This window comes from Scyliorhinus torazame, chromosome 12 (assembly GCF_047496885.1).
Source record: "Scyliorhinus torazame isolate Kashiwa2021f chromosome 12, sScyTor2.1, whole genome shotgun sequence".
In the NCBI taxonomy this organism is placed as follows: Eukaryota; Metazoa; Chordata; class Chondrichthyes; order Carcharhiniformes; family Scyliorhinidae; genus Scyliorhinus; species Scyliorhinus torazame.
This window is the reverse complement of record NC_092718.1, coordinates 85906500-85978091: the sequence shown is the minus strand read 5'-3', so window position 1 is coordinate 85978091 and position 71592 is coordinate 85906500. Positions and strand designations below refer to the sequence as shown.

The following is a 71592-nucleotide window of genomic DNA, read 5'->3' as shown; positions in this document are numbered from 1 at the left end:
TGCAACCCAGATCCCACTACAGCATTTTCATCCCCCAGCACTTTTCTCAGCTGGCCTTTTAACTGGTTTATCTGCAAGGCCAGCTCTACAGTATCCATGCTATTTACAAGAGACGTTCCCGTGTTGAAAGCAGTAAAACCATCATTAATCAGCCCTCTACGCTGACGGCTGGAACCCACATTAACTTCCCCTTGCCCACGATACAAATCCTCAACATCTATATCCCCAAAATCCAGGTTATGAAAATATTTGGAACATATCCTTTAACAGTGCTTGATATAACAGTTATGTTTCGCGAGGGCACCATGCTGGTAATTTCACTTCAGTAAGGTTCAAAACCACAGAGGCAACAGCGTAATGTACATCCTGGTATAACACTTTCTTAGTGGGCACAAGTGCTAAACCATTCTCGGGCCCCTTGGTGGCTGTCGGACAGTTGTGAGGGTCGATCAGTTGGGCTGTGGGCAGGGGCTTCTTTACCTGAACCAGCAGTTTGGTGACTCTCACGGTGCTTCCTCCCCAGGGAGTTAAACATCCCATCCCACTGCGGTCCCAATATATCCCGTCCCCGGCATCCTGCCACCACCTAACGAAGGTAATCGATGCCCCTTGTGGGCATACCCTGGCGGACCCCCATAGGCACAAATATAGCCCCTGGTCATACTCCCACTATTTCTCCCAACATACCGTGATCCCACCCGGTGACCCCGTGACGGTCCGGTATGTATCATTGTCCAGTCGTTCCCAGTCCGAGGATCGATCCCTCATGTCCGGGCTCAGTTTCCTGAGCCACCACCATCTCCCCAAAGGAACATCCCCCTCACAGGTTAAACATACTCGTCTACCCTCAGTCACCCTAACCCGGTCAGTCGCCACCTGTATTTCGCTACAGGGTATCGAGGCCTCTCCGTAGGTGAAGCTCTGGTGGCTGGAGTACCTGGTCGAGTTCGACCCCAGCCATCCAGGCCACCTCCCCAGGTGGCTGTAGCAGGTCTGCTCTGCCGCCACCTGGGCTCCCTGTCCGGTGGTGACGAGGGGGGCTCTGCCTCCAGAGCACCCATAGGTGAAGGACTCCTCAGTCTCTCTTCGATAGGGGTTTCCCGGTTCCCATCTCACCCAGAGCAGCATCAGACACAGCGCTGGATGATCCATCTGTAAGACAAAAACAGAGAAAACCCCCCTGCACCCCATGGCCGTTCGCTCTTTCTAGGAACCATTTGAAAACAAAAGGGAATCCCTTTCGTGCTGTGCCTACTGTAATGTCCTTTAAACTTGCCTCGGTGGAACCCCACCGGCTGTAACAGGTGTTCTGTAACTCCCGGCCTGACTTCTCCATGGTCCTAGCGCCCCCCGCTCTCTCTCTTTCTCTTGACAGGCCCAACCACAGCACCTTGACACTTACTGCATCTTACATTACTACCACCAGCTGCTGCCCTGTCCTCTTCTGGCTCGGCCCTGCAGGGTCCTAGCGCCTTCTTTCCATTCATAAATTCAAACTGTAGTACCTGTTACTACTCCCAGCTGCTTCCCACTGTCTAGTTTTACTACGAACACAACGACGAACCACTCATAACAAAATCACTATTCTTATAAAACAAAAACACCAGAAGTCTTTAACCCCAGAGTACTATGAAATAAACCAACACAATAAAACTTACACTGACAATTCCAAACTTTACTTAAAATCTATTTACATCTGCCACCCGTCTCCGGGTGGCCAACTCAAAATTGGACCCCGCTACCCTGGGGCCAGCCGTCCACTGGGTCTGACTGTCCGGTCCGGACCTCCTCCGGCCAAGGGGCCTGACTAACCCTGTCCTTCCCTTCACTTAAGGGGCTTGGGGACCCTTCTTCTCCCCCCGTGGGGAGTGGATTCCTGGGGGCAGCGCTCGGCGGCGCCCCCTTCCTTTCTCCCACCCGGGCCCGGCTGTTCCAGGGCCGGGCTCTGGGGATGTGCACCGGGGACCACCTCACCGGGGGCTTGAGAACCCTACTACTCCTACGTCCTCTGGATGGTTCCCAGGCGAAGGGGGACACCTCCATTTCCAGGGCCTCCCTAGCTTCCGCGCTGAGGCATGCAACCTGCCCCGCAGGTGGGGGTTGGGGGATCTTACCCGTCCCTATGCTAGGTGCCAGCAGCACCGTCGGCCTCGCTGTCACCGCTACCCTTTGTGCTGCCTCTTTGGGCCAGCACACTGTCACTGCTTGCGCGACGGTGGGATTGAGGATCTCCCCCACCGTCTCTACCTCTAAGGGGGCTTCCTCCACTACACCCCCCTGTTTTTCCCGGGGCTTGCTCTTGCCGTCCCTGGTGGGGTCGAAGAGCTTACACTGGTTTACGTGAAACCACTTAACCCTCCGGGGAAGCTGGACTGCATAGACCATGGGGCTGGCTTTGTCCACTATACTGTACGGCCCCGCGTACAGTGGCTCGGAGACCCCCACCCGTGCAAACTTTCTGACCATTACCTGGTCCCCAATGGCCCATTCATGGGTGGTGTGGGGCTCTAGCAGCAGTTTGTTCCTTCTGTGTTGTGCCCCCATGTGGCAAGCTGCCTGCCAATTTATTTCTTTAAGCTGCTCCAGCAGTTTCTTAGCAAACTTGTCAATGTTTACTTCCCTCAGCTGTCCTTCTGTCAGGGAAGGCACCATTACATGTATTGGGGTCCTCATCACCCTTCCTGTCATGAGCTCATGCGGGGAGTACCCTGTGCTCCTAGACTGGCTCTCCCGGATCCCCATTAACACTAAGGGCAAAACCTCTACCCACCGGCCGGGAGAGTTGCCCGTCTCCTTTCTCAACCTTTCTTTAATGGTCCGGTTGAGCCTCTCTACTGGGCCTGAGAATTGGGGGTTATAGGCCACATGCCATTTGACCTTAATCCCCAGGATCTTTAGGGCCGCCTGCATAACCTGCCCCATGAAATGACTCCCTCGGTCCGATTCCACGAACTGTGGGAGTCCCCACCTAGAAAACACTTCTCTGACCAATATCTTAGCGGTGCACGCAGCGGTGGCTGTTCGGCAGGGGAAGGCTTCCACCCACTTTGAAAATACGTCCACCAGCACCAGACAGTACCTGTTCCCCCCCCCCCCCCCCGCTACAGCGGTGGGAAGGGGTCCAATGTAGTCGATTTGTATCGACTGCCAGGGTCCCTCCACCCTGCGAATGTGCCCTAGCGATACCTTCCTTTTCTTGGGGTCAGGGTTGTTGGTGGCACACACTAAACAGTTCGCGCAGAAATCGCGACTATCCTCCCGGAGGCCAGGCCACCACCCTACTCTCTCCACCCGCTGCCAGGTGGTCTCAGGACCGGGGTGTCCTGCTCCGGGGCTCCCATGGGCCACCTCTATAAAATCCCTGCGGTGCTGGGAAGGCACTATCCACTGGTCTCCCCTAAAGAGCATGCCCTCCTTCAGGGTGATATCTTTCCCCCCGTATGGTCCCTCTACCTTCTCCTGCCTACCCAGGGCTATTATGGCTTTCTTTAACTCGGGATCCTGCCCCTGGACAATGGCCAGGTCGGGGGTCAGGCCCGTTCCTCTGTCCCCCCCTCTGAGGCTGTCCTGTAACTGCTGCTACTTGTCCCTCTTTGTAGGGGTCCCAGGCTATCCCAGTTCTAGCCCCCTCTCTAGCCAGGCTGTCCGCTTTCTGGTTCCCCTCACCCCATGGCTCGGTTTTGGAATGGGCTTTGACCTTATGAATATACCGGTCTCCCCCCTCTCCAACTGCTGCTACGATCTTTTCCAGGAGGGGTTTGGTGGCCAGGGGCTTCCCATCCGAGGAGGTGTACCCTCGGCGGGACCAGATTGCCAGGTACTCCGTACACGAGTTGCATGTAAACATGCTATCTGAGCAGATGGTGAATTTTGTGGGAAAACGGTTGGGGCGAGTGACCACGTACTTTACTGCGGCCAGCTCTGCTTGCTGGGCGCTGAGTGTATGGGGGAGTTTAAGGGTCAGGGCTATCCCTGCTTCGGGGTCCCAGATCCCACAACCAGTAAATCTGACGCCCCCCCTCTACAGAACTAGATCCATCCACGTAGATCTCCCTCCCTGTGGGATGCAGCCCTGCCCGGAATCCAAAGCCTACCTCCCATACCCCTTCCACTGAACAGTGATGTGGCTCCCCGGGGCAGACCAGGTTGGCTGCGAGCTGCGGCTCACTCAGCCCCTTCACCCGCAGTGCCATTTGGGCCAGCAAGAGTGTCCACCTGGTGATCCTGGCACTGCTGACCGTGCCATCTTTTATCCGGCCGTCTAGTAGCATTTGGGTCGGGGTGTGATGTGTTGAGAGGGTGATGGGGCCATCCTAACAAAAACCTGCATCCGCTTCACCGCCCAGTATGTGGCGAGCAGATGCCTCTCACAGTTGGAGTATGCCCGCTCCACTTCTGTGAGGACTAGGGAGGAGTAGACCACCGGCCTCAGCTTGCCATGCCGGGTCTGGAGGAGTACAGCGCTCAGGCCATCACTGCCTGCTGCTACCTCCAGAAAGAACTCCTCCCTGGGCTCAATGGCTCCCAGGGCTGGGGCCTTCTGCAAGTCTCCCTTGAGTCAAACGAACGCCGACTCACACTTGCTGTCCCCGTCCCACTCCACCCCCTTGTGCAGCAGCCTAAGCCTAGGCGTTGCCGTGGCGGCATCATCTTCAATGAAGTCCCTGCAGTAGCCAGAAAGGACCGTATCCCCCTGACATCTACGGGGACTGGGAGCTCCTGCACTGCCTGTCTCCTGGCGGTGTCAATGCCTCTCTCCCGGCTCTAAGGGTCAGACCCAGGAACATCACCTCTCTTACCCCGATCTGCGCTTTCTTCGGGTTAACCTTTAACCCTCCCTTCCAGAGCAGCCCCAATAATTCGTCTACCAGGGGCCCATGTTCTCCATTACTATCTGTGAACAGTAAAATATCGTCCACATACTGCACTAGCCTGTGTGGCTCACTAAATTCTTTTAAACAATCAGCCATGCACTGGTGAAAAATGCTCGGGCTGTTATGGAACCCTTGTGGGAGACATGTCCAAGTGTACTGTTGGCCCTTAATAGTGAAGGCAAACTTATACTGGTCTTCCTGCCTGACGGGGACGGACCAAAACCCATTGGAAATGTCCAGCACTGTAAAAACAGATGCAGATGCTGGAATTTCCCCGAGCAAGTCTGCCACGGCTGCCACCGTTGGGGCGCAGGCCGGGATGTTCTTATTCAGGACTCTGTTGTCCACGGTGGCCTTCCGGGAGTTGTCCGGCTTCCTCACCGGCCAGAGCGGTGAGTTCACATGGGTAGCAATTGGCCTCAAAATGCCTTGCCTGACCAGTGAATTTAGGGCCACCTCTAAATCTGCCTCGGCTTCTCTGGGAAAGCTATACTGTTTCTGGGGTCGGGACATGGGGTCCCCATCTATATGGACCTCAGTACCGGTAACCCTCCCACAATCGTGCTTGTGTGTGGCAAATGCGGCCAAATGTTTCTGGACATACCCCTGAAATTCCTCCGATGTATTCCTTACCAGGGTTTCTAAATCATACCCTTCTTTTGGTTTTACCACACACAGGGCCCCTTTCTCCTGTGCTCTGTCTATCACCATGACTTCCCTCTCGGCCCCTTCCTCAGCTATGCCCCACAAGCAGTGGTTCCTCAGATCCACAAGGATCTGGTGAGCCACTATAAAGTCGGCACCTAGGATCCCCCTTCCCTCCTGCTCCCACTTCATCAGGACACACTTCCATTGTGCCTGGAGTGCCCCTAACCTGATGGACAAGGGAACAGAGAAAAAGCCAGTCTTCTCGTTCCCTGTGAAGCCGACAAGTCTGTAGGGTTCCCCGCTAGATAGAGGGGAGGTTCGGGGGTTGTCCGTGTGGACAATGGTACTGGAAGCTCCTGTGTCCAGCAGGTAGCTCCCGACCACCTCCTGGACCTCCATCTTGACCCAGGGTCTGCTGCATGGGCCGTACTCCACTGGGCACAGGAAAGTGGGCTGTTTTGCTGCTAGTCATGAGGGGGTTGTGGGTGTGTGTACGGGTACGGGCTGGCCCTAGCCTGTTGCCATCGCCACCTGCCCAGACCCTGCTGTTTTGGTCTGCAGGTAAGCCAGGAAATCTTTAACATTAATGGTCTCCGGGGCAGTCGCTTCTGCCGCCGGGGTCTGATTCTTTCCTGGGGGAGCCCTCTCTTCCCTGGTTGGGTTCTTGCACTCCCTCCTATAGTGCCCGGGCTTCCCACACCCGTAGCACGTTGGTCTCCTCTCTGGGGCTCAGGCGCCCTCATGCTTCCACTCCTTTCTTGGGAGGGGGGCTGGCGCGATTTCGTGCACCTTGCCCTTGGGGGGGCTTCTCTTCCCCCCTCTCCCCGTTACGGTAGGCTAGGGTGAGCTTTCTGAGGACCTCCCTCTCGTTCAGGTTCGGGTCCATCGGGTCGAACCAGTGCTCTGCCTTTGCCCTAACCCGGGAGACAGTTAACCACCAAGGTCTTTAGCCAGTGGGCTGTCCTTTCATCCATATTGTGCCTATTCAGAGGGGTCCCACACGCGTCCTCACACTGCCCATAACCTGTCCCGCAAACATTTCTGGGGGCTCACCGACCTGCTGTCTGGTTTCCCCCACCCTCGTGAAGGGACTACCCTGATTCAGACCCATGGCGTCCAGGACCGCTGCCTGGACCGCTGCCCATGTGGCAGGTTTTCCCCCTCCCTGGAGGTCACTGCCCTACATAGGTAAGAATCTAGGGTCATCAGGAGCAGCTTCACCCGCTCCCCCTCGTCGCAGTCATTTATCTCGGCTGCCTGTTGCACTTCCATGAAATGAAGTGACGGGTCTCCTTTCTGGGTCAACTAGGGGATGTGGGACACCATTCCCCTAAGTGCCTGTACCCCGTGGGGAACAATAATATCACTCTCTACCGGCCCCCTGGCGTTCCCACCCACTGGGGGACCGTACTTCCTCTGCCTTACCGGGCACATCTGCCCTACCTGGGGCTCCTGCCCCTCCGCCTCCCCGGCGTCCGGCTCTCCTGCCCCGTTGGGTAGCCCCCTGTTCCTGGGCTAACTACCCATATAGGAGACGCCGCTACCTGGGGATACAATCCTGACCCCCCTTGGGCCAGTCCCTCCCCGGACGTCCCGATCCCTACCTGACGATCCAGCCCCATTGCCGGCATCTCAGGCAGCGGCTGGCCCCCCTCCCCAGGGGACCCATACACAAAACCAGGCGGACACGCCACCACTTGGGGATACACCACTGACCCCCCTTGGACCTGCCCCTGACCGGGCGGTCCGAACCCTACCTGCTGACCCGGCCCCATCACCGGCATCCCAGGCAGCGGTCTGTCCCCATCCCGTGGGGACCCACATACGAACCCAGGCGGGCACGCTACCATCTGGGGGTATCCTGCTGACCCCCCTTGGACTTGCCCCTGAACGGGCAGTCCAATCCCCCCCTGCCGACCCGGACACAATCCCGGCGCCGCAGGAGGCGGTCTATTCCCCTTGGCCTTTGGGGAATCATCCGCTGCGAGGAGCACCTTGCCCCGAGGGAACCCCCCTGGACCTACCAGGTGCACCTGTCCCCTGACCTTGGACAAGGTCTCCTCCAATTCCGTTATCCGTGCCTGGCACAGCCAGTGACCACAGTCCTCTACCTCCTCGCGAGCCACCCGGTACGCTGCCTGGATGTCCCGGTACTTCCCCTCCAGCTTCCTATACTGCTGGGCGCCTTGGGCCAAAAGCTCCCGGGCCTCCTTCTCCCTCTCCTTTGCCTCAACTGCCTGGCACTGGAGAAACTCCTTCTCGTACCGGTGAGACTCACCGTCCTGTAGGCTGCTCTGTCTCACCTCTGCTAGCTCACTGTTCAGCTGTTCAGCTGTCCTAGCGCTGTCCCCTGCACTGGCCCTAACTTCTCCCAACTCCTGCTGAAGCTCGGCTATCTTTCTCTCCATGTTGGCTACCTGCTGGGACAAGCAGGCTAACCATACTGCCTTTTCTACACTCTTAGTGTGTTCCTTACCCTCTGTCCATGCAGCCGCCGCCATCACGGGTCGTTCTGCATTCACTAGCTCCAACACCCAAGATTTGGTGAGGTTGATCTTTTTCCATAAATATGAGGAGATCCTCTCCTCCATTTTGCTTCGTTCCCTCACCCCCTCTGCCAAGTCACATACCCCAAACCACCGATGTCCTGCCGCGGTCGCCATTGTAGCGGGATCCCCTTTTACCTCCACCCCCATGGGCTTCTACCAGGCTTGGCACCCCGTCGTCCAAGCCCCACCACTGCCCGGGTGATCCTCTCTCTCACCGGTGGATTCGCTACCACCTGCGCCTGCTTCACCTGAGCAGCGCCCCCAAGAGAGAGAGGAAAGGAAAACCTCTGCCCACCTGTACCTGGCAGCCTTTCCTGAGTGAGCGGGTTCGAATCGCCCAGGGATTTCCCTCAGTTCTCGACACCGGATTTATGGTAAGGAGTATTTTAATAGAGTGACTTGGCTAGAGCTCGTTGCTGCAAACATTTCTTTCACACTCACAGACAGCCCTGCAAGCCAAGCTTGCTGGGAAAAATTTGGCCAAGCTCTTTGTTGAAAAGGTGTCCATTTGACAGTTTCTGAGTTTAAAGTCCGGTTTCACAGTTCAAGGGGACCAGGGGTTGCCCGAGATTCTTACAGTCCCCCGCACTGTGACGCAGCAGTGCTAATCACCGCCACCGTGCCGCCCATCAAAGTTTTAAATCCATCACCTCTCAACCTAGATCTGTGACCTCTTGTTCTAGATTGTCCCACAAAGGGGAACATTTGGTCTATTTATTAAACCCTCTTAGTAATTTATAAACCTCGAAATGATCCCTCTCATTCTTCTAAACTCCAGCGAGTATAAGCCCAAACTGCTCAATCTCTCTTCATAAATCAACTCTTTATCACGGGAATTAATCTGGCGAACCTCCTCTGAACTGCCTCCAATGCCACCACATCCTTCCTCAAATAAGGAGACCAAAACTGGACACAATACTCCAGATGTGGTCTCACCAACACTCTATACAATTGCAACAACACTTTTCTACTTTTAGATTCCAGTCCTTTTGCAATAAACCCTAACATTCCACTTGCCTTTTTTATTACAGGCTGTACCTGCACACTGTTGCTAATTGTGTTTCTCTTAATTTGGCTCTGAAGATGGCGGCCAATATGGTCGCCTTCCTTAATTCTAATTACGTTTTGCTCTAGAGTCGCCAGGTATCTCGATACCACCACAAGGTTCAAAACTGAATACTGATCAAAGACTCGATACACCAGTTAGTAGGTTCAAACTCAATTCTCATTTATTTATACACGCAGTCAAATATACTCATGCATAAAACTCTACAAACTAAACTATCACTACTGCTAAAAGCCTATACTTAGCTTCGGGTGCCCACTCAGTCAGAGGAACAATGGCCGTTGTTCGGTTCTGAGGCCGCTGGGGTCGAATTGGTACGGAATAACAGCTAGGAACGTCTGTCTCGTAGCGTGCGTTGACCTTGGACTTACTTGTTCTGATGTTGCTGTTGGGCAGGTCTCTCCTTGGTGAGAGCCGGAGCCACGAGAGCGATTCTGTCTTGGGGGATTCTTCTTATACCCAAAAGGGGCTTTGCGCGCTTTTGGGCGGGCCTTGAATTTGGCCCCAATTAATTGGGCCGTTTCCCAATCGTTTCTATCGATTTCCTCCAATAGAGGGGTGGGTGCCCTGATTGCTGGGCGTGTCCTAGGTGGCCGTTGGCCTGCTTTGTTCTGGTCTCCTCTGGCGCCGGGGTGTCTGCCTTGGTATTGTTTACTTAAGTGTTACCATTTTGTTCCCTGGGATGACTCATTAGCATGGAAATGGTTTGCAATATCGGTCTTGTCTGGGAGCTACGGCTCCAATCAACAGACAAACCTTACACCTGCTGGTTTCTTAGTATTGTCCATTTTCCCTGCAATCTTTGCAGTGTCCATTTTGTAATTGGGAAGTGGCCATCCCAGATGGCTACACTTCCTCCTTGTGATCCTCAACACGAAGCGTGAAGGATCACCTTACTGCGTCGTCTTCGTTCTTTGACCAAGCGGGGCACCCATAAGCACTTCATGGGCTCTACACTGCCCTATCCTATGAAACACAATTTTTTTACCTAAAATCATTTTACTTACATACATCAGTATAAAACTCTACTGGGCGCTATGACATTCAGGCGTGCATTACAAAATAAAAAAACTGGGACCTCTAACTATCCTCAATAAACTATCCTCACTCAAACAATCAAAAATAATCTACAACACTTTAGATGTACAAAATAGCAGCAACACAAGTTTCTCTGGCCTGGCAGTCAGGCACAGCGGTTTACATTTCTTTATTGAACAAAACACACATAAAGAGAAGCGGATGTACTTTAGTTCATGTCAAGGGGTTCAGGGGTTTGGTGAAATCCGAAAATAGGGGACCTAAACGTGTATACCAGGGCGCTACAGCAGTAGGTTCTTCTTCGCCATTTTCTGATTCTAAGTGTCTGCACGACACTGCAAAGTATCGCCAGCACTAAGAGGGCTTCTACTATGTAGGATAGTGAATACCAGGTGATAAACTTATCACACCAGGTCGGGGTATCGTTAACTGTCTTAGGGCTAACTCTCTCGGGGTTCTGTGTATGGCAGGGGTGGGAATCATTCACGGCCTGTGTGATAGGGATCAGGGGGTAGCGTCCACGTGCAACTGAAGGGATCAAGCTAAGATCCAGGTGAAAAAGATGGAGGTCGTCTTCATCTTTCTGTCTTCTTTTCTTCCTCTGGGGTTCCTGAGGTTTCGAAGTTCTATGGACACAATGTAATATCTGTTATTATCTTGCTTAAGATCTTGTACATCTGTCTGTCTGTCTTTTGTTGCCAATTACCCATTATGATTGGTCACCATCTGTGACTCTCTCATTTGTTTTTTTTAAACCAAATATTTGGGACAAGACATCCGAGAAAAATACTGACATAGTGCGAGCTGTCTTGCAGCCTGTGCGATCTACCATCCTAGTGTTTGAGGATGTAAATAGCATACGGAAGCAACCTAAGGGTCGCCAAAAACAAACAAAAGAATTTTGAATGTAATGAGCCAAAATGGGGTGCGTACGGGTAAGAAATGGGTGGAATCCCCGGATAGGACGGTGATCAGTGCCGTTTGTGCTCTACCCGAGGTAGCTGACTAGAGAGGGGTCCTCAGACAGGGCGGGGACCAGTGCCGTTTCTCCACTGCCTGAGCGACCGGCAAGAACGGGTAAGAATGTGGTCGTCGTGGGGGGCTGCTTCTCGTGATTGAATCAGGAGAGTAGCTATGAGTGGTGTTCTGTCGACAAACTAGTTCCTCTGAACGGTTGTCTGTCGACAAACTAGTTCCTCTAACAGTCATTGGGTGTCAAAGGGGTGCTGGCGTGGGGCCATGAAAAAATTCCAAATTTACACACAACAAACATGTACATTAAACAAACAAACATACAACAAACATGGTGCAGGTTCCATCAGAAAGGACACCGTATCTCTCCATCGGTTCCTATTTTTCCATCATCTGGACACCTCACTGCTCAATAGCAAACAGGGTCGCAAAGGGATTTGTTTGGTGGGAGTCAGACTCTATGTCATCATCTTCTCCCGACTGCCATACTCTTGACTGGAGTACATAGATTACATAGATTACATAGAACATACAGTGCAGAAGGAGGCCATTCGGCCCATTGAGTCTGCACCGACCCACATTAATCCCTCACTTCCACCTTATCCCCGCAACCCAATAACCCCTCCCAACCCTTATGGACACTACGGGTAATTTAGCATGGCCAATCCACCTAACCTGCACGTCTTTGGACTGTGGGAGGAAACCGGAGCACCCGGAGGAAACCCACGCGGACACGGGGAGAACGTGCAAACTCCGCACAGACAGTGACCCAGCGGGGAATCGAACCTGGGACCCTGGCGCTGTGAAGCCACAGTGCTAATCACTTGTGCTACCGTGCTGCCCTAGTTTGGCTAAAGCTGCTTGGGATGAATTGGGGTCCATCTCATCATTCCCGATGAGCCTGAACAAATTCTCACGGTGCCAGAATCGTGTGTCGAGGTTGGAGCTGCTAGGGGTTAGTCCGTGATCGTCGGGTGGTGGGTCTGGGTCAGGGGCTTAGATGTACGTGATTTCGAAGGGGTCACTGGAATCATGCTCAGAACTGGAAGTGGGGCCTGGTACAGGGGGATAATCGGAACGTGGTGTGCTGTGGCCATCGTCATCGCGATCGCAATCACTGTCACTGCTGGTTGAAGGAAGGGAGAGGCGGAGTCGTGCCTCTGGGGGTGGAGTGGAAGATGTGTCTGAGGACGGGCTGGACTGGATGGGGGAGGGTAGGAATACGTCATCTGTGGGCGGGGCGTGCTCGTCTGCTGCTGCGAGCAAGATGTGGTGTGAATGGTTGTTCTGCGAGCCATAAGCCTTAAGCTGGTTTATGTGGAACCACGCAGACTTGCCATTGGGATATGTGATTTTGTATACCGAGGGGCTTACTTTGTCGGAAATGGAGTACGGTCAGGAAAATTTGGGGGAAAGGAATGAACTGGGGTTATATAGGGAAAGCATCACTTGCTGCCCTACTACAAACTCGGTGGCATGTACCTTTTTGTCGAAACAAGCCTTGCTTTGATTCCTCCTGGTCCCAAGTCTCACAGTTGCTGCGAGCTGGGTTGCCTTTATGTTCTCAATAAGCTGCTGTACAGCATTTTCATGCGTGAGGGCTGTGACTGCGGGGCTGGCCAAATCCAGTCCTAATAAATACTCTGTCCCTTTCATGGGGCGTCCGGTCATGAGGGTGTAGGGGGTTTTTCCTGTGGACGTGGATAACGTGTTTCTTAGGAACATTAAAGCAAATGGGAGAACTGAATCCCAGGTGCTGTTATTCTGCTGTACCATTTTCCTGAGAGTGGCTTTTAGAGTCCTGTCATCCTCTCTACAATGCCGCATGACTGAGGGTAGTATGCTATGTGAAACTTCTGCCTAATTCCGAAAATTGTGAGGACGTTTTTCATTACTGGTCCTGTAAAATGGGAGCCTTGATCGGACTCTATACTGCGGGGGAGGCCCCATCTTGTAAAGATGTGCTGTGTTAGTATTTTAGCTGTTGTCTTGGCCGTATTCGTTCTGGATGGATAAGCTTCCACCCATTTTGTGAAGGTGTCGATGACCACCAACACCTACTTATAATCATTTCTGCAGGGGGTAGGGGTCCTATGTAGTCTATCTGCAAATTCGTCCAGGGGCCATTAACGGGGCGGGTGTGACTTAGCTGAGCCTTTCTTGCATATCTGTCCGGATTGTTCTGGGCACAGATCAAGCAATTTTCAATGTAGTGAGTAACATCGGCTTCTAAATCAGGCCACCAGAAGAGCGGTCTGAGGTGGGTTAGGGTGGGTTCAATGTCTTGGTGTCCATGATTGTCATGGAACTGACAAATAATCTGGTTCCTGTCCTGGCTGGGAACTACATAAATGCCTTCTTTTAAAATCACACTGTCGTGTGTAGTGATTGTGTTTTTAAACTTGTCATACGGGGCTGAGAAGGTTCCTTTTAAAACTTCCCTGAGCTTTTCATCTTCCTTCTGTCCCTTTGCTAGATCCTGAATGTTGGTCTGTGAGACCTGAACCGCGTGTACTGGGGTGCTCTCGGGGGGGAGGGGGGGGTGGGGGGGGGGGGGTGTGTTTCCAAAAGTAACCATGTCTGGAACCTGCCTTCGCTAGGGCGTCTGCTTTAACATTACCGGGCGGGGTGGGGGGGGGGGGGGTGGGGGGGGGGGGGCGGGGGAAGAACGGTGATGACTGCGAACCTTAATTATGCCATATTGCCTATTTTTGTCTGTCTCTAGCATATGTCGGAGTAATGGGGCTGAGGGTAGGGGCTTTCCGTCTGCGGAAACAAATTCTCTAGTTTCCCACAGGAGTAGGAATTCCGTCAAACTGTTACAGACATACAAGCTGTCCGAATAGATGTCTGCTGGGGTCGGGAACGAGTCGGGGTGGTCCACAATATAAGTGATTGCTGCCAGTTCTGCTGCCTGCGAGCCTAGATGTCCTGGCAACTTTAGTGAAATCTCATCTAGGGCACGTCCCTGCGCATCCTCTACATAAATGCCGCAACCGGTAATTCTCTTTCCGTTCAAAACTGTGGAGGAGCCGTCCACATAAATTTTCAGGGGTGCGCACAAGTCTGTGGGCTGGGGTGTATTACCTGCTTTCTTGGGAGGTGTTTTAGGTATAAATGGGCCTCTGTTGTGTTTTGTGGTGATGATTTCACACTCATGTGGGGTACCTGTATATCGCAAATTATCGGCTAGGAAGATGTGGGTCTTGGTTCTTTTAACTGTAATGTCCCGTCCCTGTAAAAGAAGGGTCCAACGGGCTGCGCGGATTTGGCTGACTGTGCCATCTTTAAGTCGACCATCTAATAATAGCTGTGTTGGGGTGTGTTCAGTGAGAATGGTGATGGGGTTGAGTCCTGTAATGTAGGCAAAGTACTGTACTGCGAGCAGGTGCCTTTCACAGGCAGAAAATTCTTGCTGGACAGGATCTAACATGCGTGAGGCGTATGCTACGGGGTGTAATTGGTCATGGCATTCCTGGAGGAGTACGGCCGAAAGGGTTCGGTCGGTGCTTGTAACTTCGATTGCGTACGGGGAAAGTGGATCTGGGACCTGTAATGCGGGGGCTGTGCTGAGGCCTCTTTTTAAAGCATCCACGGTATCCGTGTGCTGTGGAAGCCATTCCCAAGGTACCTGCTTCTTGAGAAGGTCGGATAGGGGCGCTGCTTTTGTGGCGAAACCGTCGATATGGTTTCGGCAGTAGCCAACCAGTCCTAAAAATGACCGGAGGGCTGAGACATTGTGGGGAAGGGGCAATTTGACGATCGAGTCAATTCTCTTTTGCTCGATCTCGCATTTACCATGTGTGATTACTGTACCCAAGTAAATCACTTTTTCCTGCAAAATCTGGGCCTTCTTGGGGTTGACTTTACATCCAATTTTTTTCCGGAGTCCTAGGAGTTCAGCGAGAAGTGAAATGTGCTCTCCCTTTGTGTCTGTCTGTAGTAGCAAGTCATCTACATACTGGACCAGACCATCAGGGCGGGAAAATTTTGCTAGTCCATTTGCCAGCTGTCGGTGGAAAATGGAGGGGGAGTTGTGGAAGCCTTGTGGAAGGCACGTCCACGTGTATTGTCCCTGGAATGTAAAGGCGAATTTGTACTGGCATGCTTTATCCAATGGAATGGACCAAAAGCCGTTGTTAATGTCCAAAACCAAATTTTTTTTTGACTGGAGTCCCTGTTTGAGCATGGTCTCGGGACTCGTGGCTACAGTGGGGCTGCTACTGGGGTTACTTTGTTCAGTTCTCGGTAATCAATGGTCAGTCGCTATGATCCATCGGGTTTCCTGACGGGCCAAATTGGTGCGTTGTTTGTGGAAGCTACTGATCTGAGTACGCCTTGATCCAGAAAACTCTCTATTACTTCGGAGATTTCTCCCTCTGCCTCTTGGGGAAAACCATACTGCTTTTGGGATCTGGGGTCGGGACCTGTAATATTTACCAAGCCAGCTAGTTTGCCACAGTCATGCTTGTGCTGTGCAAATGCTGCTTTGTGTTGCTGCAGGACTTCCCTAACCTGTTTGTCCTGACTAATGGCTCGAGGTTCGAACCAGAAGTCTCTTACTGAGCTAATCCTGTTTTCATAGTCGGGGGCTCGTGCTGCCTTTGCCATTCTCCATACACATTTATTAACTGGATCAAAAGAGAGGTTGTGGGAGCTCATAAAATCGATTCCTAGGATGTGTTCAGCTGTCTGGGGTAGATCGACCAAAACTACGGGGTGTTTAGTTGTAATGTTCCCTATTTGTATCGCTACAGGGGCTGTGATGTGTCCTTGCTGTCAATGACCTGTAAAGCCGCTGAGTGTGATGGTGTCTGTTGTGGGCCACGTGTCTCATTGAAACATCGTGGAGGAATTGAGTGTGGTGCGGGGCCCTCCCGTGTCCCAAAGAAATTCTACGGGGTGGCCCGGACTTTGCCTGCTACGACCGGTCTACCGGACTTGTCCCAAAGGGCGTCGCAGACCCAAGTTGGGGAGCCCGAACACCGCCAGTCAGTGCCCTTCATGTCTATATTCTCTGAACGGGCGCTGACGCTATGGATTGGCTTTGCCCTATTCTTGTTTAGGGTGCCTGTCTGTTGGTTTCTCTGCTGCTTTTGAAGCACGTTGCACTCTCGTGCAAAGTGTCCTAATTGTCCACAATTGTAACATTCCTGGGGTTTTGGCTGTGGTGGGCTGTTCCTGCCCTCATTTACCCATGCGGGGTTCTGGTGCGCTTTAACTGGATTCATGTCTGCCTGCTCTTCATCGGGTTTTATAAATGCGGTTTTGCCTTGGACTGATTGCTCCCAAGCACGGGACAATCTCTTCAAAACCCATTTCTCGTTGTGGGCCTTGTCTGAGGGGTCGTAATTTGCACAAGCTCTCTATCCTGTGTCTGTCGCATGAGAGACTAGGATTCAAGTCCATTTGGCCATGTTATCTGGGGACAAATGGGCGCGGGCTAACTCTCCGAAAACTTCACAGTAACTTCATTTGAAGCCTACTTGTGACAATAAGCGATTTTCATTACATTTCATTTCATGCATAAAACTCTGCAAACTAAACTGTCACTACTGCGAAAAGCCTATCCTTAGCTTCGGGCGCCCACTCAGTCAGAGGAACAATGGCCGTTGTTCGGTTCTGAGGCCGCTGGGGTCGAATTGGTATGGAATAACAGCTAGGAGCGTCTGTCTCGTAGCGTGCGTTGACCTTGGACTTACTTGTTCTGATGTTGCTGTTGGGCAGGCCTCTTCTTAGTGAGAGCCGGAGCCACAAGAGAGCGATTCTCTCTTGGGGGATTCTTCTCATACCCAAAAGGGGCTTCGCGCGCATTTGGGTGGGCCTTGAACTTGGCCCCAATTAATTGGGCCGTTTCCCAATCATTCTTATCGATTTCCTCCAATAGAGGGGTGGGTGCCCTGATTGCTGGGCGTGTCCTAGGTGGCCATTGGCCTGCTTTGTTCTGGTCTCCTCTGGCGCCGGGGTGTCTGTCTTGGTATTGTTTACTTAAATGTTACCTTTTTGTTCCCGGGGTTGGCTTATTAGTATGGAAATGGTTTGCAGTATCGGTCTTGTCTGGGAGCTATGGCTCCAATCAACAGACAAACCTTACAGCTGCTTGCTTTCTTAGTATTGTCCATTTTCCCTGCAATCTTTGCAGAGTGTCTATTTTGTAATTGGGAAGTGGCCATCCCAGATGGCTGCACTATTGACTCTCTGTGATTCATGAAAAAGGCACAGATCACTTTGGCCAATCCCTTTGGTTTTGAATCTGTTTTCCATTTAGAAAATAATTTGCCTTTTTTTGACCAAAATGGATAACCTCACACTTATCCACATTAAACTCCACCTGCCAAATTTTGGCCCAATCTCCGAGCCTATCCATATCCATCTGTAAAATCTGTATCTCCTCTTCACTGCCTGCTTTCCCACCTACTTTAGTATCACCCACAAATTTTGCACCCTGTCCCTGCTTGCAGATCATTTATATAGACTGTAAACAGTTGAGGTCTGAGGACTGACCCTGTGGCACCCCACTAGTTCCAGTTTGCCAGCCAGAGAATGAATCATTTATTTCAACCCTCTGCTTTCTGTCAGTCAGCCAATCCTCAATCCAATCTAGTATTCCACCCACAACCCTTCTGATCTCACCTTCTGGAGCAGTCTTTTATGTGGCACCTTGCCAAACGCCTTCTGGAACTCTAGATATACCACATCCACAGGTTCCCCGGTATCCAAATTGCTGGCTATCTGGGGTGAAAGGTTATCTGGGGTGAAAGGTTATTGGGGGTGAGGCAGGAACGTGGGGGTGGGTTTATTATCAGATCAGACATGATCTTATTGAATGGAGCAGCAGGCTTGAGGGGCTGAGTGGTCTCCTGATCCTCATTCATATGTCATCGTTGGGATTTGAGCTCCTCTGAATCAAAGGTTTGAGTGTCTGAATGACTTGTCCTGTAACATTACCACTGACGATCACTCCCCCATTCTTATTAGCAATTCTCTTTTTAAAAATTAATTACTGGAATTTGTGTGTCGCTGGCCAGTCCAGCGTTTATTGTCCATCCCTAATTTCCCCTTGAGAAAGTGGTGATGAGCCGCCTTTGTCTAGATGGGGAGGGAGTTCCAGAATGTTGCCCCAGCAACAGTGAAGGAATGCCCAATATATTCCCAAGGCAGGATGATGAGTGACTTGGAGGGGAACCTCCAGGTGGTGAGGATCCCAGGTATCTGCTGCTCTTGTCCTTCTAGATGGTAGTGGTTCTGGGTTTGGAAGGTGCTGCCTAAGGAGCTTTTGTGAGTTCCTGCAGTGCATCGTGTAGATGGTACACACGGCTGCGCGTCGGTGGTGGAGGGAGTGAATGTTTGTAGATGGGGGTTGCCAATCCAGCGGGCTGCTTTGTCCTGGGTGGTATTGCGCTTCTTGAGTCTTGTTGGAGCTGCACCCACCCAGGCAAGGAGAATATTCCATCACACTCCTGACTTGTGCCTTGGGAATGATGCACAGGCTTTGGGGAGTCAGGAGGTGAGTTACTCGCCACAGAGTTTCCAGCCTCTGAGCCGCTCTCGGTAGCCACAGTATTAATATGACTAGTCCAGTTCAGTTTGTGGTCAATAGTAACCCCCATTGTTTGTGGAGGATTCAGCGATGGTAATGCTGAATTGAATGTCAAGGGGCAGTGGCTAGATCCTCTCTTCCAGGAGATTGTCTAGGCCTGGCACTTGTGTGGTACGAATGTCACACAATTCTGAACACCTTACTCTAAAAACAATGAACCTGTCAGCGAAAAGTCCCCTGTTCAGAACAGAAAGACAGTGAGTGTGGGGAAAACTCAAATTTTGTTACAGATATCAATATCTTAATTAGTTTCAGAGTTATGGAAAATTTTAATGGTAAATATTCTCCCAATGAACTAATTTCTCATAGGGCAGTTCCTCTCGCCCTTTCGCTGTCTGTGAGGTGTACCTGCACCACATGGACCGCAGTGGTTCAAGATGGTGGCTTACCACTACCTCCTCAAGGGGCAATTAGGGACGGGCGATAAATGCTGGACCTGTTGGCATTTCAATCAAGTGGGTTCAGAGGGCAGTGATAGCCAATTCCAGGGTATTTCAATCACCATTTTAATCTTGCACCTTCTCTCTGTTCTTTCTAATCATTTGCAGCAACTCGTCTGACCACATTTATTCAGAAAAATGTTTATAGACACCATTTCCTCTGTGATGACCGCACCCCTCCCCTTCCCCCATTAACCCAGTGCCTCCTGATGTGTTTGTGCACGAGGATTGCACAGATGGTGATGAGGCGTTTGGAGGTTGTACAAAACTTGGCCATGTGGTTGATAATGAGTGAGAAAACTGTGAACTGGAAGAAAATACCGTAGAACATAACCTAACACATCCAAAAACCGTACTTTAGCACAGGAAGTCCCTGACCCGAGCCGACACAAATCTCAACCGCCATTTCGTACAGGAAGTCCCTGATCTGAGCTGACACGAATCTCACTGACCTCACCTGACCTTTCGCACAGGAAGTCCCTGACCCAAGGCGACACTACCTCACCTGACCTTTGGCACAGGAAGACCCTGACCCAAGCCGACACAAACCTTACCGACCTCACCTGACCTTTCGCACAGGAAGTCACTGACACAAGCCGACACAAACCTCACCGACCTTTGGCACAGGAAGTCCCTGACCCAAGCCGACATGAACCTCACCGACCTCTCTGATGCACGATCAATTACAATTAAAGACGAGGTAGGAACATAACTGAAGGCTTTAATAGACTAGAACTGTTCCCTAGCAGCTTCGGTACAGAATAAGGGCTGCGGGGATGGCACCGGTTCTTATACCCCGCCTGTCAGGGCGGAGCTACATACCAAACAGCCAATGGTAATCTCCTAGGTTTAACCAATGGTATTCAGCCTCTCAGGTACTGCAATACCTGATAATACCACATTCACCCCCTGTTAAAAAAGAGTCCGGTTGGGGTGGTGGCCAGTGGTTACAATTGCATCTAACATGGTATGATCAGATATGGAGGTACCGTGATACCTCCTTAAAGGGTTGTCGAGAATATTTACAAGCGTGGAAGATATATACATTCAGTGTTCAGTTACAGTTACAGTTACACTGAAGCAATCAGTTGGTCGGGTGGCCTGGTCGTCCTCCTGGATCGTCTGAGCTTCGGTGGTGATTCTGGTGGGGGTCCGGGCGTCTGAAGCTCCGGGAGCGTGGCTTCAGCCTCCATGGCAGCTTCGTCACCCCTAGACGGCGCTGGTGGGGCAAACGGTTGACACGAGAGGGGGTCTGCCTGTAGGGGTGTCGGTGGGTGGGAGAGCCTAGGCAGGAGTGGCGGGAGGACTGACCCTCCTGTGAGGTGCTGTGGAGGGGGGGTTCGGTGGGGTCTGACTTGTGCGCCCGCACGTGCTTCTGGAGCAGGATGGGTCAGGGTGTTGCTAGCCAGGTTGGGAGCGAGGTCCCGGAGGAAGACTTCCTGGGGAAGACAAGGAGATGTTCATGAGGTGTCTGGTTGGTAGTTGTACAGAGCAGTGACCAGATGGCATGGAGGGCCTCCGGGAGGACTTCTTGCCAGCGGGAGACTGGGAGATTCCTGGATCGTAGGGCCAGTAGAACGGTCTTCCAGACCGTTCCGTTCTCCCTCTCTACCTGTCCATTTTCCCGGGGGTTGTAACTGGTCGTCCTGCTTGAGGCAATGCCTCTGTTGAGCAGGAATTGACGCAGTTCGTCGCTCATAAAGGAGGACCCTCTATCACTGTGTATGTAAGTGGGGAAACCGAACAGTGTAAAGATACCCTGGTGGGCCTTGATGACGGTGGTTGCGGTCATGTCTGGGCAGGGGGTGGCGAATGGGAACCGGGAGTATTCGTCAATCACGTTCAGGAAGTACGTGTTGCAGTCGGTGGAGGGGAGGGGGCCTTTGAAGTCCATGCTGAGGCGTTCAAAGGGACGGGAAGCCTTTATCAGGTGCGCCATCTCTGGCCGGTAGAAGTGTGGTTTGCACTCTGTGCAGATTTGGCAGTCTCTGGTGGCTGTCCTGACCTCCTCGATGTAGAAGGGCAGGTTGCGGGTCTTAATGAAGTGGAAAAAACGAGTGACCCCCGGGTGGCAGAGGTCCTCGTGGAGGGCTCGGAGGCGGTCCACTTGTGCGGTGGCACATGTGCCGCGGGACAGGGCATCAGGAGGCTCGTTTAGCTTCCTGGGATGATACAAGATCTCTTAGTTGTAGGTGAAGAGTTCTATCCTCCACCGCAAGATCTTGTTGTCCTTTATCTTGCCCCGCTGTGCATTATCGAACATGAACGCCACCGACCGTTGGTCAGTGAGGAGAATGAATCTCCTGACGGCCAGGTAATGCCTTCAATGTCGCACAGCTTCTACTATGGCTTGTGCCTCTTTTTCGACCGAGGAATGGCGAATTTCGGAACCTTGGAGGGTACGGGAGAAGAAGGCCACGGGTCTGCCCGCTTGGTTGAGGGTGGCGGCCAGAGCTACGTCGGACGCATCGCTCTCGACCTGGAAGGGGAGGGACACGTCGATGGCGTGCATCGTGGCCTTTGCAAAGTCTGCTTTGATGCGGCTGAAGGCCTGGCGGGCCTCCGTTGATAGGGGGAAGGTTGTGGACTGGATTCGGGGTCGGGCTTTGTCTGCGTAGTTAGGGACCCACTGGGCGTAATAACTGAAAAACCCGAGGCAGCGCTTCAGGGCCTTGGGGCAGTGAGGGAGGGGGAACTCCATAAGGGGGCGCATGCGTTCAGGGTCGGGGCCTATAACTCCATTTCGCAATACGTAGCCTAGAATGGCTAGATGGTCGGTGCTAAATACGCATTTATCCTTATTATACGTTAAGTTAAGGATTTTCACGCTCTGGAGAAATTTTCGGAGTTTGGTGTCGTGGTCCTGCTGGTCATGGCCGCAGATGGTGACGTTATCAAGATACGGGAACGTTGCGCGTAAGCCGTACCGGTCAACCATTCGGTCCATCTCGCATTGGAAGACCGAGACCCCATTAGTGACACCAAAGGGAACCCTTAAAAATTGATAGAGCCGCCCATCTGCTTCGAATGCAGTGTATTTGTGGTCACTAGTACGGAGGGGTAATTGATGGTAGGTGGACTTGAGATCCACCGTAGAGAAGACCTTGTATTGCGCGATCCTGTTTACCAGATCGGATATGCGGGGAAGAGGGTACGCATCCACCTGCGTAAACCTGTTGATGGTCTGACTGTAGTCAATGACCATCCTATGTTTCTCCCCGGTCTTTACCACCACTACTTGAGCTCTCCAGGGACTGTTGCTCGCTTCGATGACCCCTTCCCTCAGTAGCCTTTGGACCTCTGACCTGATGAAGGCCCAGTCCTGGGCACTGTACCGTCTGCTCCTGGTGGCGACGGGTTTGCAATCCGGGGTGAGGTTCGCAAACAGGGAAGGCGGGTCGACCTTAAGGGTCGCGAGGCCGGAGATAGTACGGGGGGGTATAGGGCCACCGAATTTGAAGGTCAGGCTTTGCAAGTTACATTGGAAGTCCAATCCCAGGAGTGTAGCCGTGCAGAGGTGCGGCAGGACATAAAGGCGGAACTTGTTGAATTTCCTGCCTTGGACAGTGAGGTTCGCTGGGCAGAACCCCTTTATCTCCACCAAGTGTGACCCGGAGGCCAGGGAGATTCTTTGGTTTACAGGGTGGGTAACAAGTGAACAGAGCCTTACCGTGTCGGGGTGTATAAAGCTTTCCGTGCTCCCAGAGTCGATCAGGCAGGACGTCTTGTGGCCGTTGATGAAGACTGTCGTCGTTGCTGTTGCGAGTGGCCAAGGTCGATTTTGGTCCAGAGTCACCGAGGCCAGATGAAAGTAGTTGCGGGTTTTGATTGGGCAGCATGTAGTCGGCCGTGCTGGAGGCCTGGGGCCCCATCCAAGATGGCATCTCCCATGGGTCGCACATGGTGGTGGGGATGGACAAAATGGCGGCGAGGATGGACAAAATGGCGGTGCCCACCGTCCAGCGTGGTGTCCGAGGGGCATGATGGCCGCGCCCGTGGGTTGCACGTGGCCCTAGGATAGGGGGGTGAGTGCTGGCCGCCTGGGGCCCGAAGGGAAGGTTGCCGCGGCGGTCCGGAGTCGCTGGAGACCGCAGCCACAGCTCGTGCCTGGCAGACCCCCACAAAATGGCCCTTCTTGCCACACCCTATGCAGGTGGTGGTGCAGGCCGGGCAGTTTCTGTTCTCCCGAGGGGGTGCCTCCGGCCGCCTCGAGGTAGCCTTTAAAGCACGCCAGCCAGTGCTTAAATATCGCCGCCATGTTCTCCGCATGGGGGCTGGGTTGTAGACACTCCGGCTTGATTCGGAGATCCATCCTTTCAGCTTAAGTGTAGTCTATTAAATTGATGCACGATCAATTACAATTAAAGATGAGGTAGTAACATAACTGAAGGCTTTAATAGACTAGAACTGTTCCCCAGCAGCTTCGGTACAGAATGAGGGCTGCTGGGACGGCACCGGTTCTTATACCCCGCTGTCAGGGCGGAGCTACATACCAAACAGCCAATGGTAAACTCCTAGGTTTAACCAATGGTCTTCATCGTCTCGGGAACTGCAGTACCTGATAATACCACACTCTTGTACTGGAAGTCCCTGACCCAAACCAGCACAAACCTCACCGACCTCTCCCGACCTTTCGCACAGGAAGTCACTGACCCGAGCCGACATGAACCTCACCCGACCTTACTCACAGAAATCCCTGACCCAAGCCAACATGAATATCACTGACCTCAACCTTTCACACAGGAAGTTCCTGGCCTAAGCCGATACGAACCTCACCCGACCTTTCGCACAGGAAGTTCCTGACCTAAGCCGATACGAACCTCACCCGACCTTTCACACAGGAAGTTCCTGACCTAAGCCGATACGAACCTCACCCGACCTTTCACACAGGAAGTCCCTGACCCAAGCTGACACGAACCTCGCCGGCCTCTGCCACGGGAAGCTCAGTTGCTTGTCGACATCGATGCTCTGAACCCTCTCCTACCAGCAGAGTTGCAAATGGCACCACGAGTGAGGACCTATTACAGCTGCATTCATGACTCGGTGATACATCTTGCAACTCTGGCCATTTTGTTTACTGTAGACTATGTAGCTAGCCTAGGCCTCGGCATTGTGATGTAAGTTCATGTGCGGTGCTCGAAACCCAAATGATCTCAAATTTGAAATGCAATTTGAATTTCGGATAACGGATACTCTGCATCTGTGACACACTCTGGGCAGGTTATCAGGGCGAGGGAAGGCACAATCAGCCAAACTCTGAGGAGTGTAGAGGAACAGAAGGGGCCAGTGCATGTCCTCAAATCCCGGAAGGTGACTGGGCAGGTAGTTAAGGTGATTTGGAAAGTGCATTGGGTACCCATCTTTATTAGCTGGGGTACAGGATACAGGACCTGGCAGGCTATGCTGGAACTGTACAGACCACAGCTACAGAATACAGCGTGGCGTTCTGGTCACTGCACAATAGGAACAAGATCAAACTCCAGAAGGAGATTTACAGAGGGTGAAATGAAAGTCACCATTGCCCCAGGTGACCAGAGGCTGATTTAACCTGAGGGTCACCACACCTCAGGCGAGGGGCAAGGTTGAGAAGACATGAATAACCTCAGCCAGTATGGGAATTGAACCCGTGCTGTTGGCATCTGCATCACGAACCAGCCGGGCAGCCAACTGAGCTAAACTGACTCCAAAACCGTCCGCCACCTCCCCCACCCCCATCTCCTTAACCTTCAGCCGACTCAGCTAAACTGCCTCCCCGGCCCCCTTGAACACCTCCCCTAACAATGCTTGCTTTGGAATTTGGGAGGCGTGTCCATGTGGAGTCTGCACATTCTCCCGCAGTCTGCGCGGGTCTCACCCCCACAACCCAAAGATGTGCAGCGTAGGTAGATTGGCTGTGCCGAATTGCCTCTTAATTGGGGAAAAAAAACGAATTGGTCAATCTAAATTTAAAAAAAGGTATTTAGGAGGCTGAGGTGAGTTGCAACTAAAGTGTATAAAATGATAAAGGGTCTGGAGAGGAATGGATTGGAAGAACATATGTCCTATGACTGAGGGTCCACAACCATTGGTTTCGGGTTGGAGGTTGAACGGGGAGGTGAGGAGAATTTCTTCCACCCAGTGGATGGTGGGGATCTAGAACTCTGACTGAAAGCCCAGTAAGACGGCAGAAGCCCTCTTCATGGCCAGAATGCACTCGGAGACGGGGGGTGTTGTGTCCAGCAAGGCTACCGAACCAAAGAGCCGGACAGTGAGAATGTGGCCAGGGACTGACACGATGGGCCGAAGGGACTCCTCCCGCGCTAGTGGCAGATTTCTCAGTCGAACAGGGTGCCAAGTTCACAAGCGAGGGCAGGCCGAACACACCAGTTGAACGTGAGGTTCTCTCAGTACTGACCCTCTGACTGTGGAGCGCTCCCTCAGTACTGACCCTCTGACAGTGCAGCGCTCCCTCAGTACTGACCCTTTGACAGTGCAGCACTCCCTCAGTGCTGACCATTTGACAGTGCAGCACTCCCTCAGTACTGACCCTCTGACTGTGGAGCGCTCCCTCAGTACTGACCCTCTGACAGTGCAGCGCTCCCTCAGTACTGACCCTTTGACAGTGCAGCACTCCCTCAGTACTGACCCTCTGACAGTGCAGCACTCCCTCAGTACTGACCCTCTGACAGTGCAGCACTCCCTCAGTACTGACCCTCTGACAGTGCAGCACTCCCTCAGTACTGAGCCTCTGACAGTGCAGCACTCCCTCAGTACCTGCCCTCTGACAGTGCAGCTCTCCCTCAGTATTGACCCTCTGACAGTGCAGCGATCCCTCAGTACTGACCCTCTGACAGTGCAGCACTCCCTCAGTACTAAAGGTGCAGCGCTCCCTCAGTACTGACCCTCTGACAGTGCAGCGTTCCCTCAGTACTGACCCTCTGACAGTGCAGCACTCCCTCAGTACCTGCCCTCTGACAGTGCAGCTCTCCCTCAGTATTGACCCTCTGACAGTGCAGCGCTCCCTCAGTACTGACCCTCTGACAGTGCAGCACTCCCTCAGTACTGACCCTCTGACGGTGCAGAACTCTCTCAGTACTTACTCTCTGACGATGCAGCACTCCCTCAGTACTGACCCTCTGACAGTGCAGCGCTCCCTCAGTACTGACCCTCTGACAGTGCAGCGTTCCCTCAGTACTGACCCTCTGACAGTGCAGCTTTCCCTCAGTACTGACCCTCTGACAGTGCAGTGCTCCCTCAGTACTGACCCTTTGACAGTGCAGCACTCCCTCAGTACTGACCCTCTGACAGTGCAGCACTCCCACAGTACTGACCCTCTGACAGTGCAGTTTTCCCTCAGTACTGACTCTACAACAGTACAGCACTCCCTCAGTACTGACACTCTGACAGTGCAGCGCTCCCTCAGTACTGACCCTCTGAGAGTGCAGCACTGCCTCAGTACCTGCCCTCTGACAGGGCAGCTCTCCCTCAGTATTGACCCTCTGACAGTGCAGCGATCCCTCAGTACTGACACTCTGACAGTGCAGCACTCCCTCAGTACTGACCCTCTGACAGTGCAGCACTCCCTCAGTACTGACCCTCTGACGGTGCAGAACTCTCTCAGTACTGACTCTCTGGCGATGCAGCACTCCCTCAGTACCGACCCTCTGACAGTGCAGCGTTCCCTCAGTACTGACCCTCTGACAGTGCAGCACTCCCTCAGTACCTGCTCTTGAAAGTGCAGCTCTCCCTCAGTATTGACCCTCTGACAGTGCCGCGCTCCCTCAGTACTGACCCTCTGACAGTGCAGCGTTCCCTCAGTACTGACCCTCTGACAGTGCAGCACTCCCTCAGTACTGACCCTCTGATGGTGCAGCACTCTCTCAGTACTGACCCTCTGACGATGCAGCACTCTCTCAGTACTGACCCTTTGACAAGGCAGCACTCCCTCAGTACTGACCCTCTGACAGTGCAGCACTCCCTCAGTACTGACCCTCTGACGATGCAGCACTCCCTCAGCACTGACCCTCTGACAGTGCAGCGCTCCCTCAGCACTGACCCTCTGACAGTGCAGCGCTCTCTCAGTACTGACCCTCTGACTGTGCAGCACTCTCTCAGTACTGACTCTCTGACGATGCAGCACTCTCTCAGTACTGACCCTCTGACAGTGCAGCACTCTCTCAGTACTGACCCTCTGACAGTGCAGCACTCCCTCAGTACTGACCCTCTGACAGTGCAGCACTCTCTCAGTACTGACTCTCTGATGATGCAGCACTCTCTCAGTACTGACCCTCTGACAGTACAGCACTCCATCAGTACTGACCCTCTGACAGTGCAGCGCTCCCTCAGTACTGACCCTCTGACAGTGCAGCACTCCCTCAGCACTGACCCTCTGACAGTGCAGCACTCCCTCAGTACTGACCCTCTGACAGTGCAGCACTCCCTCAGTACTGACCCTCTGACTGTGCAGCACTCCCACAGTACTGACCCTCTGACAGTGCAGTTTTCCCTCAATACTGACTCTATGACAGTACAGCACTCCATCAGTACTGACCCTCTGACAGTGCAGCGCACCCTCAGTACTGACCCTCTGACAGTGCAGCACTCCCTCAGTACCTGCCCTCTGACAGCGCAGCTCTCCCTCAGTCTTGACCCTCTGACAGTGCAGCGATCCCTCAGTACTGACCCTCTGACAGTGCAGCACTCCCTCAGTACTAACAGTGCAGCGTTCCCTCAGTACTGACCCTCTGACAGTGCAGCTTTCCCTCAGTACTGACCCTCTGACAGTGCAGTGCTCCCTCAGTACTGACCCTTTGACAGTGCAGCACTCCCTCAGTACTGACCCTCTGACAGTGCACCACTCCCACAGTACTGACCCTCTGACAGTGCAGTTTTCCCTCAGTACTGACTCTACGACAGTACAGCACTCCCTCAGTACTGACACTCTGACAGTGCAGCGCTCCCTCAGTACTGACCCTCTGAGAGTGCAGCACTGCCTCAGTACCTGCCCTCTGACAGTGCAGCTCTCCCTCAGTATTGACCCTCTGACAGTGCAGCGATCCCTCAGTACTGACACTCTGACAGTGCAGCACTCCCTCAGTACTGACCCTCTGACAGTGCAGCACTCCCTCAGTACTGACCCTCTGACGGTGCAGAACTCTCTCAGTACTGACTCTCTGACGATGCAGCACTCCCTCAGTACTGACCCTCTGACAGTGCAGCGTTCCCTCAGTACTGACCCTCTGACAGTGCAGCACTCCCTCAGTACCTGCCCTCTGAAAGTGCAGCTCTCCCTCAGTATTGACCCTCTGACAGTGCGGCGCTCCCTCAGTACTGACCCTCTGACAGTGCAGCGTTCCCTCAGTACTGACCCTCTGACAGTGCAGCACTCCCTCAGTACTGACCCTCTGACGGTGCAGCACCCTCTCAGTACTGACCCTCTGACGATGCAGCACTCTCTCAGTACTGACCCTCTGACAAGGCAGCACTCCCTCAGTACTGACCTTCTGACAGTGCAGCACTCCCTCAGTCCTGACCCTCTGACGATGCAGCACTCCCTCAGCACTGACCCTCTGACAGTGCAGCGCTCCCTCAGCACTGACCCTCTGACAGTGCAGCTTTCCCTCAGTACTGACCCTCTGACAGTGCAGTGCTCCCTCAGTACTGACCCTTTGACAGTGCAGCACTCCCTCAGTACTGACCCTCTGACAGTGCACCACTCCCACAGTACTGACCCTCTGACAGTGCAGTTTTCCCTCAGTACTGACTCTACGACAGTACAGCACTCCCTCAGTACTGACACTCTGACAGTGCAGCGCTCCCTCAGTACTGACCCTCTGAGAGTGCTGCACTGCCTCAGTACCTGCCCTCTGACAGTGCAGCTCTCCCTCAGTATTGACCCTCTGACAGTGCAGCGATCCCTCAGTACTGACACTCTGACAGTGCAGCACTCCCTCAGTACTGACCCTCTGACAGTGCAGCACTCCCTCAGTACTGACCCTCTGACGGTGCAGAGCTCTCTCAGTACTGACTCTCTGACGATGCAGCACTCCCTCAGTACTGACCCTCTGACAGTGCAGCGTTCACTCAGTACTGAACCTCTGACAGTGCAGCACTCCCTCAGTACCTGCCCTCTGAAAGTGCAGCTCTCCCTCAGTATTGACCCTCTGACAGTGCGGCGCTCCCTCAGTACTGACCCTCTGACAGTGCAGCGTTCCCTCAGTACTGACCCTCTGACAGTGCAGCACTCCCTCAGTACTGACCCTCTGACGGTGCAGCACTCTCTCAGTACTGACCCTCTGACGATGCAGCACTCTCTCAGTACTGACCCTCTGACAAGGCAGCACTCCCTCAGTACTGACCCTCTGGCAGTGCAGCACTCCCTCAGTCCTGACCCTCTGACGATGCAGCACTCCCTCAGCACTGACCCTCTGACAGTGCAGCGCTCCCTCAGCACTGACCCTCTGACAGTGCAGCGCTCTCTCAGTACTGACCCTCTGACTGTGCAGCACTCTCTCAGTACTGACTCTCTGACGATGCAGCACTCTCTCAGTACTGACCCTCTGACAGTGCAGCGTTCCCTCAGTACTGACCCTCTGACAGTGCAGCACTCCCTCAGACTGACCCTCTGACAGTGCAGCACTCCCTCAGTCCTGACCCTCTGACAGTGCAGCACTCTCTCAGTACTGACTCTCTGACGATGCAGTACTCTCCTCAGTACTGACCCTCTGACAGTGCAGCGTTCCCTCAGTACTGACCCTCTGACAGTGCAGCACTCCCTCAGTACCTGCCCTCTGAAAGTGCAGCTCTCCCTCAGTATTGACCCTCTGACAGTGCGGCGCTCCCTCAGTACTGACCCTCTGACAGTGCAGCGTTCCCTCAGTACTGACCCTCTGACAGTGCAGCACTCCCTCAGTACTGACCCTCTGACGGTGCAGCACTCTCTCAGTACTGACCCTCTGACGATGCAGCACTCTCTCAGTACTGACCCTCTGACAAGGCAGCACTCCCTCAGTACTGACCTTCTGACAGTGCAGCACTCCCTCAGTCCTGACCCTCTGACGATGCAGCACTCCCTCAGCACTGACCCTCTGACAGTGCAGCGCTCCCTCAGCACTGACCCTCTGACAGTGCAGCTTTCCCTCAGTACTGACCCTCTGACAGTGCAGTGCTCCCTCAGTACTGACCCTTTGACAGTGCAGCACTCCCTCAGTACTGACCCTCTGACAGTGCAGCGTTCACTCAGTACTGAACCTCTGACAGTGCAGCACTCCCTCAGTACCTGCCCTCTGAAAGTGCAGCTCTCCCTCAGTATTGACCCTCTGACAGTGCGGCGCTCCCTCAGTACTGACCCTCTGACAGTGCAGCGTTCCCTCAGTACTGACCCTCTGACAGTGCAGCACTCCCTCAGTACTGACCCTCTGACGGTGCAGCACTCTCTCAGTACTGACCCTCTGACGATGCAGCACTCTCTCAGTACTGACCCTCTGACAAGGCAGCACTCCCTCAGTACTGACCCTCTGGCAGTGCAGCACTCCCTCAGTCCTGACCCTCTGACGATGCAGCACTCCCTCAGCACTGACCCTCTGACAGTGCAGCGCTCCCTCAGCACTGACCCTCTGACAGTGCAGCGCTCTCTCAGTACTGACCCTCTGACTGTGCAGCACTCTCTCAGTACTGACTCTCTGACGATGCAGCACTCTCTCAGTACTGACCCTCTGACAGTGCAGCGTTCCCTCAGTACTGACCCTCTGACAGTGCAGCACTCCCTCAGACTGACCCTCTGACAGTGCAGCACTCCCTCAGTCCTGACCCTCTGACAGTGCAGCACTCTCTCAGTACTGACTCTCTGACGATGCAGTACTCTCCTCAGTACTGACCCTCTGACAGTGCAGCGTTCCCTCAGTACTGACCCTCTGACAGTGCAGCACTCCCTCAGTACCTGCCCTCCGACAGTGCAGTTCTCCGTCAGTATTGACCCTCTGACAGTGCAGCGCTCCCTCAGTACTGACCCTCTGACAGTGCAGCACTCCCTCAGTACTGACCCTCTGACAGTACAGCACTCCCTCAGTACTGACCCTCTGACGGTGCAGCACTCTCTCAGTTCTGACTCTCTGACGATGCAGCACTCTCTCAGTACTGATCCTCTGACAAGGCAGCACTCCCTCAGTACTGACCCTCTGACAGTGCAGCACTCCCTCAGTACTGACCCCCTGATGATGCAGCACTCCCTCAGTACTGACTCTCTGACGATGCAGCACTCCCTCAGTACTGACCCTCTGACAGTGCAGCACTCCCTCAGTACTGACCCCCTGATGATGCAGCACTCTCTCAGTACTGACTCTCTGACGATGCAGCACTCTCTCAGTACTGACCCCCTGATGATGCAGCACTCTCTCAGTACTGACCCCCTGATGATGCAGCACTCTCTCAGTACTGACTCTCTGACGATGCAGCACTCTCTCAGTACTGACTCTCTGACAGTGCAGCACTCCCTCAGTACTGACCCCCTGATGATGCAGCACTCTCTCAGTACTGACTCTCTGACGATGCAGCACTCTCTCAGTACTGATCCTCCGACAGTGCAGCACTCTCTCAGTACTGATCCTCTGACAAGGCAGCACTCCCTCAGTACTGACCCTCTGACAGTGCAGCACTCCCTCAGTACTGACCCCCTGATGATGCAGCACTCCCTCAGTACTGATCCTCTGACAGTGCAGCACTCCCTCAGTACTGACCCCCTGATGATGCAGCACTCCCTCAGTACTGACTCTCTGACGATGCAGCACTCTCTCAGTACTGACCCTCTGACAGTGCAGCGCTCCCTCCGTACTGACCCTCTGACACTGCAGCATTCCCTCAGTACTGACCCTGCTAGGGTGGCCATGGAACTGAGGAGTCGGCTGCGTTGTGAGGAGTGGAGCTGGAAGCATAAACGACAAAGGGATGTAGAAAAAGTAAAGTAAAAATGTGCCAAATAGATTTTGGCGATGGCAAGTGCGATTTTGAAGCGATAAGGGATTGGACAGGAGGCTTTTTAAATGCTAAAATGCTCAAAGCAGCAAATGTCCAATGAACTTGCGAGTGTCCCGCGGCACAGATCATTAAAATATCACAAATTGGTCCAAAAAAAGAATGAATAAAGCTAACCTTCCTGTGGTGAGGACTAGCATTCGAGGGGGTAAAAGTCACTTCATTCTACACCAAATCCTGGTCAGACCACACCTGGAGTCAGTGTGAACAATTCTGGACCCACACCTTCGGAAGGATATACTAACCATGGAAGCATCACAGTGTAGATTTACCAGAATGATATTCGCACTCCAAGGGGTTAAATTACGAGGAGTGGTTGATCACAAACTAAACTTGTATTCCCTGGAGTTTCAGAGGTTAAAGGGGGTGGGATTTGATCAAAGTTTCTGAGATATTGAGGGGAACAGATCGGGGTGGATTGAGAGAAACTATTTACACCTATTGGGTAGAGTCTGGGGCGAGGGGGGCGGAGTCTAAAAACGAGAGCCGACCTATCGTAAGTGAAATTTCAGAAAGACTTCCACCCACTTAGGGTGGGAAAAGTTTGGGAATCCCTCCCCCAAAACGGAGATTGATCCAATCTTTAATTTTTAATCTGGTGGATTGAGAAATTTCTATTATCCAAAGGCATTAGGGGACACAGGGTGAAGGCGGGTAAATGTAGAGAGGTCATAGATCAGCCCTGATCTCATAGAGCAGAGAGTTATGAGTGAGGTGGGGGGAATGTGCGCTGTCTGCCTCTCGTTCCACAGATCACAAAATATACATATATATATTTTTAAAATTTAGAGTACCCAATTATTTTTTTCTAATTAAGGGGCAATTTCGCTTCGCCAATCCACCTACCCTACACATCTTTTTGGGTTGTGGGGTGAAACACACGCAGACTTGGGGAGAATGTGCAAACTCCACCCAGACAGTGACCCAGGGCTGAGATCGAACCCAGGTCCTCACTGCCGTGAGGCAGCAGTGCTAACCACTGCGCCGCCGTACTGCCCTATCACAAAATATGTTTAAATGATTTTTCCAACTCACTACACCCTGTGCCTTACCCGATTAAATCTCAGAATGGCCACCCAGTCCCCAGAGTACGCCAATAAACCACAGAATATTTCTTTATTATAAAACCAGACTTGTCCAGCAGAAAGACAAAGCTTATTAGCATTTGGTATTGACATTCAGCATATGAAATTATAATAAATGCTATTTTGAAATAGCCTCTCGCACACGCATGTACTCACGCAAACTTACCAGAAATCAAATCAAATAGAGGAGTTTTACAAAGGGGTCAGTAGTCAATGGTTCATTGGGAAAAGAATAATTGATGGAGTCCATTTCATGGACTGGAGTGTGGGTTCTGCCTTCCAAGCCAGCTTGGCACCGCAGTGGCTGCAGTGCCTTTATGACCCCGTGAATCGCATTTTGATTTAATGTCTAAAGTTTCCTTCCTGATTTGTTTTTATTTTGTTCAGGCAGTTTCCATTTGGGACTGTCTCTCTAATTTATCCCTCAGTTAATTTGGTTTTGTATACTTAGTTCTTGGTGCGACAATAGAGCTGGGAGTCTGGGTCCTCTGGCCTGGGTCCTCTGGCCCTGCGAACCAGGCAGTGACTCTCGCTCCACTTTTCAGGAGGCGCCCACAACTTGCCGGTATGGAATGTCTAGACCCAGCCCCCAACCAGCCTCTGCCACACAGTGCATTCCTTTGTCATTCATGGGCCATTTAACCAAGTAAGGCAGCAGGAAATGTCAATAAATAATATCAAAATGGCCGATCGATAAAATAGGTCCAAATATGCGGAGATAGCTATGCTACCCCACCGCCACACTATAACAAAGTCAATTGTTGTTGAAGATGAGGAGACATAAGCACAGGACGATCAAACCAAGAGCCCCCGTCTCCGTTCTGGAGCTTCTATTGCAGAGATTCCCATCACAGCATTGGAAGCGTTTTTGGAGGTCAATCCCGAAGATCACCTCGGTGGAGTTCAGAGAACAAATGGATTCGGAGACACATCCTCGGAAGTCAAAATGACGTGAACCTGGCATTAGAGGAAAGCAGATTTAGAGAAAAGTTCAACAATTTCTCACTCATGGACCCAGAAGTCTTGTTTAAGCTCCTCACCCCCGAGAAACTCCCTGCTTGCAGAAAGGAGGGAGATTAGAAGTCACGCCGCCAATTTTAATGACACTGCAACAAGGAAGGCTCCATCATGAGCAAATATTTTAGAATTAAATACTACGGAGGCAGGGATTCTGTAAATACAGCTGGAAATGCTGACAGGTCGTACAGTCAGTACTTATGGAAGGTCAGTATTGAGGGAGTGCTGCAATGTCAGAGGGTCAGTACTGAGGGAGTGCTGCACTGTCAGAGGGTCAGTACTGAGGAAATGCTGCACTGTCAGAGGGCCATCACTGAGGGAGTGCTGCACTGTCAGAGAGTCAGTACTGAGGGAGTGCTGCACTGTCAGAGAGTCAGTACTGAGGGAGCGCTGCAGTGCCAGAGGGTCAGTACTGAGGGAGTGCTGCACTGTCAGAGGGTCAGTACTGAGGGAGTGCTGCACTGTCAGAGGGTCAGTACTGAGGGAGCGCTGCACTGTCAGAGGGTCAGTACTGAGGGAGCACTGCACTGTCTGAGGGTCAGTACTGAGGGAGTGCTGCACTGTCTGAGGGTCAGTACTGAGGAAGTGCTGCACTGTCAGAGGGTCAGTACTGAGGGAGTGCTGCACTGTCAGAGAGTCAGTACTGAGGGAGTGCTGCACTGTCAGAGGGCCATCACTGAGGGAGTGCTGCACTGTCAGAGAGTCAGTACTGAGGGAGTGCTGCACTGTCAGAGGGTCAGTACTGAGGGAGCGCTGCAGTGCCAGAGGGTCAGTACTGAGGGAGTGCTGCACTGTCAGAGGGTCAGTACTGAGGGAGTGCTGCACTGTCAGAGGGTCAGTACTGAGGGAGCGCTGCACTGTCAGAGGGTCAGTACTGAGGGAGCACTGCACTGTCTGAGGGTCAGTACTGAGGGAGTGCTGCACTGTCTGAGGGTCAGTACTGAGGGAGTGCTGCACTGTCTGAGGGTCAGTACTGAGGGAGTTCTGCACTGTCTGAGGGTCTCTACTGAGGGAGTGCTGCACTGTCAGAGGGTCAGTACTGAGGGAGTTTTGCACTGTTGGAGGGTCAGTACTGAGGGAGCACTGCATTCTCAGAGGGTGAATACTGAGGGAATGCTGCTCTGTCTGTGGATGAATGGTCAGTGCAATGATATAATGAGGGGTCCGCCTCGATTATGAGGGCTTTTACAGATCCTATTTGAAATCTAGGCAATGGATGTTTGCTCTACCTTGAGGGGCTCTGTACCCCAAATTTCTTAGTTCGGCAAACTCCCACTCACAAGTCCCATTCAGCCACCTTCCTCCACTCTCTGACCCACACTGACTCCGTCTGACAACTCATCCGTTTTAAACCTCCTCTAGCCGCTACAACCCTCCCTATCTCTGTAACCTCCTCCAGCTCCCTACAAACCTCCGAGATCTTTGCGCTCCACACCCAGACTCTCGATCGTTGCCCAATTCCCATCGCTCCACCATTGGCGCCGTGCCTTCAGCTGCCTGGACCCTAAGCTCTGGATTTCTCTCCCTAAACCTCTTCACCTCTCTCTGTCTCTCTGTCCTCCTTTAAAATACTCCTTCAAATCCAACCTCTATGACTCAGCTTCTGATAACCTGACCCCTATATGTCTTAGGGTTATATGCTATGTGATGGCCACTCCAGTGAGACTCCTGGGGGATGTGTCAATGATGCCCGTTCAAGCACCTTGCCCCTAGGATTGGGGGCATTTGTGACTAGGAGCTCCACGATTATTCTTGGCAAAGCACTGCAGTGATCCGCCTCCCTGCTGCCGACTAGGGCACTCTCCCGTTCTTACCGTTTGCCACCTTGGAAGGAGTTTGCAGGCTGATACTCAAACCTGTTTGGCTGCGTTATGAATGCACCTTCTTGACCTTCATGTGCTGGGGTGAGACTGGAACCCGCAGCTCCTGGCTCAAAGGTAGCAATGCTAACCCACTGCGTCACAAGGCCTCCCACTAAGGCGCTCCACAAATGCCATTTCTTTGTTGCCGAGGCAGTCAGAAATGGCGGAGTCTTCTTGACGTACCGTTTTCGATGAAGCCCTCAAGACTTCCACACTTGGTCTGGCTCCCTTCACATGGGATGGGACCGCTTCTGTTGCACTTAAAGTCACCCAGCATCTTCAAGCACCCCAGACAGAGCAGGTTGTTCGCCTTTTGCTGATCTGCAACAAAGGGCAAGATGTTATTCGTGCATCCCCCTCTGACTCCGTCCCTCGTCTAATATCTCCCACGTGACCTCCTCATCCCCACTAAATGTACCAAACCCTGCAGGGTCTTTGACCAGGGAGCTGGTGAATTGCTGATTATGAACCAGGCAGACTTTTCAGAGAATCGCTGGCAACTGAGCTGCTATATACAGTAGGTCTAATAGGAGATGATGCAATTGCTAGGCAAGGAACAAATTAATCTTCCAATAGCTTTGAAGTGGTCATGGAGTCTTTTTGCATTTACTTTGAACTAAAGAGGCAATAGCATTTTGGAGCAGGCAAAAGTTATCAAGATTTCCTTTCATTTAATTTGTATGGGGAATGTGGACGTCGCTACCCAGCCCAGCATCTGTGCCCACCCCCAATCGCCCCTTGAAGTGTTGGTAAGCCACCTTCTTGAATCTGCAGTCCATGTGGTGTAGGTAAACTTACTGTGCTGTTAGGGAGGGAGTTCCAGGGTTTTGACCCACGACAGTGAAGGAACGATGATATATTTCCAAGTCAGGGTGGTGCGTGACTTGGAGGGGAACCTCCAGGTGGTGGGGTTCCCAGGTATCTGCTGCTCTTGTCCATCTAGATGGCAGAGGTCGTGGGTTTCGAAGGTGTTGTTTAAGGAGCCTTGGTGAGTTCCTACAGTACATCTTGTAGATGGTACACACCGGCTGACACTGCATCGGTGGCTGAGTGAGTGCTAATCAAACGGGGCTGCTTTGTCCTGGGTGGTATCGAGCTTCTTGAGTGTTGTTGGAGCTGCAGTCACCCAGGCAAGTGGAGAGTATTCCATTACACTTGTGACTTGTGCCTCGTAGATGGTGGACAGGCTTTGGGGAGTCAGGAGATGAGTTACTTGCCGCAGGATTCCCAGCCTCTGACCTGCTCTGGTAGCCACAGTATTGAAATGACTAGTCAAGTTCAGTTTGTGATCAATGGTAACCCCCAGAATTTTACCAATATTAACTTCTGACCAGGACTGCAATGGCTACTCCTCTCCTCCCCATTCCCAGGGGATCAGGATAGAGGGAAGGGGTTTGGGGTAGAGAGAGGGGAGGAGAGAGTGGAGGAAGGGGGGAGGAGAAAGAGGTAGGGCGAGGGGAGAGGGGAGGAGAGGGTGAGAGGGAGGGGATGGAGAGAGGGAGGGAAGGAGAGAGGAAGGAGTGAGGCAGGAGGGAGGGAGAGGAGAGGGAGGAGGGAGAAGAGGAGGGAGAGAGTGATTGGAGAGAAGTAGGGTAAGAGATAGGAGAGAGGAGAGGAGCGTGGGGGGTAGAGGGGAGGGAGAAGAGAGTGGAGAGAGGGGAGAAGAGAAGAGTGGGGGAGGGTGAAGGAGGGGTGGAGAGAGGGAGGGGAGGAGAGAGGGAGGGGGTGGAGAGAGGACATGTGTGGGATGTAGGGGATGAGAGAGGGAAGGGAGAGGGAGAGGAGAGAGAGGGAAGGGAGGAGGCAGAGGGTGGAGAGAGAGGGAAGGAAGGAGGGAGAAGGTGGAGAGAGGGAGTTGAGAGGGGGGAGAGAGAGGAAGGGGGAGGGGGAGGGAGAGAAGAGAGGGATGAGAGAGGGTGGATAGATTGTAGAGGGGGGGAGGAGAGGAGGAGGAAAGAGGGTGGAGAGAGGATGAGGAAAGAGGGTGGAAAGAGGGGGAGGAGAGGGTGAAGGGGAGGAGAGAGAGTGAGGGGAAGAGAGATAGGTATGGGGAAGGTGAGAGGGAGGGGAGGGGGAGAGTAGAGAGGGAGGGGGAGGAGAGTGAGGGAGGGGGAGAAGGGGTGGAGAGGGAGGAGAGGAAGAGAGGAGGGAGAGGGAGGGGGAGGAGAGAGGGAGAGGAGGAGAGAGAGGGAGAGGGAGAAGAGAGAGGGAGAGAGACAGAGGGGGAAGAGAGAGAGGGGGCGGGAGGGAGGGGCAGGAGAGAATGGTTGGAGAGGGAGGGGAGGAGGTGTGGAGATCGAGATCTATACATTTTACAGATAAAGGCATATAGGGAGAGAGTTGTCAAGAAATAAATGCATGAGTGGTAGGGACAGAGAAAATCAATTAGCGAATGAGAGAGACGTCTGGAGGGATAGAGGGAGAGAGACAGAGACTAAGAGGGAAATGAGAGAGTGGGGGTAGAGAAAGAGAGATAGAGGGAGAGCGACATAGAGAAACTGAGATAGGAGGTAGAGAGAGAGGGAGATGAGAGAGAGACACTGAGATAGGAGGTATAGAGAAAGGGAGATGAGAGATAGGCAGAGCGAGAGTGACAGAGTAGATATGGAGGTGTGGATGATGGACAGATGAGGCAGATATTACCTGGAACATTGTTACACAGGTTCCCAATGCAGCAATGGATTTCACTGGTGAGGTAGCCCAGATTGAGGCTGACATTTGCACACATCTCCGGGGAAACACAGGACTTGGTGATTGTTTTGTCAGCTGCACAAACAAGGGGGAAGCATCACACAAAATGTTAAATCTAATCCTGATCACAATTTCTGTCCCTGGGAGCGGCACAATGTTCTGATCTCTCAATCAAGGCTGCCACTTCAACAGGTTCCTCTTTCCATGGGTGCCAGCTGATTGGCCAAGGTGTGCATCACACTGATTGCATTCCTCACTGTGCCTTTATTTGATTGGACCTTGCTTCACACCCTGACCCACATCCAGCACCAAACTGGCCTCGAAATGCCTTTCTCCAGTACCCTCCAGACATCAGGGTCAAATCCCCCACACTCCTGTTCCATCCAATCAGCAGAGATCAGGCCATCTGTAACTCACCCTCCATCTTGACCCCTTACCAACCTCACCCTCAACTTGATGATGAACCCTCAAAGGACGGACAGAGAGTCAGTACTGAGGGAGAACTGTCCAGTCGGAGGGTCAGTAATGAGGGAGTGCTGCACCGTCAGAGGGTCAGGACTGAGGGAGTGCTGCACTGTCAGAGAGTCAGTGCTGAGGGAGTGCTGCACCGTCAGAGGGTCAGGACTGAGGGAGTGCTGCACTGGCAGAGAGTCAGTGCTGAGGGAGTGATGTACTGGTGGAGGGCCAGTACTGAGCGAGTGCTGCACTGTCGGAGGGCCAGTACTGAGTGAGTGCTGCACTGTCAGAGGGTCAGTACTGAGGGAGAGCTGCACTGTCAGAGGGCCAGTACTGAGCGAGTGCTGCACTGTCGGAGGGCCAGTACTGAGTGAGTGCTGCACTGTCAGAGGGTCAGTACTGAGTGAGTGCTGCACTGTCAGAGGGCCAGTTCAGAGTGAGTGCTGCACTGTCAGAGGGCTAGCACTGAGCTGGTGCTGCACTGTCAGAGGGCTAGTACTGAGGGAGAGCTGCACTGTCAGAGGGTCAGCACTGAGGGAGTGCTGCACAGTCAGAGAGTCTTAACCGAGGGAGAGCTGCACAGTTGGAGGGCCAGTTCAGAGTGAGTGCTGTACTGTCAGAGGGCTAGTACTGAGGGAGAGCTGCACTGTCAGAGAGTCTTAACCGAGGGAGAGCTGCACAGTTGGAGGGTCAGTGCTGAGGGAGAGCTGCACTGTCAGAGGGTCAGTACAGAGTGAGTGCTGCACTGTCAGAGGGCTAGTACTGAGGGAGTGCTGCACTGTCAGAGGGCTAGTACTGAGGGTGAGCTGTACTGAGGGAGAGCTGCACTGTCAGAGGGTCAGTACTGAGGGAGTGCTGCACTGTCAGAGAGTCATAACCGAGGGAGAGCTGCACAGTTGGAGGGTCAGTGCTGAGGGAGTGCTGCACTGTCAGAGGGTCAGTACAGAGTGAGTGCTGCACTGTCAGAGGGCTAGTACTGAGGGAGTGCTTCACAGTCAGAGGGTTAATACTGAGGGAGCCTGCAAAGTCAGAGAGTCAGTACTGATGGTGTGCTGCACTTTCAGAGGGTCAGTACTGAGGGAGTGCTGCACTGTCAGAGGGTCAGGACTGAGGAAGTGCTGCACAGTCAGAGGCTCAGTACTGAGGGATCGCTGCACTGTCAGAGGGTCAGCACTGACGGAGAGCAGCACTGTCAGAGGGTCAGTACTGACGGAGAGCAGCACTGTCAGAGGGCAGGTACTGAGGGAAAACTGCACTGTCAGAGGGTCAGTAGTGAGGTAGAGCTGCACTGTCTGAGGGTCAGTACTGAGGGAGTGCGGCACTATCGGAGGCTCAGTACTGAGGAGAGATGCACTGTCGGAGGTCAGTACTGAGGGAGAGCTGCACTGTCTGAGGGTCAGTACTGAGGGAGTGCGGCACTGTCGGAGGCTCAGTACTGAGGAGATATGCACTGTCGGAGGTCAGTACTGAGGGAGAGCTGTTCAGTTCGAGGGACAATACTGAGGAACAGCTGCACTGTTGGAGGGCCAGTACTGAGGGAGTGCTGCACTGTCAGAGGGTCAGTACCGAGGGAGAGCTGCCCAATTGGAGGGTCAGTGCTGAGGGAGTGCTGCACTGTCAGAGGGTCAGTACTGAGGGAATGCTGCACTGTCGGAGGGTCAGTACTGAAGGACTGCTGCATTCTTGAACGGTCAGTACTGAGGGAGTTATGAACTGTTGGAGGGTCAGTACTGAGGGAGTGCTGCACTGTCGGAGGGACAGTACTGAGGGAGTGATGCACTGTCTGAGGGTCAGTACTGAGGAACAGCTGCACTGTTGGAGGGTCCGTACAGAGGGAGTGCTGTACTGTCAGAGGCTCAGTACTGAAGGGGTGCGGCACTGTTGGGGGGTCAGTAATGACGGAGAACTGAACAGTCGGAGGATCAGTACTGAGGGAGTGCTGCACTGTCAGCGGGTCATAGAATATAGAACATAGAACAATACAGCGCAGTACAGCCCCTTCGGCCCACAATGTTGCTCTGAAACAAAAGCCATCTAACCTACACTATACCATTATCATCCATATGTTTATCCAATAAACTATTAAATGCCCTCAATGTTGGCGAGTTCACTACTGTAGCAGGTAGGGCATTCCACGGCCTCACTACTCTTTGCGTAAAGAACCTACCTCTGACCTCTGTCCTATATCTATTACCCCTCAGTTTAAAGTTATGTCCCCTCGTGCCAGCCATTTCCATCCACGGGAGAAGGCTCTCACTGTCCACCCTATCCAACCCCCTGATCATTTTGTATGCCTCTATTAAGTCTCCTCTTAACCTTCTTCTCTCCAACGAAAACAACCTCAAGTCCATCAGCCTTTCCTCATAAGATTTTGCCTCCATACCAGGCAACACCCTGGTAAATCTCCTCTGCACACGCTCCAAAGTCTCCACGTCCTTCCTATAATGCGGTGACCAGAACTGTACGCAATACTCCAAATGCGGCCGTACCAGAGTTCTGTACAGCTGCAACATGACCTCCCGACTCCGGAACTCAATCCCTCTACCAATAAAGGCCAACACTCCATAGGCCTTCTTCACAACCCTATCAACCTGGGTGGCAACTTTCAGGGTTCTATGTACATGGACACCTAGATCCCTCTGCTCATCCACACTTTCAAGAACTTTACCATTAGCCAAATATTCCGCATTCCTGTTATTCCTTCCAAAGTGAATCACCTCACACTTCTCTACATTAAAGTCCATTTGCCACCTCTCAGCCCAGCTCTGCAGCTTATCTATATCCCTCTGTAATCTGCTACATCCTTCCACACTATCGACAACACCACCGACTTTAGTATAGTCTGCAAATTTACTCACCCACCCTTCTGCGCCTTCCTCTAGGTCATTGATAAAAATGACAAACAGCAACGGCCCCAGAACAGATCCTTGTGGTACTCCACTTGTGACTGTACTCCATTCTGAACATTTCCCATCAACCACCGCCCTCTGTCTTCTTTCAGCTAGCCAATTTCTGATCCACATCTCTAAATCACCCTCAATCCCCAGCCTCCGTATTTTCTGCAATAGCCTACCGTGGGGAACCTTATCAAACGCTTTGCTGAAATCCATATACACCACATCAACTGTTCTACCCTCGTCTACCTGTTCAGTCACCTTCTCAAAGAACTCAATAAGGTTTGTGAGGCATGACCTACCCTTCACAAAGCCATGCTGACTATCCCTGATCATATTATTCCTATCTAGATGATTATAAATCTTATCTCTTATAATCCCCTCCAAGACTTTACCCACTACAGACGTGAGGCTCACCGGTCTATAGTTGCCGGGGTTGTCTCTGCTCCCCTTTTTGAACAAAGGGACCACATTTGCTGTCCTCCAGTCCTCTGGCACTATTCCTGTAGCCAATGATGACATAAAAATCAAAGCCAAAGGTCCAGCAATCTCTTCCCTGGCCTCCCAGAGAATCCTAGGATAAATCCCATCAGGTCCCGGGGACTTATCTATTTTCAGCCTGTCCAGAATTGCCAACACCTCTTCCCTACGTACCTCAATGCCATCTATTCTATTAGCCTGGGGCTCAGCATTCTCCTCCACAACATTATCTTTTTCCTGAGTGAATACTGACGAAAAATATTCATTTAGTATCTCGCCTATCTCTTCAGACTCCACACACAATTTCCCATCCCTGTCCTTGACTGGTCCTACTCTTTCCCTAGTCATTCGCTTATTCCTGACATACCTATAGAAAGCTTTTGGGTTTTCCTTGATCCTTCCTGCCAAATACTTCTCATGTCCCCTTCTTGCTCGTCTTAGCTCTCTCTTTAGATCCTTCCTCGCTACCTTGTAACTATCCATCGCCCCAACTGAAACTTCACACCTCATCTTCACATAGGCCTCCTTCTTCCTCCTAACAAGAGATTCCACTTCCTTGGTAAACCACAGTTCCCTCGCTCGACGCCTTCCCCCCTGCCTGACCGGTACATACTTATCAAGAACACGCAGTAGCTGATCCTTGAACAAGCCCCACTTATCCAGTGTGCCCAACACTTGCAGCCTACTTCTCCACCTTATCCCCCCCAAGTCACGTCTAATGGCATCATAATTGCCCTTCCCCCAGCTATAACTCTTGCCCTGCGGTGTATACTTATCCCTTTCCATCATTAAGTAAACGTCACCGAATTGTGGTCACTGTCCCCAAAGTGCTCTCCTACCTCCAAATCCAACACCTGGCCTGGTTCATTACCCAAAACCAAATCCAACGTGGCCTCGCCTCTTGTTGGCCTGTCAACATATTGTTTCAGGAAACCCTCCTGCACACACTGTACAAAAAACGACCCATCTATTGTACTCGAACTATATCTTTTCCAGTCAATATTTGGAAAGTTAAAGTCTCCCATAATAACTACCCTGTTACTTTCACTCTTATCCAGAATCATCTTCGCCATCCTTTCCTCTACATCCCTAGAACTATTAGGAGGCCTATAAAAAACTCCCAACAGGGTGACCTCTCCTTTCCTGTTTCTAACCTCAGCCCATACTACCTCGGAAGATGAGTCCCCATCTAGCATCCTCTCCGCCACCGTAATACTGCTCTTGACTAGCAGCGCCACACCTCCCCCTCTTAGCTTACTAAAACACCTAAACCCCGGAACCTGCAACATCCATTCCTGTCCCTGCTCTATCCATGTCTCCGAAATGGCCACAACATCGAAGTCCCAGGTACCAACCCATGCTGCCAGTTCCCCTACCTTGTTTCGTATACTCCTGGCATTGAAGTAGACACACTTCAAACCACCTACCTGAACACTGGCCCCCTCCTGCGACGTCAAATCTGTGCTCCTGACCTCTATACTCTCATTCTCCCTTACCCTAAAACTCCAATCCAGGTTCCCATGCCCCTGCTGCATTAGTTTAAACCCCCCCCAAAGAGCACTAACAAATCTCCCCCCCAGAATATTTGTGCCAGTAGTGAGGTAGAGCTGCACTGTCAGAGGGTCAGTAATGACGGAGAACTGAACAGTCGGAGGATCAGTATTGAGGAAGCGCTGCACTGTGAGAGGGTCAGTACTGAGGGAGAGCTGCAATGTCTGAGGGTCAGTTCAGAGTGAGTGCTGCACTGTCAGAGGGCTAGCACCGAGGGAGTGCTGCACTGTCAGAGGGCTAGTACTGAGGGAGAGCTGCACTGTCAGAGGGTCAGTACTGAGGGAGAGCTGCAATGTCTGAGGGTCAGTTCAGAGTGAGTGCTGCACTGTCAGAGGGCTAGCACCGAGGGAGTGCTGCACTGTCAGAGGGCTAGTACTGAGGGAGAGCTGCACTGTCAGAGGGTCAGTACTGAGGGAGAGCTGCACTGTCAGAGGGCTAGTACTGAGGGAATGCTGCACTGTCAGAGGGTCAGGACTGAGGGAGTGCTGCACTGTCAGAGGGTCAGTACTGAGGGAGTGCTGCACTGTCAGAGGGTCAGTACTGAGGGAGTGCTGCACTGTCAGAGGGTCAGTACTGCGGGAGTGCTGCACTGTCAGAGGGTCAGTACTGAGGGAGTGCTGCACTGTCAGAGGGTCAGTACTGCGGGAGTGCTGCACTGTCAGAGGGTCAGTGCTGAGGGAGTGCTGCACTGTCAGAGGGTCAGTGCTGAGGGAGTGCTGCACTGTCAGTAGGTCAGTGCTGAGGGAGTGCTGCACTGTCAGAGGGTCAGTACTGAGGGGGTGCTGCACTGTCAGAGGGTCAGTACTGCGGGAGAGCTGCACTGTCAGAGGGTCAGTACTGAGGGAATGCTGCACTGTCAGAGGGTCAGTGCTGAGGGAGTGCTGCACTGTCAGAGGGTCAGCGCTGAGGGAGTGCCGCACTGTCAGAGGGTCAGTGCTGAGGGAGTGCTGCACTGTCAGAGGCTCAGTGCTGAGGGAGTGCTGCACTGTCAGAGGCTCAGTGCTGAGGGAGTGCTGCACTGTCAGAGGCTCAGTGCTGAGGGAGTGCTGCACTGTCAGAGGGTCAGCACTGAGGGAGTGCCACGCCTTCTCACACTTTGAATACTCTCTATCTGTTCCCACTAACATCTTCGGAAAATGTTGAGCGGCTCAGAGTTGGGAATGTGCTTATTATAATATATTCATCTTTCATTTACCAAGATGCTGCCTGTCCAACCTTGTCATGCACATCTGTCCTTCTGCGCAGACCTCCACAGCTTCAGGTTGGTCACACTTGATGCCTTGGCATTTGTAACACTTTAGAGCGCCGGCTGCAGGAGGGAAATAAAGAATATAAAATCCCATTAGCCTGAATTCACAGCTGAGGGGGCAACACCTACAGGAAGGACCCGTCAGCCTCTCCAGCCATTCAGCGAGAAAGAAAAGGCAGAGAGGGAGAGAGACAGAGAGAAGGATAGAGATAGAGAGAAGGAGAGAGAGAGACAGAGGAAGAGAGAGGGAGAGAGAGTACGGAACAATCTACTGTGGCCGATCCTGGCAGAATTCCTCTGGCTCTTAAAATACTACGACCAAATAACATCATTGTTTTAGCATGTGAAAGTGCTGAGGAAAGAACAGGAACCCTGGCAATAATTGTTTTGTGCTTGCTCATGCCAGAACAAGGAACTTGGCAGTAACTCAGCAATCACTGCTGATTTAATCTCTGCGCATGTTTTTGCTTAACACCCAGGGCTACAAGGGTGAGAGAAAAAATCCGCTCAATTTGTACAATTCCAGAAGAGGAATTAAAGATCTGTGGGTTGCAGATATTTATTTTACTAGTCCACGACAAGGCCAGCATTTGTTGCCCACATCACCGACTGCCCTTGAACTCGCTCGGGCCATTACAAAGAAGGCAGTTAAGAGTCAACCACAGGGCAGCATGGTGGCACAGTGGTTAGCCTTGCTGCCTACGGCGCTGTGGACCTGGGTTCGAATCCTGGCCCTGGGTCACTGTCCGTGTGGAGTTTGCACGTTCTCCCCGTGTCTGCGTGGGTTTCACCCCCACAACCCAAAGATGTGCAGGATAGGCGGATTGGCCACACTAAATTGCCCCTTCATTGGAAAAAATAATTGGGTACTCTAAATTAAAAAAAATAGAGTCAGCCCTTTTACTGTGTGGTGGATCTGGAGTCCCCTGTAGGCCCGGCCAGGTAAGGACGGCAGATTCTCTCCCTTAAAGGGTGTGTCAGTGAACCAGATGGATTTTTACGATGTTCAGTGATCGTTATTGGGGTCGCCTTTACCAGACCAAGACTAAGTTTCTATTCCCGATTTATTATTTTCATGCTGAAAAGACTGTCAAAGCTTCTCATCTCACACTCATCAGGACAGATGCACAAGGATACCAGTTAGAAAGCCAACAACAATTTATATTGCCTGAGCAGAGAATGTTGACTGGTAGAACATAGGAGCAGGAGTAGACCTTGCGAGCCTTCTCCGTCATTCAATACAATAGTTTATCCTCTCTCTCAATGCCATACTTCTGTACTCTCCCCATACGCTCGACACCATTAGAATCTCGAACTTCTATTTCCTTCTTTATGATATTCGGTCACTTGGCCTCCACAGTCTTCTGAATTCCACATGATCACCACCTGTGGAAGACATTTCTCCTCATCTCAGTCCTCAATGGTTCACCCTCTATTCGGAGACTCTGACCCCGGTTCTAAACCCAACCCCCCAGCCAGAGGAAGCAACATTCTTGCATCCAGTCTGTCCAGCCCCTGTCTCATTTTTCTAAACTCCAGTGAATACAGGCCTAGTCGACCCAATCTTTTCTCATTCGACAGTCCTGCCATTTTCCAGGAATCAGTCTGGTGAATCTCCACTGCACTCCCTCTATGGTAAGTATATTCTTTCTTAGATAAGGAGACCGAAACTGCACACACTACGTCAGGTGTGGTCTCACCAAGGTCCTGTACAGCTTGCAGTAAGACATCTTTGCTCCTGTACTGAGGTCCTCTTACAATGAAGGCCAACATAACATTTGCCTTCTTAACAGCTTGCAGATGGCAGATTTCCCTCCCTAAAGGGACATTAGTGAACCAGATGGGTTTGTACCACAATCGGCGATGGTTTTGCGCTGATTATTGCGTTCACAGAATCATTAAAGCGCAGACGGCCATTCAGTCCATTGCAACTCCGAACGAGCAACTCACCTAGTCTTATTGCCCCATCTTTATCCCCCAGAAAATCTCTCCCCCTTATTTGATCGGCTAATGAGCCAATCACCTTAACTCTGCGCCCCTCTGGTTTTTTTTTGTAAATTATTTTATTAAGGCATTTGTGATTTTATAACAATAACAGTAAACCATATACAAACAGCTATAAACAGTGCTTGGACCCTCTACCCCCTCACAGGTCCCACCTTCTGAGAACAGTAATCTAGACTAAACCCCCGCCCCCACCTCTGCTGACAGTTAATTTTCTCTAAAGAAGTTGACAAACGGCTGCCACCTCCGGACGAACCCTAGCATTGACCCTCTTCGGGTAAACTTGATTTTCTCAAGACTGAGGAAGGCTTCGAGTCCCTCCAAGCTAACAGTATCCGTCTCCGGGCTACCAAGGAGGCAAAGGCCAAGACGTCGGCCTCTCTCGCCCCTTGGACTCCCGGGTCATCCGACGCTCCAAAAATCGCCACCTCTGGACTCGGTGCCACCCTTGTTTTTAACATCGTGGCCATGACATCTGCAAACCCCGGCCAGACGCCTTAAGGTTCGAACATGCCCAAAACATGTGAACATGGTTTGCTGGCCCTCCCGCACACCTTGAATACCTGTCTTCTATCCCAAAAAACTTGCTCATCCAGGCCACCGTCATGTGTGCCCAGTGAACAACCTTAAATTGTATCAGGCTGAGCCTGGCGCAAGACGTGGACCTGTTGACCCTGCTTAACGCCTCCGCCCAAAGACAAGACTCTATCTCTCCCCCTAGCTCATCCTCCCATTTGTGCTTTAGCCCCTCTGTCTGCGTTTCCTCTGACTCCATGAGTTCTTTATAGATATCTGAGACCTTCCCCTCTCCCCCCATGCTCTAGAAATTATTCCATCTTGTATCCCCCGTGGCGGTAGTAGCGGGAAGGTTGGACCTGCCTTCGCAAGAAGTCCCGAATCTGCAGATACCTAAACCCATTCCCTCCCGTCAACCCAAACTTCTCCTCTATCTCCCTCAAATCAGGGAAGCTCCCATCTATAAACAAATCTCCCATCCTTCCGATCCCTGCTCTCTGCCATCCCCGAAACCCTCCATCCAGTCTCCCTGGGGCAAACCGATGGTTGCTACAGATTTGAGCCCAGACCGATGCTGCCTCCGCTCTTACATGTTTCCTCCACTGGCCCCAGACTCTCAGGGCTGCCACTACCACCGGGCTTGTGGAGTACCGGGCCGGCGAGAACAGCAGAGGTACCATGATCAATGCCCCTAAACTCGTGTCCTTACAAGATGCTGCCTCTACTCGCTCCCACACCGACCCTTCCCCCACTACCCACTTCCTAATCATGGCTCTCTGTGCCGCCCAGTAATAGTTGCTAAGGTTCGTCTGCACCAGCCCACCCTCCCCCCGGCCACGCTCCAGCATCACTTTCTTCACTCGCGGGGTTTTACCCGCCCAAACAAAACCGGAGATCACCTTATTTAGCCGCTTGAAAAAAGGCCTTTGGGATAAAGATGGGGAGGCACTGAAAAACAAACAGGAATCTCGGGAGGACCGTCATTTTCACTGCCTGTACCCTCACCGTCAGTGATAATGGGAGCATATCCCACCTTTGGAAGTCTTCTTTCATTTGTTCCACTAACTGGGTCAAGTTTAGTTTATGGAACAGCCCCCAGACTCGTGCCACCTGGATCTCTAAATAACAGAAGCTACCTCCCATCACTCTGAACAGCAGCTCTCCCAGCCTCCTCTCCTGCCCCCTTGCCTGGATTGCAAACATCTCGCTTTTCCCCATGTTCAATTTGTACCCCGAAAAACGGCCAAATTCCCCTAAAATCCTCATGATCTCTCCATCCCCTCTAACGGGTTGGAAACAGACAGGAGCAGGTCGTCGGCATATAGCGAGACCCTGCCCCCCTGCCCCCCCCCCCCCCCCCCGGTCCAGCCCTTTTCAGCTTCTGGAAGCTCTTAATGCCTTAGCCAGTGGCTCAATGGCCAGAGTGAACAGCAACGGAGAGAGGGGGCATCCCTGCCTAGTCCCCCGGTGCAGTCTAAAATAGCCCGACGTCAGCCGGTTCGTTCGAACATTCGCCTCTGGTGCCTGATACAGCAGCCTGACCCAGTCAATGAAACCCCCACCAAACCCGAATCGTCCCAACACCTCCCACAGGTAGTTCCATTCCACCCGATCAAAAGCCTTCTCTGCGTCTATTGCAACCACTACCTCCACCTCCTTTCCCTCTGGGGCATCATGATTACATTTAAGAGCCTTCAAACTTTGGCTATTAGCTGCCTACCCTTAATAACCCCTGTCTGGTCCTCCCCTATCACCCCCGGGACACAGTCTTCTATCCTTGAGGACATGATTTTAGCTAACAGTTTGGCATCAACATTCAACAGGGAGATCGGCCTGTAAGACCCACATAGCTCAGGGTCCTTCTCCCGCTTCAGGATCAGTGAGATCGAGAACACCGCGCTCCCTTGCTTCGTTAAACGTCCTCACCAACAGTGGGCCCAGCATCTCATAGAACATTTTATAAAATTCCACTGGGTAACCATCTGTTCCAAGAGCCTTGCCCGACTGCATGGCCTCCAGTCCACTGCTATTCCTTCAATCCCTATTGGGGCTCCCAGCCCTTCTACCAACCCTTCGCCCACGTTCGGGAACTCCAGCCCTCCCAGAAATTGCCTCATTCCTTCCACTTCAGCTGGGTGTTCCGACTCATATAGCCTGCTGTAAAACTCCTTAAGCACCCCGTTGACCCCTAATGGGTCTAAGATTGTGTTCCCTCCTTTGTCCTTCACTCTCCCTATCTCTCTAGCTGCCTCCCTTTTCCTGAGCTGGTGTGCCAGCATTCTACTAGCCTTCTCACCGTACACATATATCGCCCCCCTCACCTTCCTCAACTGCTCCACCGCCTTCCCCGTAGATAACAAGCCAAATTCCACCTGTAGCCTCCGCAGTTCCTTCAGTAATCCTACCTCCGGGGCCTCTGCATACCTCCTGTCTACCTGAAGTATTTCGCCGACCAACCTATCCGCCTCTGCCCTCCCTTCTCCCTATGGGCCAGAATCGAAATCAGCTCCCCTCTGACCACTGCCTTCAGTGCGTCCCAAACCATTGCTGCTGAGACCTCTCCCCTCTCGTTAATCTCCAGGTAGTTCTGGATGGATTCCCTCACCCGCCCGCTCACCACTTCGTCCGCTAACAGTCCGACATCCAATCACCATTGCGGGCACTGACCGCCCTCCTTGCTCACCTGTAGGTCCACCCAATGTGGGGAATGGTCCGACACAGCAATCGCCGAATACTCGGTGTCAACCACCCCCGCCAGTAAAGCCCTGTTCAAAATAAAAAAGTTGATCCGGGTGTATATGCACATGAGAAGAAGGAGAACTCCTTCGCTCTTGGCTGTCCAAACCTCCATGGGTCTGCCCCACCCATCTGCTCCATGAACCCCTTTAGTTCCTTCGCCATTGCCGGCCCCCTGTCTATCCTTGAACTCGACCGGTCCAGCCTTGGGTCAATGACCGTATTGAAGTCCCCCCCCCCCCCATGATCAGCTTGTGTGAATTCAGATCCGGGATCTTCCCTAACATCCGTCTTACAAACTCCTCATCATCCCAGTTTGGTGTGTAGACATTCACAAGCACCACCGGCAACCCTTCCAGCTTCCCGCTAACCATGATATATCTACCCCCCATATCCGCAACTATTCTCCCCACCCCAAATGACATTCGCTTATTAATCAGGATCGCGACTCCACTAGTCTTAGAATCCAGCCCCGAGTGAAATACCTGCCTGACCCATCCCTTCCTCAATCTGGTCTGATCTGTTACCCTCAGGTGTGTCTCCTGTAGCATTACAGGTCCGCCTTCAATACCCTCAAATGTGCGAACACGCGAGCCCTCTTAACCGGCCCATTCAGCCCTCTGACGTTCCATGTGATCAACCTGATGTCCCCCCCCCCTGATCAACCAACCCCCTTCTTAGGCCACCCTCCAGCTCGTGCCCCTCGCTCCCTCCGGCCCGCCCTCAGGTAGCCTCCGTCCCCGACCTCCCATTTATCTCCAAGCAACAATCCCTCCTCTGTCAGCAGAACAATTTCCCCCCCCATTAACAGCACATTCCCTCTGGTTTTTAACCAATGGGAACAGCCCCTCCCTCTATCCCCCTGTCTGGCTCTCTTCCCCCCCCCCACTTGCCTCATGGTTTTGAATACCTTGATCAAATCTTCCTCGCCACCTCCTCTCCACAAGAAGAACAGTTTCTCTCTCTTTGACTTTCTCTTAGCTGTGTAGTGTAGTTCAAATTTAACTTCAGGTTTAAGTCATGGCAGGAGAGCTCAGACCCGTGTCATGCTCCTCTTGTGAGATGTGGCAAGTCAGGGACCCTTCTGGTGTCCCTGACTCCTTCATCTGCAAGAAGTGTGTCCAACTGCAGCTCCTGTTAGACCGCTTGACGGCTCTGGAGCTGCGGATGGACTCACTTTGGAGCATCCGCGATGCTGAGGAAGTTGTGGATAGCACATTCAGTGAGTTGGTCACACCGCAGATTAAAATTACTGAGGCAGATAGGGAATGGGTGACCAACAGACAGAGGAAGAGTAGGAAGGCAGTGCAGGGATCCCCTGCGGTCATCTCCCTCCAAAACAGATTTACCGTTTTGGAAACTGTTGGGGGAGATGGCTCACCAGGGGAAGGTGGCAGCAGTCAGGTTCATGGCACCGTGGCTGGCTCTGCTGCACAGAAGGGCGGGAAAAAGAGTGGCAGAGCTATAGTGATAGGGGATTCAATTGTAAGGGGAATAGACAGGCGTTTCTGTGGTTGCAAACGAGAATCCAGGTTGGTATGTTGCCTCCCTGGTGCAAGGGTCAAGGATGTCTCGGAGCGGCTGCAGGGCATTCTGGAGGGGGGGGGGTGAACAGCCAGCTGTCGTGGTGCATATAGGCACCAACGATATAGGTAAAAAAACGGGATGAGGTCCTACAAGCTGAATTTAGGGAGTTAGGAGTTAAACTAAAAAGTAGGACCTCAAAGGAGGTAATCTCAGGATTGCTACCAGTGCCACGTGATAGTCAGTCAGAGTAGGAATGACAGGATAGCTAGGATGAATATGTGGCTTGAGAGATGGTGCAAGAGGGAGGGTTTCAAATTCCTGGACATTGGGACCGGTTCTGGGGGAGGTGGGACCTGTACAAATCGGATGGTCTGCATCTGGGTGGGACCGGAACCAATGTTCTCGGGGGTGTGTTTGCTAGTGCAGTTGGGGAGGGTTTAAACTAATGTGGCAGGAGGATGGGAACCGATGTAGGAAGTCAGTGGGGACAGAGACAAAAGGCAGGAAGGGAGAGTGTGTAAAGCATGACCTGAGAAAGCAGGGCAGAGAGCAAGGAAGGTCTACATTAAACTGCATTTATTTCAATGCAAGGGGCCTGACGGGCAAAGCGGATGAACTCAGGGCATGGACGGGCACATGGGACTGGGATATTATAGCTATGACTGAAACATGGCTAAGGGAGGGGCAGGACTGGTAGCTCAATGTTCCGGGGTACAGATGCTATAGAAAGGATAGAACAGGAGGTAAGAGAGGAGGGGGAGTGGCGTTTTTGATTAGGGAGAACATCACGGCAGTACTTAGAGGGGATATATCCAAGGGTTCGCCCACTGAGTCTATATGGGTGGAACTGAAAAATAAGAAGGGAGAGATCACCTTGGTAGGATTGTACTACAGGCCCCCAAATAGTCAGCGGGAAATAGAGGAACAAATATGTAAGGAGATTACAGATAGCTGCAAGAATAATAGGGTGGTAGTAGTAGGGGACTTTAACTTTCCCAACATTGACTGGGACAGCCATAGCATTAGGGGCTTGGATGGAGGGAAATTTGTTGTGTATTCAGGAGGAATTTCTCATTCAGTATGTGGATGGACCGACTAGAGAGGGGGCAAAACTTGACCTCGTCTTGGGAAATAAGGAAGGGCAAGTGACAGAAGTGCTAGTGAGAGATCACTTTGGGACAAGTGACCATAACTCCATTAGTTTTAAGATAGCTATGGAGAATGATAGGTCTGGCCCAAGAGTTAAAATTCTTAATTGGGGCAAGGCAAATTTTGATGGTATCAGACAGGAACTTTCAGAGGTAGATTGGGGGAGACTGTTGGCAGGCAAAGGGACGGCTGGTAAATGGGAGGCTTTTAAAAAATGTGTTAACCACGGTGCAGGGTAAGCACATTCCCTTTAGAGTGAAGGGTAAGGCTGGTAGAAGTAGAGAACCCTGGATGTCTCGAGATATTGAGACTCTGGGCAAAAAGAAGAAGGAGGCATATGACGTACATAAGCAACTGGGATCAAGTGGATCCCTTGAAGAGTATAGAGATTGTCGAAATAGAGTTAAGAGGGAAATCAGGAGGGCAAAAAGGGGACATGAAATTGCTTTGGCAAATAATGCAAGGGAGAATCCAAAGAGATTCTACAAATACATAAAGGGGAAAAGAGTAACTAGGGACAGAGTAGGGCCTCTTAAGGATCAACAAGGGCATCTATGTGCAGAGCCACAAGAGTTGGGTGAGATCCTGAATGAATATTTCTCATCGGTATTCACGGTGGAGAAAGGCATGGATGTTAGGAAACTAAGAGAAATAAATAGTGATGTCTTGAGAAGTGTGCATATTACAGAGGAGGAGGTGCTGGAAGTCTTAAAGCGCATCAAGGTAGATAAATCCCCGGGACCTGATGAAATGTATCCCAGGGTGTTGTGGGAGGCTAGGGAGGAAATTGCGGGTCCCCTAACAGAGATATTTGAATCATCGGCAGCCACAGGTGAGGTGCCTGAAGATTGGAGAGTGGCGAATGTTGTGCCCTTGTTTAAGAAGGGCAGCAGGGAAAAGCCTGGGAACTACAGACCGGTGAGCCTAACGTCTGTAGTAGGTAAGTTGGTAGAAGGTATTCTGAGAGACAGGATCTACAAGCATTTAGAGAGGCAAGGACTGATTCGGGGCAGTCAGCATGGCTTTGTGCGTGGAAAATCATGTCTCACAAATTTGATTGAGTTTTTTGAGGGGGTGACCAAGAAGGTAGATGAGGGCAGTGCAGTAGATGTTGTCTACATGGACTTTAGCAAAGCCTTTGACAAGATACCGCATGGTAGGTTGTTGCAGAAGGTTAAAGCTCACGGGATCCAGGGTGAGGTTGCCAATTGGATTCAAAATTGGCTGGACGACAGAAGGCAGAGGGTGGTTGTAGAGGGTTGTTTTTCAAACTGGAGGCCTGTGACCAGTGGTGTGCCTCAGGGATCGGTGCTGGGTCCACTGTTATTTGTGATTTATATTAATGATTTGGATGAGAATTTAGGAGGCATGGTTAGTAAGTTTGCAGATGACACCAAGATTGGTGGCACAGTGGATAGTGAAGAAGGTTATCGAGGATTGCAACGGGATCTTGATCAATTAGGCCAGTGGGCCGACGAATGGCAGATGGAGTTTAATTTAGATAAATGTGAGGTGATGCATTTTGGCAGAGCGAATCAGGCCAGGACCTACTCAGTTAATGGTATGGCGTTGGGGAGAGTTATAGAACAAAGAGATCTAGGAGTACAGGTTCATAGCTCCTTGAAGGTGGAGTCGCAGGTGGACAGGGTGGTGAAGAAGGCATTCGGCATGCTTGGTTTCATTGGTCAGAACATTGAATACAGGAGTTGGGACGTCTTGTTGAAGTTGTACAAGACATTGGTACGGCCACACTTGGAATACTGTGTGCAGTTCTGGTCACCCTATTATAGGAAGGATATTATTAAACTGGAAAGAGTGCAGAAAAGATTTACTGGGATGTTGCCGGGACTTGATGGTTTGAGTTATAAGGAGAGGCTGGATAGACTGGGACTTTTTTCCCTGGAGCGTAGGAGGCTTAGGGGTGATCTTATAGAGGTCTATAAAATAATGAGGGGCATAGATAAGGTAGATAGTCAACATCTTTTCCCAAAGGTAGGGGAGTCTAAAACTAGAGGGCATAGGTTTAAGGTGAGAGGGGAGAGATTCAGAAGGGCCCAGAGGGGCAATTTCTTCACTCAGAGGGTAGTGAGTGTCTGGAATGTGCTGCCAGAGGTAGTAGTAGAGGCGGGTACAATTGTGTCTTTTAAAAAACATTTAGATAGTTACATGGGTAAGATGGGTATAGAGGGTTATGGGCCAAGTGCGGGCAACTGGGACTAGCTTAATGGTAAAAACTGGGCGGCATGGACTGGTGGGCCGAAGGGCCTGTTTCCATGCTGTAAACTTCTATGATTCTATGATTCTAACAGTCCCAGATTCTCCGATCGATCTGTGTCACTGAAGTTGTTCTTCATTTCTGGAATCCATTCTCGGTCAATCTTTTCTGCATCCTTTCCAAAGTCTTCACATCCTTCCTGAGGTGCGGTGTACGGAACTGGACACAATGCTCCAGTTGGCATCGAACTGGTGTGTTTTATACAAGTTAAACATAATCTGCTATCTCTTGTGCCCAACGCCCCGATGAATAAACCCCAGGACACCCTTTGTTTTATTAACCGTGCTCTGAACCTGTTCCGTCACCTTCAATGATCCACATTTACAACCAGGGCCCTCTGCTCTGCCACCTCCTTGTATCCTTTATTTGATCTTATGTCTCCATTTCCTGCCAAAATAAATCACGTTACACTTCTGATTGACAGAATTTAAATTCCCCTAACTGCCACATAAGAACTAGGAGCAGGAGTAGGCCATCTGGCCCCTCAAGCCTGCTCCACCATTCAATGAGATCATGGCTGATCTTGTGGACTCAGCTCCACTTTCCGGCCCGAACACCATAACCCTTAATCCCTTTATTCTTCAAAAAACTATCTATCTTTATCTTAAAAACATTTAATGAAGGAGCCTCAACTGCTTCACTAGGCAGGGAATTCCACAGATTCACAACCCTTTGGGTGAAGAAGTTCCTCCTAAACTCAGTCCTAAATCTACTTCCCCTTATTTTGAGACTATGCCCCCTAGTTCTGCTTTCACCCGCCAGTGGAAACAACCTGCTCACATCTATCCTATCTATTCCCTTCATAATCTTATATGTTTCTATAAGATCCCCCCTCATCCTTCTCAATGTCACAGTGGGATTCAAACTCTCTTCTCCCAATCATCCACACATACAAATTAGCTTGGAAGGAGATAGATTGATATCCCATATTGGAACAGAAGATTGAAATGCTATGTAGAATGTCCGTTTCCCTGAAATTACTTTCAGCTCCTATCCTCAGCTATTTTTCAACCTGCGCATTTTAATTGGAAGCTGTAACTCGCTATTTTTAAGAGTCCTGGACTCATTGGAGAACAGAGGGAGGCTATTTGGCCCATTGAGTCCCTGCCACCTCTCTACACACCGATCGAGTCGACCCCTATTCGCCCTCCGCCGCTCTACCCCCATATTCCTGCGAGTTCATTTCCCTCCGATTCCCATCAAAATCATTCACGGTTGTCGTGTTATTCACCCTGGGGTAACATGGACTGCAACAGGATGCAGATAAACTGTAAAGCATACACCAAATGTAGGCGTTGGTTCAATACGATTTATTGAACTTCTATAACAATGCACACAGCTGGCTGTGGGTTGACTCTCTACTACTCCAAGTGTACTAACTAACTAGACCACGCGAGCTCTGATCCACGTGTGGAAGGTGCTGACTGATATATACACCCTGACTGTCACTACAGTTGTCACCAGTGGAAAGAGGCGGAGTGCTGATGCCTCTTGTGTTTTATAGTTGGAAGCCCCCCTCTGGTGTTCTGTCTGGTGATTGGTTGTGTCCTGTCCTGTATGTTGATTGGCTCACCTGGGTGTCTGTCACTGCCTGTTTTTACCTCATGATGTGCATATTATGACAGCGGTCTCTGCTCCCACCCTCATCTCGTGGCCTCTAGGCCCACTGGTTGAGTGAAAAACATTCTTCCTCGCATCCCAAACCCCCCTCAGCTATAAATCCTTTAACCTGGCCTCCCCAGTCCTTGCTCATGGGAACAGATTTTCTTCGTCTCTGTAGTCTAAACCTTGTCACCATCTTTTTAAAAAATATTTTATTCAAGGAATTTTCATATAAACAAACGGAAGCAGAAGAACAACCAAACAACATTTCCTATAAACACCCCCCGCCCCCCCAACACCACACTCATCTCCCATCCTGCCTTCCCCATTTTAACCCCCTAATCCCCCCGTTCCCCCTCCACCTTTGCTGACCCCTCAAACCCCCTTAAAGAAATCGACAAATGGCTTCCACCTCCGAACGGACCCATCCACCGAAACCATCAGGACGAACTTGACGTTCACCAGCCTCAGGAATTCCGGCAAGTCTCTCACCCACACTCCCGCTTTCGGCAGCTTCAAGTCATTCCACCCGAGCAAGACCCGTCTCCGGGCTATCGGAGCGGCAAAGGCCAAAACATCGGCCTCCCACGCCCCTTCGACTCCCGGGTCTTCCAACACCCCAAATATCGCCACCTCTGGACTCGGGGCCAATTCCACCCCCAGCACCTCGGACATTATGCACGCAAATCCCTGCCAGAAGCCCTACAGCTTCAGACATGCCCAGAACACATGGACGTGATTCACGGGCCTCCCCGCACACCACCCACATCTATCTTCTGCCCCCTCAAAGAACCTATTTATCCTTGCTACCATCATATATGCCCTATGTATTATTTTAAACGGATGAGGCTTAACCTCACACACGAAGAGAACACATGCACCCTCCGCAGGGCCTCTGCCCATGTCCCGATCTCCACTTCTCCCCTCAGCTCCTCCTCCCATTTATGCTTTATGTCATCCACCAGGGCTCCCTGCAAATCCATCAGCTTGTAGACCTTGAACAACGTCCCCTCCCCCATCTCATCCCTCGACAGTACCTTAACCTGCAACCCCAAGGGCGGCAGCCCAGGGAAGGATGGCACCTCTCTCTTTACAAAGTCCCAGACCTGAAGATACTTAAAACCGTTCCCCCTGGGCAGCTCGTACTCTTTCTTCAGGTCCTCCAATCTCGCAAACTTTCCCCACTTGAACAGGTCACCAAATCACTCGGCCCCTGCCTGCCGCCACCCACGAAACTTTGCGTCCAGCCCCACCGGCGCAAACTTATGGTTGTCGCAGATCGGTGCCCACACTGAGGCACCCTCCAGTCCCAGATGCTGCCCCTACTGCCCCCACACCCTTCAGGTCGACACCGCTACTGGGCTCACGGAGTACCTCGCTAGTGAGAATGGCAGAGGCGCTGATAACAAAGCCCTCAAACTTGTTCCCCTACTCCATGCCGCCTCTATCCGACCCCACGCTGACCCCTCCTCCACGACCCACTTCCTAACCATGGAAAATGCTCGCCGCCCAGTAGTGGTTCATAATGTCTGCAGTGCTAGCGTTCCCCACCCCCTTGCCCCCGCTCCAGGAAAACCCTCCTAACCCGTGGGGTCTTCCTCGCCCATACCAACTCGGGGATCAGCGCATTGACCTTCTTGCAAAATGACTTGGGGGTGAAGATTAGGAGGTTCTGAAATACAAACAGAAACCTAGGCAGCACCATCATATTTACTGTCTGCACCCGCCCTGCCAGCAACAATGTCCCTTTTCGGGACTTTCAGTGGCGACCATTGAGTGAGCGGTCGCACATTTGGTAGCTCCCACTCAAGGTGGAATTTTTCGGTCCTTTCCCCATCTGAGGGGTGAAAGTTTCGATGGAAAGAGGTGTAGGAGTGTCAGGAGAAGGTATAACTCCTCTGGTGTGGCTGGTGGATGGATCCACGAACTAGGAGTGGATCAAGAAGAAGGGAGCTGTTGGAGCAGGAGAATCTTGGTGCGCCACCGGTTAAGATAGCGGAGGGTAAAGCACCCGTTTGACTTTTTAAATGAGAAGTTCAGCCAGCAGAGAAGGGAGGCCCTGGAGGACCTAGTTAAGGTGGTAGAGCCGCTCAAAGCAGGGACTGACCAAGTGGAGCAGAGGCTGTAGTCCCAGGGCCAGGCGATCCAGAAAGTGGAGAAGGTGGTGGGGGAGCACGAGGAGCAGCTCGCCTCGTTGGTGGATGAGGTGGGGACGATGCGGGAGACCCAAAGGAGGCTGAATGAGAAGGTGAGGATCTGGAAAACCGCTCCAGAAGATAAAATTTGAAGATGATGCGAATGCCCGCAGGCATTGAACATAGAACATGGAACATAGAAAATACAGCACAGAACAGGCCCTTCGGCCCATGATGTTGTGCCGAACCTTTGTCCTAGATTAATCATAGATAATCATTGAATTTACAGTGCAGAAGGAGGCCATTCGGCCCCCTGAGTCTGCACCGGCTCTTGGAAAGAGCACCCTACCCAAACTCAATACCTCCACCCAACACCAAGGGCAATTTTGGACACTAAGGGCAATTTATCATGGCCAATCCACCTACCCTGCACATCTTTGGACTGTGGGAGGAAACCGGAGCACCCGGAGGAAACCCACGCAGACACGGGGAGGATGTGCAGACTCCGCACAGACAATGACCCAAGCCGGAATCGAACCTGGGACCCTGGAGCTGTGAAGCAATTGTGCTATCCACAATGCTACCGTGCTGCCCTTAAAAACAAATAAATCTACACTATATCATTTAACCGTAATCCATGTACATATCCAATAGCTGCTTGAAGGTCCCTAATGTTTCCGACTCAACTACTTCCACAGGCAGTGCATTCCATGCCCCCACTACTCTCTGGGTAAAGAACCTATCTCTGATATCCTTCCTATATCTTCCACCTTAAATTTATGTCCCCTTGTAATGGTTTGTTCCACCCGGGGAAAAAGTCTCTGACTGTCTACTCTATCTATTCCCCTGATCATCTTATAAACCTCTATCAAGTCGCCCCTCATCCTTCTCCGTTCTAATGAGAAAAGGCCTAGCACCCTCAACCTTTCCTCGTAAGACCTACTCTCCATTCCAGGCAACATCCTGGTAAATCTTCTTTGCACCTTTTCCAAAGCTTCCACATCCTTCCTAAAATGAGGCGACCAGAACTGTACACAGTACTCCAAATGTGGCCTGACCAAAGTTTTGTACAGCTGCATCATCACCTCACGGCTCTTAAATTCAATCCCTCTGTTAATGAACGCGAGCACACCATAGGCCTTCTTCACAGCTCTATCCACTTGAGTGGCAACTTTCAAAGATGTATGAACATAGACCCCAAGATCTCTCTGCTCCTCCACAATGCCAAGAACTCTACCGTTAACCCTGTATTCCGCATTCATATTGAAGGCGCGGAGGCCGACACGTATGTGGCCAAAATGCTGAAGAAGCTGATGAGGGAGGGGGCCTTTGACCGGACTCTGGAGATCGACTGAGTGCACAGGGTGCTGATGAGGAGGACACAGGTGGGCGAGCCGCTGAGGGCGATGGTGGTGCGGTTGCACCTCGTCTTGGACAAAAAAGATTCTTCGGTGGGCGAGGCAGACGAGGAAGTGCACTGGGAAGGGAACGAGCTGCAGGTGTACCAGGACCTGGGCACAGAGCTGGCGAAGAGGAGGGCCAGGTTTAACCGGGCCAAGGCTGCCCTCTTCAAGAAGGGAGTGAGGTTTGGAGTGCTGTACCTGGCCCGCCTCTAGGTGACTTTCCAGAAGGGAGAATACTATTTTGGTATGCCAGAGGAGGCGATGGAGTTTTTGAGGGACAATGGATTGGCAGCAGAGGGAGGACCTTGAACTGTGGAGGAGGGGTTTCCTTTTGGTTGTCTCGGTAAACCTTTTCTCCTTTGAAATGTTTTGGTGGGTTAAAATCCCCCCTTCATCTGCTCCACCAGCCGAGTCAAATTTAACTTGTGTAGCTGCGCCCAACCCTGAGTCACTTGGATCCCCAAGTATATAAAACTCGCCCCCACCACCTTGAACGGCAGCCTAACCTCCTCTCCTGCCCTCTTGTCTCAATCGGGAATACCTCGCTCTTTCCCATATTCAATATGTAACAGGAGAACTGGCCAAATTCCTCCAAAATCCCCATAATGTTCCCGATACTGCCCAATGGGTCTGAGATATATAGCAACAGGTTGTCCGCATACAGCGAGACCCTCTGCTCAGTGCTCTCCGCACAATCCCTCTCCAGTCCCTCGATGCCCTAAGCGCCATTGCCAATTGCTCTGTCACCAAAGCAAAGAGCAAAGGGGAGAGCGGACACCCCTGCTTCGTCCCCCGATGCAGCCCAAAATATCCCGAACTAACTTGGTTCATCCTGCTCGCCTTCTCCCTGTACTCGCACACTGCCCCTCTGGCCCTCCGTAACTGCCCCATCGCCTTCCCTGTGGACACTGGCCCAAACTCCACCTGGAGCTTCTGCCTCCTTTAACAGCCCTACCTCTGGGGCCTTCGAACACCTCCTATCCACCCTCAGAATTTGATCGACCAGCTTTGCCATCCCTGCAATAAACTCTCCCCTACTAACCACTGCTTTGAGCGCCCCACACAACGTGGCGGTCGTGAATTCCCCCTTGTCCCCATACTCACCAACTCGCACACCTCCTCATCCGCCAACAGCCCCACATTCAGCCTCCACTGTGGGCACTGCCCCCCTCCCCCCACCCACCAGTCCACTCACAAATCCACCCAATATGGCCCGTGGTCAGAGACCACGATTGCCGAATACTCCGAGTCAACCACCCCCGCCAGCAACACCTTGTCTTACATGAAAACGTTAATCCGGGAGTACACCCGGTGCACGGGGGAGAAGGATGAAAATTCCTTCGTCGTCGGTCTTACCTTGTTACCATCTTGTCCACCTCGACCAGACCTCCCCCTCAATCTCCTTTACTCCAATGGAGAACAATCCCAGCTTCTCCAACCCGAACCTTGGACCTAAAATCCCTTCATCCCTGGACCTACTCTAGTAAATCTCTCGTGACACCCTTCGAGGACACTCACACCCTTCCTGGAGAGATTAGACTGGACATGAAGATATAAAGAGACTGTCACACAATATTGAAACAACACTTCAGTCTTTTCACTGTAATCTTGTGAAGTGCGTTACTAACAATGTGTACGTCTAGGAAAACAGGTGCATCACTAAAAGTGGCAGCACAACAAGTGCAATTAACACAACAAATACTGCAAGGCACTCTCGAGAAGGTTATCAAAGAGAGTGTGACTCGAGCCAGATGGGAAGATATGAGGCACAGATAACCAAAAGAATATTTCAACAGTTTGGTTTTTAAGGAGTGTATTAAATGAGGAGTGAGACAGAGAGAGAGGGGGAGGAGGAGAGGTTTAGGAGGGAATTTCAGAGCTCGGGGCCCCAGGCAGCTGAAGGCACAGCCGCCAATGGTTGATCGACAGGAACCAGGGGCTCAACAGGCCAAAATTAGAGGAGCGCAGAGATCTTGGAGGATTGTAGGGGCTGGAGGAGGCTACAGAGATAGGGAGGGTTGTAGGGTATGGAAAAGGAGGATTGTCAGGGCTGGAAGAGTTTACAGATATAGGGAGGATTGTAGGGGCTGGAGGAGGTTACAGAGATAGGGAGGGTTGTAGGGTATGGAAAGGGAGGATTGTCAGGGCTGGAAGAGTTTGCAGATATAGGGAGGATTGTAGGGGCTGGAGGAGGTTACAGAGATAGGGAGGGTTGTAGGGTATGGAAAGGGAGGATTGTCAGGGCTGGAAGAGTTTGCAGATATAGGGAGGATTGTAGGGGCTGGAGGAGGTGACAGAGACAGGCAGGGTTGTAGGGGATGGAGGAGGTTAGAGAGATTGGGAGGGTTTTAGGGGGTTGGAGCAGGTTACAGAGATAGGGAGGGTTTTAGGGGGTTGGAGGTGATTACAGAGATAGGGAGTGTTGCAAGGTCTGGAGAAGGTTACAGAGATAGGGAGGGTTGTAGGGGCTGGTGGAGTTTACAGAGGTAGGAACGGTTTGTTGGGACTGGAGAGGTTACAGAGATAGGGAGGATTATAGGGGCTGGAGGAGGTTACAGAGATAGAGAGGGTTGTAGGGACTGGAGGGGATTACAGAGATAGGCAGGGTTGTGGGGACTGGAGGATGATACAGAGGTAGGGAGGAGGGCAGCAGAGGTTTGAAAACTACAATGAGAAAATTGTTTAGTCGATGTGTTGCTGACTGGCAGCTGACGTGGGTCAGCGAGTGACAGGGAAATTGATGAATTGGACTTGGTGAGAGTTTCCATATGTGGGCAGCAGAGGTTTGAAAACATGAAAGTGAGTCTCTTGTCTGCCCTCTCGGGTAGATGCCAAAGATGGCAGGGTTACCATTTGGAAGCCAAGTGGCGGGGGGGGGGGGGGGGGGGGGGAATAGAGTTCTCCTCGGTGTCCTGGGACCAGTATTTATCCCTCCACCAATTTCACAATAAAACCCATCGATCTGGCTCATTGTCATGGGACTGTGTGGGATCCTGCTGTGCTGAAACATGGCTGCTGCTTTCCTGACATCAAAACAGTAACCTCCCTTAAAAAGAATGAATGTCTTTCTTAGTCTGTGAAACCCTTTGGGACGTCCTGAGGTGCGCCAAAGGGTGTTCAAGGCTGAACACAGTGACTCAAATGTGCCAGCAAAGTCTATGACAAGCCTATGAGCTTGTGTTGTACGGTGTGTGTGTGTGTGGGGGGGAGGGGGGAGGGTCACAACTCACCTGGTCCACACTGCCCACCTCCCACCAGATTGCACCTGAAACTCACCCCACATCTCAAATACCCCCGTGCTAAATGACACACTATAACACAAAACCCATAGAAATGAGACAGCACAGAAAAGGGCCATTCAGCCCACCATGTCCATGCAAGCCCCAGGGCACCTAGGTGCCTTTCTAATCCCCACTTCCTGCACCTGGGCCATAGCAGCTGACAACACTTAAGGTGCAATTACAGATACTTTGCAAAAGAGTTTAGGGTCTCTGCCTCCACCACCAACTCAAAGCGAATTCCAGACTCCCATCACCCTCTATATAAAATGTTTTTCCACACATCCCCTCTAATCCTTCTGCCACTTAGCTTGAATCTAAGCAATACTCATGAACACAAATTGAAAACCTATGCAATTCAATAACTGGGCAATTTGAAGGCTGTTTTATCCCAATATACAAGTCAACCATAATATATTTCTTTCGTATATTTCATTCAGGAATATGGGGAATTTAATATTTTACCCCACCTCAGCCCATTCTCCTGACCCATCCCCGTAACCCCACATAACCTGCACATCTTTGGACTGTGGGTGGCAACCGGGGCACCCGGAGGAAACACACGCAGACACGGGGAGAAAGTGCAAACTCTAGCCTTGATGTTTAATTTAATCCCCCACAGATGATTCCACCATTCTTTGAAGAATAATATTTAAATATACAACAACGCTTTTGATACCGTTTACAATATAGATATTTAATCATTACGTTTATGACAGATGTGTGCCCCTCTATTTGTCTCTCTCTATCCCTCTCTCTCGGAGTCTCTTGAAGAGATCATCGGCACCAACTCCCTTTTTCAAAATACAGACTTGGACTTGCTGCTGTCGTTAAACTCGCAGGAAAGGGAGAGAGAGAGAGAGAGAGGGGGGTGGGGTTTGCTGTGGTCAGTCAAATCAAAGCGAATGCCAGTGAGAATATCAGCTTTGGGGCAGTCACTGGTAACCAGACTGTTAACATCTGTTAGTATTATTGTTTGAGACTGCATCAAAAGTAAACACACGCACAATAGGATTAGACAGTATGCAAAAACTCACCATGTCCCAGGAGCAGTGACAGGAAGAGGAGAGTGAATTGTAGCTCCATGCTTGCTGCCTCTTGGCCGGGATGTGAAGGCTGAGATGTGGAGAGTTGGGTAAAGAGTGAGTGAGGTGGCAGGGGTGGGGAGTGGAGTGGTCAGCTGCAGTTCAAACTCCGCTCACGTTTCCATCCACCGGGACCTGTCTCCCTTTAGAAGAATGTTGTTCTCCAGTGCCCCCCCACACACAGCTGAATGTGTCAGGCAGGATCAGTGCTGGAGAAAGATTGAGGTCCCTCAACACACACACGCTGCTGCAAGTGGAACTCTCTCGCTCAGAAAGTTTTCTGTTTTTATCCTTTTCTCCAGAAAAGCAACCCCGCCTTCAGAACCCTCCTCTCCCCGGCACTCAGCCAATTCCTCTCAATGCCTCAAAGAGTGCAATCAACTTTCAAACTGCTCCACCCTCTGACAGTCAGAGCAAAGGGTCACTCTCTGAACACCGCCTCCCATGGCAAACAGCACCAACCAGACAGACCATCAGTTTACACCACTGCAACGCTGCCCATTCAGCCCCATCCGCTTCATGCTGCCGTTTATGCCTCTGACAGTGCAACACTCCCTCAGCACTGACCTCTGACAGTGCAACACTCCCCCAGTACTGACCCTCTGACAATGCAGAACTCCCTCAGTACTGACCCCCTGACAATGCAACACTCCCCCAGTACTGACCCTCTGACAGTGCAGCACTCCCTCAGTACTGACCCTCTGACAGTGCAGCACTCCCTCAGTACTGACCCTCTGACAGTGCAGCACTCCCTCAGTACTGACCCTCTGACAGTGCAGCACTCCCTCAGTACTGACCCTCTGACAGTGCAGCACTCCCTCAGTACTGACCCTCTGACAGTGCAGCACTTCCTCAGTACTGACCCTCCGACAGTGCAGCACTCCCTCAGTACTGACCCTCTGACAGTGCAGCACTCCCTCAGTACTGACCCTCTGACAATGCAGCACACCCTCAGTACTGACCCTCTGACAGTACAGCATTCCCTCAGTACTGACCCTCTGACAGTGCGGCGCTCCCTCAGTACTGACCCTCTGACACTGCAGCACTCCCCCAGTACTGACCTTCTGACAATGCGACGCTCCCTCAGTACTGACCCTCTGACAGTGTGGCGCTCCCTCAATACTGACCCTCTGACAGTACGGCGCACCCTCAGTACCGACTCTCTGACAGTGAGGTGTTCCCTCAGTACTAACCCTCTGACAATGCGGCGCTCCCTCAGTACTGACCCTCTGACAGTGCGGCGCTCCCTCAGTACTGACTCTCTGACAGTGCAGCACTCTCACAGTACTGACCCTCTGACAGTGTAGCACTCCCTCAGTACTGAACATCCGACAGCGCAGCACTCCCTCAATATTGACCCTCTGACAGTGTAGCACTCCTTAGGTACTGACCCTCTGACAGTGCAGCGCTCCCTCAGTACTGACCCTCTGACAGTGCAGCGCTCCCTCAGTACTGACTCTCTGACAGTGCAGCGCTCCCTCAGTACTGGCCTTCCAATGGTGCAGCGCTCCTTCAGTACTGACCCTCTGACAGTGCAGCACCCCCTCAGCATTGACCCTCTGACAGTGCTTCACTCCTGCAAATCTGTTGCTATGGTTTGTGTTTTTACAATCCACGCTCCTTTCTTTTAGAGCTTTGATATCACAAGTAAACAGCAATGAATTTCCCTGAACCTCAGCCAGAGCATCATGGGCATCCTGCCATGTTTGTGGATCCAGTCAATCTAACATACCCTTGAGAAAAAGGATGAAATTGTCCCAGGAGTTTTATCTTCTTCCTAATAGTCCAAATTTCAATTATAACGCAGCTGGATTGTAATATTGCCACGGCTTATAAGCGTCCAGATTAACTCCTCCCTAATATTCCCTGACGGTGAAAGGAATAATATCGGGGGCGGAGAATCCACTTTCACGCCGTAATCTCCAGGACCCGAAAATCGTCATGACCGTGGAATATTCCGTGCCGCCAGGAGCCATTACCGAGGCCCACCCAGCAATCCTCCGCTTCCGACCAGCCGAGAAGCCGACGGCGTGGAACTAACCACCCATTGCCGGTTGGGATTCCCCAGGGTAGAGGGGTCAATTACTAGGGGGCATAGGTTTAAGGTGAGAGGGGCAAGGTTTAGAGGAGATGTACGAGGCAAGTTTTTTACACTGAAGGTAGTGGGCGCCTGGAACTCGCTGCCGGAGGAGGTGGTGGAAGCAGGGACGATAGTGACATTAAGGGGCATTTTGACAAATACATGAATAGGATGAGAATAGAGGGATACGGACCCAGGAAGTGTAGAAGATTTTAGTTTAGACGGGCAACATGGTCGGCACGGGCTTGGAGGGCCGAAGGGCCTATTCGTGTGCTGTACATTTCTTTGTTCTTTGGGATGCTGGCATGGCCGCTGTGGACTCAGTCCGTGGCCGCCCTGGTCAGGGGCGGGCGGATCGGAGACCGGGGAGTGGGGGGGGGGCCTAATAGATGGCCGGAGATTAGATGTGCGGGGTTTGATGCTCGGGTACGTGGCTGATGGGGGGCTCTCATTTTTCTGTATGGCTCTGCGATCTGAGACCGCCATGGAGCTCAGCGCGGCCACTGGAGGCCGCCGCCGTGCGCATGCGCGGACTCCGAACCGGAGGTGTGGGGGCCCGTATCCGCAGCTAAAGCTGCGAGATTTACTCCGGGTCCATGTTAGCCCCTTGCAGGGCACTGAATTAGGTCAACTTTTTAATAGGAATTTCGGCTTCAAAACCCCACCGGTTTTTCGCTGGCATGGGGACGTAGTCTCATTTTGGGAGTATCCAATCCCTGAGCTCTGTGAGTGTTTGACCCAGGAATCTAGGTGAGGCAAAATGGGGGGGATTCTCCGCCGGCAGGATGCTCCGGTTTGCCGGCGCCTGGGGATTTCCCGACGGCGTGGGGCTGCCCCAAAATGGGAAACCCCAATGACCGGCCGGCGTAACGGAGAATCAACCGGCAGGTCGGGGCAGAAATGTGGCGGTGCGGGGCGGAGCATCCTGCCAATGACGTTTTAAAATTAAGTGTAAATTTATTAACGGACGAAAGGACGTGTTTATATGCAGAGTACAATTCTCAAAGCTAAATAAGTCTCAAATAGTATGGAAAACTAGTTAGGGGCATAGGGGAGGCAGTGACATAGTGGTATTGTCGCTGGACTAATAATTCACAGTAGCATAGTGGTTAGCGCTGTTGTTTCATAATGCCATGGTCCCAGGTTCGATTCCCGGCTTGGGTCATTGGTTGTGTGGATTCTGCATGTTTTCCCTGTGTCTGTGTGGGTGTCCTCCGGGTGCTCCGGTTTCCTCTCACATGTCCTGAAAGATGTGCTGTTTGGTGAATTGGAAATTCTGAATTCTCCCTCTGTGTACCTGAACAGGCGCCAGAGTGTTCGAATCCCACCATGGTAGGTGATGGAATAATCATATTTATTGTCACACTGCAATGAAGTTACTGTGGAAATCCCCCAGTCGCCGCACTCCAGCGCCTGTTCGGGTACACAGAGGGAGAATTCAGAATGTCCAAATTACCTAACAGCACGTCTTTCGGGACTTGTAGGAGGAAACCGGAGCACCCGGAGGAAACCCACGCAGACACAGGGGGAACGTGCAGACTCCGTACAGACAGTGATCCAAGCCGGGAATCTATCCTGGGACCCTGGCGCTGTGAAGCAACAGTGCTAACCACTGTGCAAGATTAGTACTGCTGCCTCACTGCTCCAGGGACCCGGGTTCAATTCTAACCTTGGGTGACTGTGTGGAGTTTGCACGTTCTCCCCATGTCTGCGTGGGTTTCCTCCGGGTGCTCCGGCTTCCTCCCACCGTCCAAAGGTGTGTGGGATTGGGTGGGGTTACGAGGATAGAGTGGGGGAATGGGCCTAGTTAGGGTGCTTTTTCAGAGGATCGGTGTAATGGATCAAATGGCCTCCTTCTGCACTGTAGGAATTCTATGAACTCTCATTGTTACTTGTGTGGAAGAACCTAACAATTGCTTTACTTGCTTACGAATGTAAGAACTCGAAGATGAAGTAAATCACGGGATCAGAATCGCCGAATTGTCATGGGTGTGCCTGTACCGGCTCTCCAAATGAGCATCATGACTTAGTGCGATTCCCCTGCCATTATCCTTAGCATTATCATGGAATTTACAGTGCAGAAGGAGGCCATTCGGCCTATTGAGTCTGCGCCGGCTCTTTGAAAGAGCACCCTACCCAAGCCCACACCTCCACCCTATCCCCATAACCCAGTAACCCCACCCAACACTAAGGGCAATTTTGGACACTAACGGCAATTTCGCATGGCCAATCCACCTAACCTGCACATCTTTGGACTGTGGGGGGAAACCGGAGCACCCGGAGGAAACCCACGCACACACGGGGAGAATGTGCAGACTCCGCACAGACAGTGACCCAAGCCGGAATCGAACCTGGGACCCTGGAGGTGTGAAGCAATTGTGCTATCCACAATGCTACCCTGCTGCCCTTAACCCTTTCACATTTTTTCGATTCAAATAACCATTTAATGCCCCCTCAGATGTCTCGGTTGAACATGCCTCCACCCCAGTGTGTTCCAGACCCCCAAACCACTTGCTGTGTTAAATCATACACTAGACTTGTAAATGGTACATTGAGCCAGGACATCCATCAAAGCTTAAAGGAAATGTGACTTTAATCCACGAGTGAGTTTGGCTCAGTCCAGACCGAATCTTTTGAATCTCGCTTTGACAAAGGGTCACCTGGACTCGAAACGTTTGCTCTTTTCTCTCCCTGCTGAGATTTTCCAGCATTTTCTCTTTTGGCTTTTGAATCTCTCCCCCCCCCACCCTCAATGAAACTGAAAATTAAATTTTTGGATTGAGACATTTGCAAGGAATTCTGGGATTCTATAATTGTGATGAACAGTTACTGCCTTATCATCATGTAAGGTAATGTCCCCTTTAAGACCGGGCTTGGAACCCTGGGGACTCCGCCTCTGGCTCCGCCCATCTGGGAGCCATACATAAAGGCCTGCCTCATGGTCTGTATAGCAGTCAGCTCTCGTCCATAGCTGTAGCATAGTTATTAGTCTAATAAAGCCTTCTTTACAGTTTAATCTCTAAGCGTCATTATTGAGGGTACCTCAATTTATTAGACTAAACTAGATTCAGGATGGACGCAGGCCTAAAACCAGAGAAGCTCAATCTGGAAGCACGAACGCCGGAGGCAAAGGAAATTTAAAAATACTGGCTGCGGTGCTTCGAGGCCTACCTGGACTCCGCAGAGATTCCCATCCTAGGGCCACGCAAGCTGCGTCTACTCCACGCCCGGGTGAGTCACAGAATCTCCGCCACGCTCGAAAAGGCGACGACTTATGAGGAAGCGATTGAGTTGCTCCGCAAGCGGTTTGTCAAACCCGTCAATGAGGTGCACGCCCGGCATCTGCTCTCTACCTGCCGGCAGCGCTCGGGGGAATCGCTCGACGAGTTTGTTGAGAAACTCACCGCGCTTGCCAGGGACTGTGACCATCAGGATGTGACGGGGGAAGTCCATATGAACCTGCACATCAGGGATGCTTTCGTGACCGGAATCCACTCGACCTACATCCGGCAGCGGCTGCTCGAAAACGGGGCAAAAGACCTCCAGGAGACGCTAACGCTCGCCTCCTCGCTGGAGGTGGCCCGACATAACTTGGGTACATACCCCGCGGACTCTGCCAGCCCCCCCCGGACTTCCTCAGACTCACCCGTATTACAGGCCTGCGTCACGCGGCGACCCGCTCACCATGGGGGCACACCTTGCTACTTCTGCGGGCAGGGCCAGCACCCAGGCCCACGCTGCCCAGCCCACTCCGCGATCTGCAGCGACTGCGGGAAGAAAGGGCACTTTGCGAGGGTCTGCCTGGCCAGACCCAGGGGCCAGAAAAACAAAGAACAGCTGGCCCGAAAATCAGGCTCTCAGGCCCGCAGGCCTCGCAATGCTGCTGCGCACCGTCATCAGCCTCGTGCGAATCATGGGAGCGGCCATCTGGTCGGCGGCCATCTTCTCGACCCGGCAGCGGCCATTTTACGAGTCCGACTCGGCTGACGACTCCGACTACCCGCGACTGGGTGCGATCACCCTCGATCAAACTTGGCCAAAACACCTGCAGAACTCCATGATGCAGGTCCAGGTCAACGGGCACGACACTGCATGCCTCTTCGACTCCGGGAGCACGGAGAGCTTTATCCACCCTGAAACGGTAAGGCGCTGCTCCCTACGCACCCATCCCGCATCCCAAACCATAGCCCTCGCATCTGGGTCCCACTCGGTACAAATCACGGGGTACTGTATTGCGGATCTCTCGATCCAGGGTGCCAAATACACCCGTTTCAAATTTTATATCCTCCCTCACCTCTGTGCCCCCCTGCTGCTCGGACTGG

At 52.0% G+C, this 71592-nt stretch overlaps 1 protein-coding gene across 1 annotated transcript; it reads right to left on the bottom strand.

Annotated features, from left to right (window-relative positions):
* Positions 1–33294: 33294 nt before the first annotated feature.
* On the bottom strand, positions 33295–65471 carry LOC140386535 (uncharacterized). Its single transcript, XM_072468946.1, has 5 exons — positions 65143–65471; positions 45427–45540; positions 38803–38925; positions 36343–36480; positions 33295–34237 (listed from the first exon to the last, which is right to left on the bottom strand). Exons 1-5 carry the CDS (start codon positions 65189–65191, stop codon positions 34035–34037), a joined length of 627 nt encoding a protein of 208 aa, XP_072325047.1. The 5' UTR covers positions 65192–65471; the 3' UTR covers positions 33295–34034.
* Positions 65472–71592: the final 6121 nt, after the last annotated feature.

Excerpts from the sequence above, each read along its gene's own strand:
- LOC140386535 (XM_072468946.1), bottom strand. The coding sequence starts at position 65,191 with ATGGAGCTACAATTCACTCTCCTCTTCCTGTCACTGCTCCTGGGACAT. Across the intron at positions 38,926-45,426 it reads GTTGGACAGGCAGCATCTTG|CTGACAAAACAATCACCAAG; the intron begins GTAAATGAAAGA and ends TTGTTTGTGCAG. Across the intron at positions 34,238-36,342 it reads TGAGGGCTTCATCGAAAACG|GTTCACGTCATTTTGACTTC; the intron begins GTACGTCAAGAA and ends CTCTAATGCCAG.